This window comes from Amborella trichopoda, chromosome 2 (assembly GCF_054954075.1).
Source record: "Amborella trichopoda isolate Santa Cruz 75 chromosome 2, AtrichopodaSantaCruz75HAP2 v2.0, whole genome shotgun sequence".
In the NCBI taxonomy this organism is placed as follows: domain Eukaryota; kingdom Viridiplantae; phylum Streptophyta; class Magnoliopsida; order Amborellales; family Amborellaceae; genus Amborella; species Amborella trichopoda.
In genome coordinates this window covers 8,338,886-8,410,974 of record NC_142337.1, presented here as the reverse complement: position 1 = coordinate 8,410,974, position 72,089 = coordinate 8,338,886, and the positions used below count along the sequence as shown (strand labels likewise).

Below are 72,089 nucleotides of genomic sequence, written 5' to 3'. Positions count from 1 at the left end.
ACATGTATTTATAGATCCGCTCGATCTAAACCAATTTTTAAGCTTTAAATTTATAGTTAAAGATGAAAATATATTTTAAACGTATCACAAAGATTTCCAGTATTGAAGTCACATTTCTCAACACTATTTGAAGGTGCACTTTACTTTGATTATTTAGGGCCTCGGCTCTATACAAACCGCACCCTAAAAAAAAGAGTAATTTAGTTTAGGCGGTGGTTTTTGTTTTTTGACAATATTAAATACTTTTATTGAATGAGTGAATGAAAATATTTCGTTACATGTTTGGCTCAAAGCATCAAAAGCCCACAAAGAAAATAAAGAGACTGACATATTTAGCAAGTTGATCCACTGGATCATTGGCTTCACGAAAAAATATGAGAGAAAGAAACTCCCATGATTTTCAACCAAAAGGTGTGAAGAGTTCAAGGGGTTTGCTGCTCCAACCGGCACCACTTAATCACATTGAGAGAGTCGCCTTCAATAAAAATAGCTCCCACAACACCTTTACTGACAATAATTACCAAAGAGTATAGTAGAGAAATAATCTCAACCTGGTTAACCATGGTGAAGCCACAAGGTCCAACATAAGAGAAAATAATAGACCCTAGATAATCCCTGAGAAGACCTCCTACTCCAGCTAGTCTAGTATTTCTGAAGAAGCTACCATCAAATTTCAATTTGAAAGAACCTTGAAGTGGAGGCATCCAAAAAGATACCAGCCGGTTTTTGGACACAAAGGAAAAGGCGAGCTACTTTAGATTAATAAAGATATCCTCTCTTGAAACTCCACGACCTTATTTGGCTACGAGAACCAATCCCAGAGGTTCTGTAAGATTTTATCTTTTATATTCGTAAGGTCCAAGGAAATCCCATCAAAAGTTCTTCTATTTCTTTCTAACTAAATTTGCTAAATAATTACACTTTTAAAAATCTTCCAAATAAGAAGGCCTTTAAAAGTTAAGGAAGGGATGTGTAAATGACTAATAATTGAAATTAAGTAGCTTAGGGTGTGGTTTCTATTAGGTTGAAAACATAAACAATCAAATTAAGGCGTACCTCCAAATTTTATCATAACATGTAATTTTGGTGTAAAAAATTCTTAAGATTATCTAAAAATCTATTCTTATCTCTATTTATACAATTATAAACTCAAAAAATGATTAAAATGAAGTAGATCTATAGACATGAAAATCTTGAAAATAGACTATCTAGATAATGTGTTGTAAGATGCAATATTTATGGGACTCTGGTTCTTTCTTTTCATATTCATACATCTAGAGTTGAGATGATCAATTGATTTTTCAACATTAAAACAACCTCTTCCGATGGATTTTTGAGGTGCAACTGTAATTCTACATTTTAAGGTTGCAACCTTATCTAAACTTTTTCCTTTAGTCTATGCATCTCCACCGTATACGTTTTTCCTACATTTCCCAACTCAGAGCCGTCTAATTAGAATGGATCGCTGAGATGACCCTCATCACTATATCACGCCTATACATTGTTTTATTTTAAATTTTAATCCACAAAAATACATTTTCACAACAAATTTGGAGCATCCACTCCTCTTCTAATCCAACAATGTAGAAATAGAAAACAAATATTCTCAATAAAATAAAATAATTAAAATACCCTTTTAAGTTTTATATGTGTTTTGGTCATTTTATTTATCAAAAATATTTTATAATATTACTTTTAAGTGTACCTTATTGAGAGGTAACACGTATCAAATTTTATCTTCATTTGATTTGTACAAAAAAAAATAAAAATAAGGTACTATGAAATGTCATATCTAGATCATACGACAAGTGACTCACTTGTGACACTTTGAAACAATTAACCTCAACCATCCATTTAAATTAGATGGTTGGATAGGGATGAAGTCTACAAGAAGTATATGGTGGGAAAGGATAGAAAACTCTCCTGTACATACACTATAACAAAGAGAAATATGGGAAAAAAATCATTTTTTCCAAAAATTACACACTATAACCCCTGTGGTTTTTATTTTTTCCAGTTTACCCTTTGATCAGATGGTACCAACATCAGACCAATTTTTATTTTGTTTTCTTTCAAATGTAAGGTTGTGTCACTATGGTCTAAGGCCATAGACAAAGCAATATGAGGTCTAGGACTTCGAACTGATGTCAATGTGGCCCAAGGCCAAAATAGCACGACCTGAGATCTAAGACCTCATAACAATGTCAATGAGGCCTAAGGCCCCAGATAGAGCAGTAGGTCTAGGACCTCAGACTAGTGGCATTGTGGTTTGAGGTCCTAAACCTCGGACCAGTGTCACTGTGGCATCAGGCCACAAACACAGATACAGCGGTTCAATGTCAATGTTCATAATATATATATTAAAAAAAGAAAAAAACTCAATGCTTAAAAAAGGCATATAAAAAAAGAAAGAATAAAACCGGTCCATATTTCTAACATCATATTGAGGGGCAAACTTTGGAAAAATAAAAATAACACACATTACCGACTTCAATTACTCAAGAAAAGAAAAAAAGCTTGTCATACTCCATACCTAGCAAGCGAGCCCCACATTCATAGACTCCACTCCGTCCACGCAACCGATACAATACATACATGCATAGTATGGGATAAATAGGAAATCAGAGACATATCTCTCAAATTCGAGAGGAAGCATACACTTCCTCTCGTACAATATGCCCATGGAACAAGTCTTGTGCTCAACAGGAGCATGTTCCCTCTCTCTGCTCATTTGCACCCTAGCCCTGGAGCTCATGCTTCTCACTAGGAAGCGTCAATCTCACCTTCCTCCTGGCCCAAAGGCCCTCCCCATGCTTGGAAGCCTCTACGGGCAGGGAAGCAGGCCGCATGAGGCTCTCATTGCACTCGCAGAGATCCACGTCTCCCTCATGACTTTGCAGCTTGAATTCGGACAACAGTTATTGTGTCGTCGTCTGAGATGGCCAAGGAGGTGTTAGAGAAGTGTAGACACCCTTTCAAAATTCTCGTTAAGAGAACTCTTAAAAACTTTGATTTTGAGTCTGAATGACTACAAAAACCCTAATAAACCATAGGCAACCTAGACCCAATATAATTATCCTTAAACTGCTCAAAACTATCCCAACTTGAAATAGATCTCGAGATCTTTCCAACGGTTCAAAAATCCCTTGAATCGGACCTACATATAAAAATATCTAACAAATGACAATTTAGTCCATATGAGATCTAAGTGTCGAGCCACGGGCTGGGCCGTGACATAGTGAGGCAGACCCAAATGCAGCCTGATGATATAATAAATGAGTTTTCTTTAATTAGATAAGGCTAAAACTTCAAGATAAATCCAAAAAAATTCAAAAAAATTTCTTAAAAATCAGGAAAAATCACCAATTAACTCGTATGAATACCTGCTCCATAAAAAGAGAAAATAGATCAAAAAATCCTTTAGAAATTCTTAAAATTAGAAAAATAGCCAAAAAGACCCAAAAATAGAAAAATCATAAGAAAATTCCTAAAAAATTAGAAAAAATCCCCAAAAATCAGAGAATTCATATTAAACCTTTGGAGATTGCAAAACCCTTAGAAAACTGAGGCAAATTCTTCTCTGTCACACCCCAAGAATTTACAATACTATTGTTCCTGAGATGTGACGGACAAAACATATATACATCTATTGATAGGACAAATTTACAGTGGCGAGGTCTTACATAGTAAATAAAGAAAGCTAGCACAACAACAGTATCTTCCAAGGTTGATCTTGACTAGCACTCAAAATGAATCCGTAGTTATCCTGAAAAAATGTTTACCATAGTTTGATGAGTTTGGCTACTCAGTAAGTGATCATCATAATCCTAAAAATAATCATGATTGAAAGATATCAATATATTCCAAAATGAGATTTATTAACAGAAATGCATCAACAGTTTCACTTTCAATAAATGCATAATTAAGTATAATCCGTGTAATTGAAATGCTTATAACACTTTTAACGGCAGTACATAATTCAAAGGATTTCACAAAATACCCTACTGGCGTCCCAAGTACGTCACCTATATACCCCATCAGCGTCCTGATGGGTCCACTTAATCCCTATCGGCATCCCAGATAGGTCCACTTAATCCCTGCAGGTCCACTTATACCTCACCGGCGTACCGGATGAGTCCACTTAATCCCTACCGGCGTCCCAGATAGGTCCACTTATACCTCACCGGCGAACCGGATGAGTCCACTTGCATACTTAAATTATTTCTAAATCTCTTTAAACATTCGAACGCAGCAATATCATGTATTCAACATATCACTGAAACCATTAATATGAATTTCACTTAAACCATTAATAACAGTCACTCTCTATAATATTTCAAAAATAACCAATCAAATATTTTGGGCTCAAATTTAGAAAGGTAGCAGTTTGTAAAGGCATTCTAGCATAATTGCCAATTTAATATGTATAGAAAAACTCTTATAAGAATTCAAGAATACGGAATTATCACAATTTATGGAATATCAATTCACAAATAAACATTTCGCAACAATACTATAATCAATTGCAAAAATGTCAATTTTTAAATAATAAGGCAGTCATTTGCACATGAATTTTACAATGTCTAAATATTCAAAACAGTAGAAAGAAATATCACAATTTTACTAAAAGCAGAAATATCACATTTATTTCTAACAATAGACAAGAAAAATAAATAAATTTATTTTTCTAATTTACAGCATTCAAAATTTCTAACATAGATAAAATATCACAATTTTTATTAAAAAGATTATTTTTCAAGATAATGAGGTCACGTGCGCATAAAATTTATCGCGCCTAAAATTCATGATAATAAGCAGAAATAATTATTTCATTTTATATTTAAAAAGAATGGATTATTTTTCGAGACAATGAGGTCACTTACACACAAAATTGATAAAATAAAGATCCTAGACGGAAATATCACTATTTATTAAAAATAGACTATTTTTCAGAAAGACGATGTCACTTACCCACAATTATTTGAGAGGGAGCTTCCGATAAAAAAATTCGGTTCGAGAGAGAAGTTCACTGTGTTTCGACCAGAGAGAGAGATCTCAAAATTTTGTTTTAGGGTGGGAGTGCTCACATCCCCTATTTAAATTCTTATAACGTATTATTATATTATTTTATTACGCTCTACCTCATACCTGAGGTGTCGCATTAAAAGTCTGCTTTTATCGTACGAAAACCACGTCCGCTAAAGGACGTTGCCAGCTGCAAGCAGCAGGAGGCAAAAATAGGCAAAGCAAAAGTTAAACCAAAGTAAAAGTTTTGAAAATAGTGATGTTCCCCAAGGACCATCATACTCAATCAGACCATCACCTATTAAAGGCATCATTTGCCCCTTTTTTTTTTTTTTTTTTTTGAAATTTTAGGATTGTTACATTCTTCCCTCCTTAAAGAAATTTAGTCCTCTAAATTTATATACCTGATTACTGAAAAAGATAGGGGTATTTTTCTCTGATTTCGTCTTCTCGTTCCCAAGTCGACTCTTCTCTTGAATGGTACTGCCATAATACACAGACTAAAGGAATCTCTTTGTTATGCAACAATTGCACCCTTCTATCCAGTATCAAAATTGGCTGCTCAATGAAGGATAGGTCCTTCCTGATCGGTAAAGGTTCATATTTTAAGATATGGGACGGGTTGGGCTGATATTTTCGTAGTGAAGATACATGAAAGACATTATGGACATTTGCCAATTCGGGTGGTAAGGCAAGTCTATAAGCGACACCTCCGATTCTTTTCAGGATTTCAAATGGTCCGATGTAACGTGGACTCAACTTTCCTTTCTTGCCGAATCTCATAATGCCCTTTATTGGTGAGATTTTTAGGAAAACTCGATCACTTTCCTCAAATTCAAGATCTCTCATTCGGTTATCGGCATAACTCTTTTGCCGACACTGAGCTGTCCTAAGCCTTTCACGAATTAATGCTATCTTATCTGTGGTTATCTGGACAATTTCGGGCCCCAAAAGATTTCTTTCACCAACCTCGTCCCAACATATGGGTGACCTGCATTTCCTTCCATACAGGGCTTCATATGGTGCCATCTGAATACTGGCTTGGAAGCTATTATTATAAGCAAACTCAATCAAAGGTAAATGGTCATCCCAGCTTCCTGTAAGGTCAATAACACAGGCCCTCAGCATATCTTCCAAGGTTTGGATGGTCCTCTCCGATTATCCATCAGTTTGGGGCTGAAAGGCAGTACTAAAGGCGAGTCTCGTCCCCATGGCTGACTGTAGTCTAGCCCAAAATTTACTAAAGGCAAGTCTCGTCCCCATGGCTGACTGTAGTCTAGCCCAAAATTTAGAAGTAAACCGAGTATCCCTGTCCGATACAATACTGATAGGAACTCCATGCAACCGCACTATTTCCTTAATGTACAACTGAGCCAGTCGATCCAAAGTGTACGTCGTGCGAATCGGTAGAAAGTGGGCAGCTTTGGTTAACCGGTCCACAATGACCCAAATGCTATCATGTCCTGAATTTGTTCTAGGCAAGCCAGAGACAAAATCCATAGAGATGTGCTCCCATTTCCATTTTGGCACCGGTAAAGGCTGCAACAACCCAGCAGGCCTTTGATGTTTAGCTTTTACTTGCTGGCATATTAGGCATTTAGACACAAATAGTGCTACCTCTTTTTTCATATTATTCCACCAAAAGGTTTTCTTCAGGTCCTGATACATTTTAATACTTCCGGGATGTATCGTATAACGAGAATGATGTGCTTTTTCTAAGATAGCTTTCTTTACACTCTCATCATTCGGGATACAAACCCGACTTTAGAATCTTAGCAAATCCTCACTACATATAGAGAATTCATCTCTCTTTCCTTGCTTCACCTCTTCTATAATTGTTATAATCTGATGGTCTTTCTTTTGTGCCAATCGAATCTGTTGGATTAGTTGGGGTTCCGCCTTAATATTGGCAATCATACTTACCACACCATTAATGGAAGTTGGATGCCAATCCACTATTTCTTCTAACAATCGCATTTCTTGGATCATTAGATGAGCTAAGACTCCCATAGATTTTCTACTTAGAGCGTCGGCCACAACGTTAGCTTTTCCTGAATGATAATGGATTGTACAATCATAATCTTTTAAGAAATCCATCCATCTTATCTGCCGCATATTTAAATCCTTCTGAGAGAAAAGGTATTTCAAACTCTTATGATCCGTGTATATTACGAATTGCTCACCATATAGATAATGCCTCCATATTTTCAAAGCGAATACTATTGCAGCTAGCTCCAAATCATGAATTGGATATTTTTTCTCATATTCTTTCAACTGTCTGGATGCATATGCCACTACTTTCTCATATTGCATTAATACACAGCCCAAACCTTTATGTGAAGCATCACTATAAATCACAAATCCCCCACTCCCCTCAGGAATAGTTAAAATAGGTGCTGAAGTTAATCGAACTTTTAGTTCTTGAAAACTCTCCTCACATTCACTTGTCCACTCAAATTTGACATTTTTCTGTGTCAATCGAGTCAATGGGATTGCGATTCGAGAAAATCCTTTTACAAATTTTCTGTAATATCCTGCCAATCCCAAAAAAATTCGAACTTCAGTCACATTACTTGGTTGTTTCCAATTAACAACGGCTTCAACCTTTGAAGGATCAACTGATAGACCTTCTTTTGATATGACATGTCCTAAAAATGTCACTTGTTCAAGCCAAAATTCACATTTACTAAGTTTGGCATACAATTTCTTCTCTCTTAATATTTGCAATACTATTCTTACGTGCTGCTCATGTTCTTTCTGATTCTTGGAATAAATTAAAATATCATTGATGAATACCACAATAAATTTATCCAAAAAGGGCTTAAAGATCCGATTCATCAAATTCATAAATGCAGCTGGTGCATTGGTTAATCCAAAAGGAATGACTAAAAATTCATAATGGCCATACTTTGTTCTGAAAGCTGTCTTGAGTACATCTTCACTTTTAATCTTAAGCTGATGGTATCCAGATCTAAGATCAATTTTTGAAAACACTTGTGATTCTTGTAATTGATCAAATAAATCATCCATTCTAGGTAATGGATACTTATTTTTCACTGTCACTTGGTTCAACTGTCTATAATCAATACATAATCTCATAGTCCAATCTCTCGTTTTGACAAACAGTACTGGAGCACCCCAAGGTGACACACTGGGCCTGATAAAACCTTTATCTAATAATTCTTCCAATTGTTGTTTCAGTTCTTTAAGTTCTGCAGGCCACATTATGTAAGGTGCCTTAGAAATTGGTGCTACCCCTTGCAATAATTCAATGGAGAATTCAATTTCCCTGTCAGGCGGTATTCTTGGCAATTCTTCAGGAAAAACATCGGGAAATTCTCGGATAACCGGAGTGGTATCCAAATTTATTTCTTCCTTCCTATCTTCTTTGATATAGGCAAGAAAGCCTTGACACCCTTTTCGAAGGAGGCGATTAGCTCGAATACAAGAGATTAAATATGATGGGGAGTCTTCTTTGACACCATTGAAGTAAAATACTGGTTGATTCGGAATACTAAAGGTAACAATTTTCTTATAACAATCAATACTTGCATGGTATGCAGAGAGCCAATCCATGCCTAAGATTACATCAAAATCTTGAATTTTCAGGAGTATTAAATCAACCAACAGTTCCTTTTCTTCTATCTTTATTACACATGATTTGTACATTATATTGGTGTTAATTGAATCTCCCATCGGTGTGGCTACCTCTAGAATGTATTCTAATTGTTCTGGTTCTACCTTTAAGTGGCATGTAAAGTGTTGTGACACAAATGAATGAGTAGATCCAGGATCAATCAAAACATGAGCTACTTTTTGGAAGATAGTAAGAGTACTTTGGATCACTGATTTTGAGGCCTGAGCGTCTTGCTCGGTAATCGCAAATACTCTTCCCTTCATCTGAGGCTTCGGAGATATCTCTCCCTGCTTTGGAAGCTGTTGTATCTGTAAGCTAGGACATTGTTTAATCTGGTGTCCCAATTTTCCACATTTAAAACAGGCTCTGGTATTCCAATAACAAGGGCTTGATCCATGATTTTTCCCACATTTTCTACATGGTTCTATTGGGTTTTGAAATGGCGAGGGCCTTGGCTTCTTGTTTGGCCTTTCAAACTGTTGTCAATTAGATGATGTAGGTCTAACATGACTGTTCTAATTTTTCGTCTTTTGGTAATCTTCAAAATCTTTTTCGACAATTTGGGCACGATCCACTATTTCATGCATAAGTTCTTAATTTCAAGACTGATATTCTGCTTCTAATAGCTGGCCTGAGACCCCTTTCAAATTTCTTCACCTTTCTTGCCTCATTATTAATCATATGTGGTGCAAACCTGGCCAATTCAGTAAACTTGGCCTCGTACTGTGCTACTGTCTTATTTCATTGGATTAATTCTAGAAATTCCATTTCTTTTTGGTCTCGAATAAAATCTGGGAAATATTTTTCATTAAATGCCTCTAGAAATACTTCCCAAGTCAAGGTTTTATTTTCTTTGACCAATACTCCTTTTGCCATTCGCCACCAGTGTTGTGCCTCACCTTCTAACATAAAAACTGCCAAGGCCACCTTCCTATCATCAGGACATTCCATAACCTCGAATATTTTTTCCAGTTGCATAATCCATCTCTCGGCTTCCAGTGGGTTTACAGCAGCCTTAAAAGAAGGTGGGTTTAATTTCTTAAATTGTTCGATATTGCTCCCACCATTTCCTGTAACTGACTGCCTGGGTGGATTGTTGTTTTCCATCTGATGTTGCATTAGAGCAACCATATTTTCCAAGGCTTTGTGAATTCCTTCCATAATGGCTTCAGCTATTCTGGATCCTGACTTTATCCCTGTCGGTACACACAATAAATGTGATTTTAAGTACATTCTTTTTAAATTTCCTAAGGATCTTAAACCTATTGCTCTGATACCATAATTGTCACACCCCAAGAATTTACAATACTATTATTCCTGAGACGTGACGGAGAAAACATATATACATCTATTGATAGGACAAATTTACAGTGGCGAGGTCTTACATAGTAAATAAAGAAAGCTAGCACAACAACAGTATCTTCCAAGGTTGATCTTGACTAGCACTCAAAATGAATCCGCAGTTATCCTGAAAAAAAGTTTACCATAGTTTGATGAGTTTGGCTACTCAGTAAGTGATCATCATAATCCTAAAAATAATCATGATTGAAAGATATCAATATTTTCCAAAATGAGATCTATTAACATAAATGCATCAACAGTTTCACTTTCAACAAATGCATAATTAAGTATAATCCGTGTAATTGAAATGCTTATAACACTTTTAACGGCAATACATAATTCAAAGGATTTCACAAAATACCCTACTGGCGTCCCAAGTACGTCACCTATATACCCCATCAGCGTCATGATGGGTCCACTTAATCCCTATCGGCGTCCCAGATAGGTCCACTTAATCTCTGCAGGTCCACTTATACCTCACCGGCGTACCGGATGAGTCCACTTAATCCCTACCGGCATCCTAGATAGGTCCACTTATACCTCACCGGCGAACCGGATGAGTCCACTTGCATACTTAAATTATTTCTAAATCTCTTTAAACATTCAAAAGCAGCAATATCATGTACTCAACATATCACTGAAACCATTAATATGAATTTCACTTAAACCATTAATAACAGTCACTCTCTATAATACTTCAAAAATAACCAATCAAATATTTTGGGCTCAAATTTAGAAAGGTAGCAGTTTGTAAAGGCATTCTAGCATAATTGCCAATTTAATATGTATAGAAAAACTCTTATAAAAATTCAAGAATACGGAATTATCACAATTTATGGAAAATCAATTCACAAATAAACATTTCACAACAATACTATAATCAATTGCAAAAATGTCAATTTTTAAATAATAAGGCAGTCATTTGCACATGAATTTTACAATGTCTAAATATTCAAAACAGTAGAAAGAAATATCACAATTTTACTAAAAGCAGAAATATCACATTTATTTCTAACAATAGACAAGAAAAATAAATAAATTTATTTTTCTAATTTACAGCATTCAAAATTTCTAACATAGATAAAATATCACAATTTTTATTAAAAAGATTATTTTTTAAGATAATGAGGTCACGTGCGCATAAAATTTATTGCGCCTAAAATTCATGATAATAAGCAGAAATAATTATTTCATTTTATTTTTAAAAAGAATGGATTATTTTTCGAGACAATGAGGTCACTTACACACAAAACTGATAAAATAAAGATCCTAGACGGAAATATCACTATTTATTAAAAATAGAATATTTTTCAGAAAGCCGATGTCACTTACCCACATATATTTGAGAGGGAGCTTCCGATAAAAAAATTCGGTTCGAGAGAGAAGTTCACTGTGTTTGGACCAGAAAAAGAGATCTCAAAATTTTATTTTAGGGTGGGAGTGCTCACATCCCCTATTTAAATTCTTATAACGTATTATTATATTATTTTATTACGCTCTACCTCATACCTGAGGTGTCGCGTTAAAAGTCTGCTTTTATCGTACGAAAACACGTCCGCTAAAGGACGTTGCCAGCTGCAAGCAGCAGGAGGCAAAAGCAGGCAAAGCAAAAGTTAAACCAAATTAAAAGTTTTGAAAATAGTGATGGTCCCCAAGGACCATCATACTCAATCAGACCATCACCTATTAAAAGCATCATTTCCCCCTTTTTTTTTTTTTTGAAATTTTAGGATTGTTACATTCTCCAATCCTAAAATTTTAGGTAGACTATAGCTAAAATTCTTAGCTTTTCCTCATGCCTTAGTAACTCTAGATTTAAGCCAAAGAATTTTAGATCTACCAATTCCAACAAGAAAAAAAATCTAAAAAAGGAGATGGCGGCACAAATTGGAAGAGCGGCCTGATCCAAACCCGAAGCTCTAGGTTTCGGGTCCCTAGAGGTAAGTATATCTTTCTTTGCTTAATTTAGTTTGTTTTTCTCCATTTAATTCTCTACTTTATTTTATTTTTTCTAGAAATTAATTTATTATTAGATTACTTAAATTTAAAAGTAATTTTTTAAGTCAAAATACGAATTTGGAGCTGCCGCTACTAATAGACTCAGAAAAAGACTGGATGTATAGATCTGGGATTTTTCTAAGCCCATAATTCAAGCGACTACACTCTCTCTAACTTTTCCAAAGTAACTCATCTTTTGCTATGATTTGAACAGATCTCGTCTTAGAGATTGGAGCATATCGGAGAGTAAACTGTTTGGCGCTCACCGTGGGGCACTGATGCTTCAGATCCGTATTTTAGAGTTAAGAAAAAAAAAAAGAAAAAAAAGAAGCTTCTATTTTTCTTTCTCATATTTATTTTTTCAGCAAAAATATAAAATAAAAAAAATAAAAAGAAGAAAATTAATGTAGATTTGAAAATATTTTGTTTTTAGATTCTATCTTGTTTTTTTAGATTTATTTTATTTTTCTCTCTCCATAAAAAATTTAGGATCTCTCTCAATCTTGATTATGTTTTAGATAAATCTTTATCATCTTTTTTTAGATCATATTCTTTTAGATACATCTTTTAGACCAATCTTTAGCTTCATTTTTAGATGATCTCCATTTAGATTCATCTTTTAGACCAATCTTTATTATATTTTTTAGATAATCTTCTTTTAGATCCATCTAGATCTTAGATCTCTTTTTATATTCATCTTTTAGATCATCGTTTATTTTCTTCTTTTAGGTCAAATTTATCCTCTTTGTTTTTTTTAGATTCATCTTGATATCATCTTTTTCATATCTTCTTTCGTTCATGCTTATGATCTTTAGATCATCTTTTATCTTCTTTAGGTCATACTTATCTTCTTTAAGTGCATCTTTATCTTTTTAGAATCCATCTTTTTGAAAGAATCATTCTCTTTCTTAAAAAAAAAGAGAAACTGTATCTCTTTTGATAAAATATTTTTTTTAAACAAAAAAAAGAGAGAAAAAAGAAGAAGATAGATAAATCAAAATTTTTCTGCTTTATCTGTTTAGATTAGAAATAGATCACATTTTTTTTTATCTTAACTTTTACTTTTAAGCCTTATCTGGATAACTTAGGAATTTCTTGACTTTTTCTTCTTTATAAGCATCATTTCTCTCTAAAATAAATCTTTTTATTTTAGAAGCATCTTCATCTTGTTTTTTAGATAGCTAAAAAAAGAGGAAAAAAAATAAGATACAAACATAAAAAGATAAGATTTTTGTTACATAATTTTCTAGTCATGTCTATAGTTCGTGGTGACTCAGATACTGTGTCATCTAGGCCCTCTAGGATGACTAGACCCACATGACTTTAAGGCTCAATTCCCTAGGCCTACCCTGTCTCAGGTCAGTCGAGTGCGGGCTCTAGTGGGTCCATTATCCCATACCCAAGGTTAAGCATAACTAACCCATTTGTGGAGTCCAGCAAGTCTGTAAGGCTCGAGCTACTCAAAACAGTTAAAGCATTCGACCCAAAACTAAAGAATCATGGTTGAACCCACCTTCATCTTCTAAGTCTAGGTCTACGGGAGCTGCTGCTCAGTCAAGGGCGCACCACCCACAATTGTTCTTTTCTAAGGGTGTCGCTATCCAATTAGGGGCACACCACCCATCTGTGTCAAAACCTAGAGTTGATACTACCCAACTAAGGGCACACCACCCATCTTTGTTTAGCTTTAGTTTAGATGTTACCCAATTAGGGGCACACTACTCACTTCCTCAAAATACCCACTCTAGGGGCCACCAGCTCAGTAAGATCCATAACAACCTAGATGATGAGCTTATAAGACAGGCTAACCTGTTGGACTTAGAGTATTGTCGAAGATTAAGTCAGGGATCAAGCAAGGCTAGCCACTAAGGAAAACTAGAGAGCCAGACATCTTTGCCTATACCCAAGAGTTCATCAAGTCATGCCTCTATTCTTCAAAGTTCACCCTTGTCCAATTCTATGGACTACAAGTCCCTTCCAATCAAGTGTCTTAAGAACTTACTCGAGGTCAAGGCTTTCTTGAGGTGTGCTGCTCTTGTTGAATCACACTTAGTATATCAAGTCATCAGTTAGGTCAGAGTCAAGGGACCTCTCTAGCCCCTGAACAACAAAGTCATGTGAGTTCCACCATGTCGACAAGCCGGCACCGTCAATCTTCTCGTCCTCCACATTTAAAAGAACCGGTTCGATCATGGGACAGTTCATTGCATAATTAGTCCAGACCTGACCCTCCTCAAGTCATGTATAGTCATCCACTAGTGTAACCTCTTCAAGCCGCCCCAGTCCCACACCATCAATCGCGGGTGGCCTATTCAACTCTTGTTCCAACTCAGTATTAACTGAGTCAGCCATACATATTGGCTCCATACCCTCCGGCCGCACCTCCAGCCTCTAGTCATCCTTACTTAGGATATCTTGTGCACCAAGCCCCCATTGTCCAATTTCATTCGCCGGCACCGGCTTTCCAGCCCTCGGCTCCTCCAGTCTAGGTTGGTTCTCAGACCTGCCTGTATTATCCCTTGACTCAGGGCCCTATGTCTACACCACCTCTTTGTTCGGATCCAGCCATCTTGTAGGTCGAGCCTACCCCTAGTCCAGTGCAGCCCTTATTAGTTGCATCTCCTACACCACAAATTATGCCGTCAGTTCTAGGGAACCAACAAACCTCTGAGATTAAAACCCTTGACTCAATTGAGTTCGCCCAGCTGAAAGATGAATTAACCATATTTAAAGAGACCTTGATTAAGATTGAAGTTCCAAATATACTTCCTCCAAGATATTACGTTAAGGATGTTCTTAGGGATGCCGAACCTCTTCCTCCGGGTTTTGAATTCCCTTGGTTTGAAAACAAATTCAATGGGAAATGTGGTCCTGAATATCACATCATCGCTTACCTATTGACTGTTCTTGCACTTGAAGCGAAACCTCGCCGTCTCAAGGACATGTTTCAGTACACTCTCTTCAGACAAGCTTTAACATGGTTCTGAGGGGTGGTCTCAAAATACCCGAATCAAACTCCCGATGAGTTGTTTCAACGTTTTGTTGAGAAATATCATGGGACCAAAGAGAGACCAATGACATTTCGGGAATTGGTCTCCACTCGACAAAATCATAACGAGTTGTTCACAGATTTTGTCTAAAGATTCAGAGAGGCTGCATCAAAAGTCATTGATTGCATGATTTCTAAAGCCTTAAATATCAGTACGACCATAGAGAACACGTTCCCATAGTATAGACTCTATTGCAGTAAAAGCATTCAACTTTTATCTCTCAATGTTAGAAATAGTTTCACGTTATGAGAGAGCGAAGGAAAGGGCCCGAGATCGTTCACCAATGATGTTAGGGAAAGAGCCTGATGAAATCATGCTAGGACAAGAGCCAGATGAAGTTATGATAGAACAAAAACCCAACTACAATAAAGATTCATCTAAATGTAACTATAAAGAGATGACAATTGAAGAATCTGAAGCCGATCCCGAGTTGGAACCATCACCATAATCATTTAAGGACATAGATAGGGATTACTCAAAGCAAAGCCAGGTAATATCAGATGATAAGACGGATGAAGATGAAGAAGTCCTAGTTGGTATCAACTTAATAAAGATCGACGAGTTGAAATCCCTACTCAAGCCTGAAAATCATCCAATATGACCTTGGGGCACAAGAAGAAACCGGTCTGAAAATGAAGACAGTATCAACTTGATAAAGATCGATGAGTTGAAATCCTTGCTCAGGCCTGAAAATAATCCATTATAGCATTGGGGCATCGAAAGAAACCACCCTACAAATGAAGACCGAAATGGTAGAGTGACATATTTTAGCAAGGAATTTCAGAAACTGAATGATAAGAATTGCCTTAGGTCTGGATCTATTCCATGGGGAGCTCCAATAGAATTGGATATGTCCAACCCATAAAAGGAGGAAACAATTCCAACTGTCATAATAAAAGTTGAAAATATGAAGACACAAAGTGACCAAATTATCCACCCTATGGAAAAAATACTGGACGAGCATGAGTACATTCAAAACCCTGTGGCTAGAGAATTTCATAAATAAAATGCCAAGGATTACATTAGCACAAGTACCATGATCCAAGAGAGAATGAAAGCAGCAAACTTCAGCACAAGAAGTTCCAATTGAAGTGGAAGGAACAAACTTACAGAAAGCTCAAGACACCCTTATCCTAAATAGCAGGGCAGGGGTAGATGACCCAAATCTTGGGGCTATATATTCTCAAATTCAAATTGAGGAGAGTAACTATAGCCATAATTTTCAAATGCAAGAAAATGAGGAAAATACAAGAAAACTCTCGATTCCGGTTCAAGAAACAAGCCTACAAAAAGTTCAGGACATCTCTGTGATACATGTCATCACAAAAGAAAATGACTTGATCAGTCCCATCTTTCAAATTAGAGTATCGTGGGTGACACACAGGAGGCTTAAGTTATCTATGAACTTAACCGAGATGCTGAAGCTAGAGATTATCAACACTACATTAGTGAGGGATGCCTTAATCTCAAAAGTAAAATTCAAGAAGAAACAAAGGGGTCAAACCTAGATGATTCAATTGACCTATCCCTTAATGTGAAGCCAAAAGAAGATCCATCCCCTCAAGAATGGATGAAAAAATTTGAACCTCTAAAGATCCTAAGAAGCCTACCTGGGCCACCTTCACCTGATTTCTTGGCTGATCCACCTATTTGGGATGAACAGCAGAACCTACAGCATTCGATTACACTAGTCTCTAAAATTGATCTAGTAATCAACACCAAAGAATCGTGGATCCAAATTTAATCACTCCTGAAGCTCCAACACCTATGCAAGAGTTAAGAGAAATCAATCCCCTAGAAGTTCTAAAGGGACCACCAGGGCCACTTTCAAAAGATTTTTTGAATAACTCGCCTATATGGGATGAAGAACCAGACATCGAAGATCAAATCATGTTATTCCCTCAAGGGAAAGGATCTCAAGAAGAAGACCCTACAGGGGCAGCCCTGCCAAACCACTTGATAAGGGTTTCATCACTTGATGATGAAAATAAAGCAGGGGTAACTGGTGATGCCCAGGCCTTATCCCACAACTCCTGACATGCCTTGAGGTGATGTACTCCCTAAGAAAAATGAAGTTGTAATTGAAAAATATTACCGAATAGGCGTGGGGTGATCACTTACTCCTCCCTTTCAAATAAGCCAAAGTGGGGCATCCATGCTCTGCTTAGGCATTCTACTCCATGGCATCAATAGAGTTAAAAAAAAAAAAAAAAAGAGCTTAGTCAACCAGATAAGAGATCGAAGGACTAGGATGCTGAGAGTGACTCTGAATTTGAAAACCAAGGCTCGAGTGAAGCAATCCAAGGAGAAAAGGCTCCATAATAATTCGACAGCCGCTATCAAGGAAGTATTAGATACCAACTAGGGGCAAGAAAAATCTAAGGATAACCAAGACTAGGACCTCCTTGCCACTTGGAAGAAGGAAGAATGATCGAGTTCTTATTTGTTTTTTACTACGAAGTGCCACAAGAAGGAAAAAACACCACCGACAATTCTCCTCCTCTTTCTTCATCTTCTTCTTCTTCAAAAAAAAAAAAAAAATTGCTGAGAAGAAAAATCAAAAGGAATCTTGAGCGTTGGAAAAAAATCCACTGGACAGAACACCCGAAAGGGACCCTAGTGGCAGAGAGAAAAAAAAATTCCACCGAGTTAAACAAAATCTTGAGCGTTGGAAAAAAAAGCCACTGGGCAGAGTACCCAAAGGGGACCCTGGGGTGAAAGAAAAGAAAAGATAAGAAAAAGAAAATCCGTTAGGCCAAAAATCCTAAAAAAAACTTGAGCATTGGAAAAAAGGCCACCATGTTGAACACCCGAAAGGGACCCAGGGGCGACAAAAAAATAGAACTTCTCTATCTTTTTGTCTCTTCTCCAAAATCTCTCGAAATTCTTCTCTTCTCAAGTTAGAATGACGTCAGAAAGAAAAGGAAGGCATCTGTCAAAATAAACCTAAAGAGGCTCGACTATCTGAACTTCAAATGAGTGATAGTGGAGGAACAAAATTAGAAATCCAAGGATATTCTGAGCACTCTGAGGCACATCCCATATTATTCAAGATATCGGTTTGCTCATAACATATGAAAAAATCTTCATTGAATTGTGACATAAGAGCCAAGATTGGAAGATGAGGAAGTACATAATGATCCCAAGTAGAGGTTCGACAAGCTCATGATCAAAAAAAAAAAAAAAAGAAGAAGAAAGAAATCCATGGTAGCATGAGCCTAAACTGTTTACCAAAACTTGTTTTTCAAAATTTATCATCTATCTTCAAAATTTCCCAGATGTGTTTCATGAGTTTTAAAAAACCTTAAATTATTTGGTTAAAACGTAGCCTGAACCTCTGTTTTTTTCTCTCCTTTTTTTTTTTTCAAAATTCAATCTATCTTCAAAACCTTCTAAAATATTTAAAAAAAACAAAGGAGTTTCATGGATGCTTGGATAAGATACGTCCGCCGCCACCAAATCCTGAATTGCCATGCAAGGAAACCCTTAAGAAAACAGAGACCAACCCATAGGTTCCCATACCAAAAAGCCTGAACCTGTGAATATTAAGAATCAGAAACGAATGTGAACATGAAGTTCAATTAGCTAGAAATTCATCATCCCATCATTTCTTCTAAATCAAAATCTCATTCGATTGAAGAATTGGACCCCAAGAAAGAGGTTTAAAGTCGAAGATGACTACACTGACAGCTTTCCAATTAGCATTGAAGTGACTATACTAAGGAGTGTCACCAGCTCAAAGATAACACGGTTCTTGTTGACTATCACTTTGAATCCCGATTGTCGAAGACCCCTCAACCGCATTGACTCAAAGATAGCAGTGTCAGTTCAATGTCTTACGGATCAAAAGCATCCATCGGCGTACAGCCTACCCAAAAGGGTACTGGTCATTCAAAAGAATAATCCATAGAAAAAGGTTTTTCCTTCCTACCGTGTCTCAGGTGTCTACTTCTTTACTATTCACCTGGTGATCCAGGTGAATGCCAAAGAGAGGCAACTGTAGACCCCCGTTTAAAATTCTAGCTAAGAGAACTCCTAAAAACCTCGATTCTAAGCTAGAAATACAACAAAAACCCTAGTAGATCATTGACAACCTAGACCTAATATAATTGTCCTAAAACATCCCAAAACCTATCCCAACTTGAAGTACAGCTTGAAATCTTTCCAACGATCCAAGAATCGTATAAATTGGACCAACGGATAAAACGATTCTAAAAAATGATAATCTAGCCTCTGTGAGACCTAAGTGTCAGGCCGCAGGCTGGGCAGTGACATGGCCTGGTAGGCCCAGACATGGCTTGATGATGTAGTAAACGTGTTTTTTTAATTAGATAGGACTAAAACTTCAATATAAATCCAAAAAAAAAATGAAATTTTCTTTCTAAAAATAAAAAAATATCACCAATAGCCCTAAAATACCAAATATAAGTAAAACCCTTAGATTTTTTTAAAAAATTCAGAAAAATCCAAAAAATCATAGAAAATTTCAAAATTTATATTCAACCTTTGGAGATCTCAAAACCCTTAGAAAACTAAGGAAAATTCTTCTCTAGTCCCAATAAATCCCAAGAAAAACCTAGATAGACCCTACCTAAAATTCTCAGCTTTTTCCCATGTCTTAGGAACCCTCGATCTAGGTTAAAGAACATTATATCTACCAATTTCTGGAAAAAAAAGGTATCCAAAAAAGGAGATGGTAGAACAAATCGGAAGAGCGGTCTGATCTAAGCCCGAAACTCTAGGTTTCAGGTCCTTGAGGTAAATATATATTTGTTTGTTTAATTTAGTTTGTTTTTTTTTTCATTTAATTCTGTGCTTCATTTTATTTTTCTAGAAATTAATTTATTATTAGATTTAATTAAATTTAAAAGTGTTTTTTTAGTTCAAAATACAGATTTGGAGTTGGCACTGTCATTGGACTTCGAAAAAGACCGGACGTATAGATCTAAAATTTTTCTGGGCCCATAATTCAAGTGACCCCACTCTCTCTACATTTTGAAAAATAACTCAGCTTTTGCTAAGATTTGAGCAGATCTCGTCCCGGAGATCGTCGCAAATCAAAGCGTAAACAAAAAGAAAGACATGGCCTTTGCGGGCTGCATAGTCATCGAAGTACTGAAGGTGAGGTCTTACCATGAGGGGTCCCTAGTGTGGGCTCAAACGGGTCCCTTGTTGGCGAACCCTCAACCGCGTCTGCAACACCCAGCTCTTCACTCCCCAGCGGCTAGATGCCCTGTGGGCTCTTTGCTACTAGAAGGTTCATGAGATGGTTGAGCTCATATGATAGGTTAAGCCAACAGTAGACATAGGGCATGCCACCTTCGTCACAACCTTGAATTTAGTGTCTGACATGATATTTTCATCCGACATGGTTGACCCCAACTTCGGGTTGGCACAGGAGTTCAAGGATGTCGTCTAGTCGACCATGGCAATGGCCAGCACCCAACCTTGCCGACTATTTCCCAATGCTCAAGGACCTGGACCTACAGAGGCTTAAGGAGCGCTGCAACAAACTCTTTGGAAGGTTACACTTGTTGGGTTTATGTGGTATTTAAAGGCCTAATGAGAGCTTGTATGAGCATTGTATATAATTGATCATCAACTCAATGGGATTGTGGTCCTCTTGTGGACCATACTAGGTCCACTTGTGGACCATACTAGGTAAATGTAATTTACCGATACTCAGATTAGGCCTGACGTGCTAGGCCAGACGAGTTGAAAAACCCAATGTACCTAAGAATAGAGATATAACCAAGGAGGGTTTTAGTGGGTTTGGCCATGATGAGGATAGAGTATTACCGGATGAGAGCCAAGGGACTGTGTGACCCTTGTGTTGTATCATCACATGACATGTATATAGGTAACGCTTCATTGAGAGTGAAGCGTGTACATGTACGAGAGATTACCCCTATGCACCATAGAGTCATGGTTACATCATGGTCAAACAGATCATGCTTTGTCTATAGGGGAGAACCTAATATCCACAGATTGGGATTACGTCCCCTAGCCATTGATTGACTTTGACGATCCAATCATGAGTCCCTACAGTAGATTGTTGGTCATAGGAACTGCTGGGTCAGTTTGAGAAAGATAGTGTGGATCGTGGTCCATAGCTAAAACGGATGCGCTAATGCTAGCGCTAGGCTAGCCCTTGCTTCTTGCTTTCGAGCTAGTGAAGAAAATGGCTTTCGAGCCTACGCTTGCTGGCATTGAAAAGACTTGGCTTGCCTAATAGCATATTTTTTAGCTAGCTTAAAGCCACAGGTTCCTATGCATTGATTAAATCTTAGTCATATTCGGATCCGATTCCTATTAAAATTAATTTAATTTAATTAATTTTATTTTATTTAATTTTTAGAATGTTTATTTGAATTTTGATGGATCTGATACTTTAATTTTTTTGATTTGGATTTATAAATCAAAATAAATTCATTTCTAAAGTTTTTAAATAAACTAAGAGGTTTGAAAAATCTAAAAATCAATTTTTATTATTTTTAAAATATGTGGGACCCTCCATAATTATTAGAGGCTCATTTAAATCACATGGTACAATTGGGTAGGGCCCATGCGTGGCCACTAAAGGGTGGCATGCTCCACCCATAGGGGATTTCCTTTTCTTGCTAAATATTGTAAGAGGCATCCCATGCTAGTTGGTTTTTTTTTTTGTGGAGAGAAGCCTACTTGCAATAAAGAAATGGAATATGTGTTTTTAGAAAATCTTGAGATTCAAGAAGATTTGATTGAGAAATAAGGAATGAATATTTACTATTAGATAAAGTAAGGAAATATTTTTCTTATTTAACTTATTTGATGGGAATAGGTTTAGGAAGGGGAGGATAAAGTTCTAGCACATTCTTTAGCATCTTGATGGTGGATCTAAGGAATGGATGTCTCTCACCCCATAAGTCTCCTTAGATCGTCGGTCAAGATATGCTCTTACAATTTTATAGCAAACCCTAATGCATGAAAAATTTATAAAATAGATCATTTTCCTCCCTTGTCTCTGCACCTCTTACTCTCTCCTCTCTTTTTAAATAGAATCTCTCTCTCTCTCTCTCTCTCTCTCTCTCTCTCTCACACACACACACACACACACACACACACACACACACAAACTATCATAAGGGGGACTACGCCCAAGCTAGGCTAGGTTAAGTTTAAATCTCTGTCATAGGTTCTAAATCAAGCTAGGTTTTAGTTATGTAAGTTTGTGCGCGGCAAAAGGATCATCCCTAGCTAGTAGTTTTCTCATTCCTTTCTTGATTTCTATCTCTCATAAGGATCAAGCCAAGGGGCTTGTATTAGGCTTAAGCATTGAGGCTTTAGGTGGGTGGTTCTAGATTAGAATCTATATACATTGTTTGGGTTTTGCCATAAGAAGGAGAAATCAATAGACCGATCAAAGATCATGAGCACCATTGACAGGAGGAGACATGGCGTGGGGTGTATTAAATCCGGTTGAGGTAATCTCCGACACCCTCTTTTATTTCTTCTACATTTATTTATTATGCCTTTTATTCTCAAGCATAAGTTGTATCTTTTCTTTGTTAATAAAAGTTATAGCTTTGAATGGCTTCAACTTCTTAAGATCCTATTGTATTGTTTTAGTTTATTTCATTTGAAATTGTTAATTGTAAAATGACTTCCTTTGAGTGATTTAAATAGTAAAGAAAAGAAAAGAATCGAAAAAGAAAGAAAAAAATATATTATATAATTCGTCTAAATCACACATGTCCTTCTTTCATTGATACTTGTTGTCATTTGTGGTATTTTCTCTTTATTTAAGTCTAGATCTTACTTGGAAATAAGATATGGCTATACCCATCTTTTGTGGTCAAGTGATACACTTTTGAAAGATTTATAGAAATATTCAAACACCGAAATGGCACTTTGCAGAATGGGTATTCTATGTTATTTTTTAGCAGCAATATGAATAAGATAATAAGGCATTTTTCTCTTGCATATTTCAGTGATATTATGTCGTTTTTTAGAGTAGGATCTACCTGCAAATTTCGATCAGAGATCCTAAGGGAATTTAGAGTTATAGACTCATCATTGAAGGGTGTCAATTCATACCCTGCAAAATCCAGGAACTGTCCATTGAGTTATGTAAATATTTTCATCAATTACATGATTTTATTTTTAGCTAAAATTTGACAATAACTCACAAATTTGAGTCTACTTTCAAACAAAAATGATTCCTGAAAGAAAATACTTGCAATTTAAAAGACATGATCATTTTATTGAAGGGTGTGCAATTGTTGTTTTCTACAACGAAAACTGTTTCAATGACACTTAGAAGTCATGATTTTATTTTCATTATTTATAGAATGTTTTAAGTTTCACACCAAGTTTTTAAACTTCTATTTTGAGTTTAATTTCTAATAAAAGTTATTTGAGAGAGAAATATCTAAGGGAATAGATGAATAAAAAATTTGGTTTAAAAAGAGGTCAACCTGAATTTTCAGCAGTTTGGTGTGTCCTTCATTGAGACATGAATAACTATATTTACCAAGCTTACTTAACAGAGTGATATGAGGCTTATGGAAACACACTTATTGTTCTTTTTGTGTCTACTTTCAAGAAAAATAGGTTTAAAAAGGAAATTCCTTGTGGGTGGAGAGAAAAAATATTTTTTACTAGATAGTATTCATCATAAAATTCTGCAATATGATTTATTTTATGACGAGAATGTCACTTATTTATTTTTCTTCAAGAAAGTATTATTTGGGATTCACACCATGATTTTATGCTTTGATTTTTTAGTCTAGTTTTGAATACAAAAAGATTTCATGGAGAAATTCTTTGTGAATAGAGAGAGACAAATATTTTGTTAAGAGGTGCGCAACGTAATTTTCTGCTGTGAAAATTGTGTTGTGCTAAGAATGTCACTAAATCATAGACTCACTAAATAGTGTGATTTAGGGATGAAACTAAGCACTATTTTATTTATTTTTTAGTCTATTTCAATATTCAAAAGGATTTAGAGATAATCTCTTTATGAGTTGAGAGATATTATGTGTTTATCATGTGTTACTCATATTCTATTCTGCAGTAAATTAAAAGATGTGACGAGGACACTATATGTAATGGGTGTTTGATCTGGGAATAAGAAAAAGAAAAAGAAACACAATACCTATAAAAGCATATTGGTTTCTTTGAAATGAAGGAATATATATATAAAGAGAGACTTGGTAGCAGCATAGAAACTCTAAAAATCAATATGATAATCAAATTTGTGATATTTGGAATGATGGGTTGAAGAAGATAATTTTTTCACGATATGAGAAAGGGATAATCCAAACGTCAAAAAGATGGACATTTGTGACTTGTGAAACCGATAAATTCTCCATTACTTGCGTGGTCTTTCAATATCACAAAAGCTGATCAACAAGAAAAAGCAAAGAGTCAAGAAAACCCAGGTACCACACTAGGTTTTAAGGTATGAAATTTTTTTGTTTACATGGTAGGTCATGTAAGGAAGAGGATTCAGTAACCCTTTATTTTATGTTTCATATACTTCTTTGGTTATATTTTGGCTATTTGTTTTTTGTATATGTATGGAGTATATGGGCATAGGTGATATGTGCTAACAAAATTGAAAGAGTCGGTTTATGGATACCCTGTGTTTTTGTGCTTCCATGTGCTTGAGTATGGACTACTTAAGGTAAAGATACACATGGAGATGTGATTTGATCAAGGACTTTGGGCCTAAGTATAAAACACGAGAGAGGGGTATAGCTGATTCAAATATATAAGCATGAAGGGAGTGTTTTGATGGAACTCGGTCTCAATGACCATCCTCCCAATAATGTCTAGTAATATGACGTGTTGCATGTGATGATGATCTATTGATAAAATCTCCATATTTGTTAGAAGGAAATATTTTGTCAGAGTTTGATAACAATTCTTTAATCATGTTTTATTTTGGATAAAATTATAAGATGATCCTTATGATTTGCTTTTGTCGCTATGAACCTGACTTGGTAGGAAATTAGAGGTGAAGGAGATAAAATGATTTTTGAAGACTAAACATGCATTTTAAAATTAATTTGGATGATTTGAGAAAAACCTAAGTCTATGAATACGGTTTTGAGAAAATCTCATAGTTTTGCAAGGTCCACTAAGTCTTTATGGAAAATAATTCTAAATCACCATACTATTATTTAACTATTGCTTGTAAATGTTTATATACCAAGTCAATAGCTTTTATATTAAAGAGAAAACATCATATCTTGAAAGTATTTATAAACATGGGATAAAACTGTCATTTATTTATGCATTGGTTTTTAAATACCCATATGCATTGACCTATGTTTTTAGTTATTTAGAATTCTCGATTACCTAAGACCTTCAACCATATGGAATGTTGTAGGAAGGCCATCTTGTAGGCTTCCTTGACACATGTTGTGTTAATTAGACAACTTGGTTGGCATGGATTTGCTACCAAGAAGACTGGTGTGATTGAACCTTTGTGGTTCAAAAATGTTTTGCATACTGTGAAACCAATGGGCAATTACTTATTGCATGAAGACTTGCTATACTACATGATATATGCATAAAAATACTAAGAATGTATATGTTATATGTGCAATGATTAAGTGGGAGCTGCTACAACCCCATGATTCTTGTAGTTGTTCTTGGATATTCAAATATGTAGGTACTCTATGATGAAAGATATAGATAAACTAAATATTCCAGTGGGAGCACCTGCTAGTGTTTGGCAGGCCAGCTAAAACGCTGACTATGTTGTTGTTCACCCATAGAACCCGAAACTATGGCATTGGTTGTATGGCTATAGAAAGGAGCAACTTAATTGAAGAACTCATTTGAGCTCATGAAGATATAACCCCATGTGATTAGGGTACGTGATGATCGTCTATGACAACATGTCCATAATTCGCGAAGCGATATGAAATATAGACCTACGACCACATTCGGGATGAGACTTGAGCAGCAAACAGAAAGAGGTGCTGCCTCCATAAATCATTAGTGAAATGATTAAAAGCGAAAGCCATGATTAATGCACTAAGAGAGGAAAGTGAAAACTGTTTGAGAGAGAGGTTATAATTGGGGGAATGAGAATACAAGGAAGAGAAATTGTAAGGCCTCAAAAGGGCAAGTGGGAGATTTTGGGTTTATGTGGCCTTTAAAGGCCTTATGAGAACTTATATGAGTATTGTATATAGAGTGTGGTCCTCTTACGGACCATAATAGGTAAATGCAATTTCCTAATACTCGGACTAAGCTTGACGTGCTAGGCCTGACAAGTTAGAAAATCCAAGGTACCTAAGCATAAAGATATAACCGATGAGAGTTTAATGGGTTAGCTCTTGATGAGTTCAGAGTATGCCCGGATGAGAGCCAATGGACTGTGTGACCCTTGTGTGTGATTAATAATCTATAGAGACAAGACTAAAACCTCATCATTGTATCATCATGCAACATGTACATAGATAGCCGTACTGAGATAGTAATCCACCATTGAGGGTGAAGCGTGTATATGTGCGACATATTATCCTCATATACCATAGAATCATGGTTGCATCATAGTCTAACAGATCATAGTTTATCTTTAGGGGAGAACCTAAAATCTACAGACTGGGATTACGTCCCCTAGCTCATCAATTGACTTTGACGGTTAAATCATGTGCTCATGCAGTGGACTATGGATCATGGGAACTACTGGATCAGTTTGAGAAAGCTAGTATGGATCATTATCCACAGTTGAAGGTGGAGTGCCCTTATATATTGATTAAATTCTAAACCTATTCGGATCTGATTCCCATCAAAAGTAATTTAATTTAATTAATGATATGTTATTTGATTTTTAAAATGTTTATTTCAATTTTTATGGATCTTTTGGTAATTTAATTTTGTCATTTGGATTTATAAATCAAGAGAAATTCATTTCTGAAATGTTTAAATAAGCTAAGAGGTTTGAAAAATCTAAAAATCAATTTTTATTATTTCTAAAATATGGAGGCCCATTTAAATCACATGGGATAATTGGGTGGGGCCCATGAGTAGCCACCAGAGGGTGGCACGCCCCACCCATAGGGGATTGTCTTTTTCTTGCTAAGTATGGTGAGCGGCATCCCATGGTAATTGGCTTTCTTTTTGTGAAAAGAAGCCTACCTGCAATAAAGGAATGAAATATGTGGTTTTAGAAAATTTTGATAATCAATAATGTTTGACTGAGAAATAAGGAATGAGTATTTACTATTAGAGAAAGTAAAGAAATATTTCGTTTATTTAACTTATTTGATGGGAAAAGGTTTAGGATGGGGATGATAAGATTCTAACACCTTCCTTAGTATGTTGACGGTGGATCTAGGGGATGGATGACTCATATCTCTCACCCCATAAGTCTCTTTAGATCGACAGTTGATATTTCCTCCTAAGATTTTATGGCAAACCCCAATGCATGAAAATTCATAAAATGGATCATTCTCCTCCCTTGTCTTTACACCACTTACTTACTCTCTCTTCTCTCTCTAAAATAAAATCTCTCTCTTTCTCTCACAAACTATCCTAAAAGGGGCACACCCAAGCTAGGCTAGGTTAAACTTGAATATCTCTCATGGGTTTTAAATGAAGCTAGGTTTTGGTTACGTGATTTGGTGGCAGCAAAAAGATCATCCCTAGATAATAGTTTTCTCACTCCTTTCTTGATTTCTATCTCTCATAAGGATCAAGCTAATGGGCTTGAATTAATCCTAACCATTGATGCTTTAGGTGGATGGTTCTAGATTGGGATCCATATATATTGTTTGGGTTTTGCCTTAGAATGAGAAATGAAGAGACCAATTAGAGATTCTGAGCACTATCAGAAGGAGGAGACGTGCCGTGGGGTTTACTAAACCTGGTTAAGGTAATCTCTGGCACCCACTTTCCTTTCTTCCATATTTATTTATTATATCTTTTATTCCCCAGCATAGTATGTGTCTTTTCTTTATTAATGAAAAATGTGGTTTTGAATGGCTTCAAGTTCTTGAGATCCTATTGTATTTTTTATTTTATTTTATTTGAAGTTGATATATTATAAAATGACTCTTATGAATGATCTAGACCGTGAAGAAAAAAAAAAGAATTGAAAAGACAAGGGATCACCCATGTACTTTCAACACCAGTTTCTTAATGTGAAGATCGACGAATTGTTCAGAGACAGAGGTGGAGTGGATAGGGGCGACTTCATCGACGCTATTCTCGACTCTTACCCAGAAAAACGGTGTGGATTTTAGCCGTAGTGAGATCTTAGCTCTGCTCTCTGTACGGCAATACTCTTGTCTCTACCATGCTAAAATTAAAAAGTAAAGTAAGCCACACAGGGGCATGGTTTGTTGTAGAACACAGGGACATCGGATATTGTTAACTCTATTTCCTATTGATGAGTGTTTTATAACTGGGAACAACTAATCTCCATTGTTCATCACGAATGGATGGAGGATGCTCCTGTGGTTAACCATACTTCAATCAAAGAAAACCAGTGTATGGTATAGTCTTTTTCATGTGAAGTCCGTAGAATGCCCATCAAATATTGCAAATTGTGGTCCACCGTGCGTGCTCGAGGGTCGAGGATCATTCAACTCTGGTTTGGTCTCATATCTCTGTGGTCGATGGCAATCAGGTTGGGTAAGTTTTGGACCTAGTGGATTCGGTCTGGGTCTAAAACCCTCAACCAGATTTGGATCCGGGTCGGGTAAGGCAGGTTGAGCCGCCCCGGACATGAAAAGAATATTTATGCACAAATACATATACATGTATTCACACACACACACACACACACACACACACACACACACACACACACACACACACACACACACACACACACACACATATATATATATATATATATATATATATATATATACGAGCAGTAATTTCATATAACGATTGTATAGTAATATAATACAACAATCTTCAAAAACCATGTTAGGGTCATTAGTTTGATCCAAATTTTAAAATATACGCTCTTTTCATTCTAATGAACAATTACAAAAAGGAAAAATTTGAAAACGTAACCTAGAAACTATATATATTTGAATACTTTCTAAATAAAAATAAAAATTGCTAGGTTATAAACCTGTTTCAAGTTTTGGAACAGATAGGTTAGATATGGGACCAAACCAGGACCAGATCTGACTAATTGCCACCCTTAAACTACTGTGGAGTGGACAATGGCTGAGCTCCTTCGAACCCTGACAAGATGACCACGGCTAAGATGAAGCTCTCAAGGACTACCATTGGTGGCCCTTAGCACTAGTGGAACAGTCAGACATATCTCAACTCCCTTACTTACAGGCAGTGGTGAAGGAGATATGGCAGCTCCACCCCCCTGTACAGCTTCTCATCCCCCATAGGACTGATACGATTGAAAATGTTGCCGAATACATCGTACCGAAACACACACAAGTACTAATCAACTATTGGGCCATTGGAAGAGACCCTAAAGTATGGGATAATCCTACCGCCTTCTTGCCAGAGAGATTCTTGGGTTGTAATGTGGGTTACAAGGGGAAGGATTTCCAATTTATTCCGTTTGGGGCGGGGTGGAGGATATGCCCTGGCCTTCCTCTTGGGGTTCGCATGGTGCACTTGATGCTTGCGTCTTTGTTGCATTAGAAGCTTCCTGGTGGATTGAAGGCAGAGGAGATGGATATGAGGGATAAGCTTGGTGTCACCTTGCAAACTTTGGTTCCACTTCGAGCCATCCCTAGTGAAGCTCGGGATTTGCAATATGCATGATACTTTATATGCTTGAAAAGTTTTTTTTTGTGGTTGTTTTTTATTTATTTTTTGGATTGTACAAAAACTTAGAAAAGAATAAACTTACAGTGTACAAATGCCGAAATTACAAAACGACTTCCACTCTGGTGGACGATATCTTGGTAAGTCATTGAGATGACAATCACACATTACACACTAAAACTATTTTACAATAGAAAGGGGGAGAAGAAGAAGAAAGCAGGAGGAAATATTCTTCTGAGCTTTCTTTTCTTCCGATGCTTCAAATGCAAAGAGACTTTCTATTTTTAGCCTTCGGACTTCAAATATTTCTTCATTGTGTTGCAGTCTGCAATTATTTTGAATGGACGTTACAGGTGGCAAGATTTGTTGCAGAGAAAGAGTCATAAGATTCGCTGCTATTTGGATGAGTGCTTCTCCTCAGTGTCACGTACGGTGATATCGATGAAGACAGAAATTGTTCGCTGGTTGTTGGTTGACGTGGAGAGTTGATGCGATATGACTGCACGGATGGTCTTTTAAAGATGAAGGAATCCGAGGTGGATGCACGGATGGTTGACGAAGGTAAAAGGAATCTCTATTTGATTTTTGTCTTATATTGCTTCATCATTATGGTGAGAATATAAGGTCACTTCATGGCACTATTTCAGCATATTATGTCACTTCATGGCACTATTTCACCATATTATGTCTTTTCATTAGCACTAGTCACGGGGTGTATTGGCAGAGGAATATTGTATATTATCATGTTAGCTTTAGTCATTTCATGGAACATATGCTTCTTTCGGGCCTTCGGGTCACGGGTTAATACAATGATTGCTTTTGAGACATACCGTGGGCTGACGTATCTTGGGTTTCTTCAATACCTTCTATTTCTGTAGCATTTTCGGCTTCTTCTGAAAAGATTTCATATAGTTGTTTTTCTAATTCAGCTCTGGTGGCTTGAGGATTATGCTTTCTCATTTGAGATATATATTCAGATAAATTATTTGGGTGAAAGTAAGAAGGAGGTTTGAAGCTAGTTGGGACTCGTTTCAGTAGAATATGTTCTGGGTCTAAATTGTGGTAGACAAACACGTCCCACCACTTCACAGCAATTTGTTTCCCCAAACATGAGATATATTCATAATTATTGATATTATTATCTGATATAGCAAATGATCATTTTAGTATCCATAGTATTTGATAAAAGGCAACAAAACATAAATGATAATTGATCTTTGGATCCTTCCCATTATATTCAATAAACTTTTCTTGAGAGGCTTGGAGTATTTTCGGCATTATTTACGAGAGAGATCCCCAAACTGTAAACCAATTTAGGAACCAATTAGGAACTGGTTCGGTTACCACCATTTTAAACTGGAGGAACCAGGTGTGTGAATTACATTGGTTCTGGATAGTAAGTATGCGATGCCAAGCATTAATATAGTCAGAGTATCGATAATGTTTATTTGGGAAATCGGGAGATTGTAATTTTCTGGAATGTAAAGGGTCTGAGCCCCATTCACTGAAATTCAGTATCTTCCGTATTTGCATATTTGAATATGATATGATTTTTGAATTCTTATGAAAATAATGAGTGAGATATATAGAACCTGTTTCAAGTAAAATCATTTCAAACCACTCTCTAGTTTTCATACCATTGGAGGGATTTAGGTTATTGCATAGGTAATATTTAGCTATTGTATTTGGGTCTTCTGAAGCATGTTCATTTTCAATGATAGCATCAACAATAAAGGCAATATTTCATATGGAGATCGGTCGGAAGTTGTAGGCTTTCGTATGGTTGGAGATTGTATGAACAACGGAGTTTGTGGAGATGATAGTATTTGGCTAGAGTGTTGAGGATAATTTAATGGACTATTTGGGATATTGGGTGAATATGGAGTCAGGCTTATGTCAGGAGATTGAATTGGGACAATATCCAGAGATGTTTCCATAAGAGCATTTCCTTTGGATTGTATGGTATTGGTATTCATAATTTGATTTTCAATTGCTCTATTCTTATTGAATAATATTAATGGGAATGATAACTCAGGTGGATCAAATCTATCAGTGTAGTAATTTTCTAAAATTCTGATGGAGCATTTTTTAGGTCGAATGTCATTGCATTCCATTCGTATTGTCCGAATGGCACATTGAATGCAGTTTTATATTTATCTTCTTTTTTTATTTTGTATTTACCAGTATCCTGATTTTAAATCAAAGTTAGAAAAGATTGTGGCTTTAGTTAGTCTATCTAATAAATCTTTTTTATTTGGGATTGGATATCTTATCCATTGAAGAACTTTATTTAATGGTTTATAGTTTATAACTAATCTAGGCACACCTCTTTCTTTTTCTGCATTTTTATTGGAATAGAATGCAGCACAACTCCAAGGAGAAGTACTTGGTCTTATTAAGTTTTTAGCTAATAATTCCTTTATTTCATTTTGACATGTTTCTAATAAAGTCGAATTCATTTGGACAAGTCTTGCTTTAGTTGGTATTTTTTATTCTTAAAATCCATTTTCATATGGCAATCCTACAATATGTTTTTTCCTGATCTAGAAAGCATTTGGTATTTCACTACAAATTTCTTGTTCAATTTTTTATTTGATTTGTTTAATTTGGTTTTGTATTTCTTCTTTTTGTAATGCTTCTTCAGTATTCCTATAAAGAATTTATTCTTTTAATGAATATAAAAATGATTCTTTATTTTGGATAATTGTTTTAACATTATTGATTTCTTTGAGTTTGGTTTTATCTATAAATTCAAATATAATTTTATTTCCAGCTATAGAGGTTTCTATTCCTATATGAGTGATTAATATTGGATATAGTAAGGTAAGAAATGGAACTCCAAATATTACTAATTGACTTAGTCCTTTTACCATAATGAAAGGTGTAGAAAAACAATGTTCTTTATTACATACTACAACATTGGATAATTTATATTTTATAAATAGTCTACTACCATCAGCTGTATTTAATATTTGAGTAGTTTTATCAAAATATTTTGTAGGTACTAATCCTTCATTTATACAGTTTAAATCAGCTCCTGAGTCTATAAGAGCTATTGAATGAAACTCATATTCTTGGTTAATAATAATTTTAACTATTACAAATCATTTTTGGGTTATTACTTTGTTTATTATATTTACAGATGTATTAGTGTCTATTTCTTCTATTTTTGTTCTTGATGTTTCAGGTATATCTACTAATTGGGTGAATTCTATTTCATCCGAGTCAGTTATTTCTTCATTAACTTCATTTTGTAATTCTAATATTTTTATTCTATTTTTGAGATGGTTTATTTCTATTTTTAGTTCACTGACTTCTTGTTTCAGTTCAGCTATAGTAGGTTCTTTATGTGTATTTTCCTTTTGACTAATTATTTTCATTATATCAGCAAAATTATATTCATCTGAGGGTTTTATTAAAGGAGTAGTTTTAGTTTTTGATTTTGTAATATTAATAAACTGAGTTAAGAATTCTCGTTTTTCATCAAGATTATTTATTTTATCTATGATGTCTAAAATTAATGAATCTTCTTTTGATAACATATTACAAGATGGCATACTACAAGAACATTCCATATCAGAAGAGCTTGAAATTATAATATTTTCATCTTCTATTTGTCCTATAAGAGAAATATCACTACTACTATCAGTTTCTGAACTTGAAGTAGATTCTTCTATATTTAATTGGATAATGTCATATATTTGATTTCTTATGTTTTCATCTAATATAATTTCATTTAGTTTTTTCTTGACTTTACATGTATTTTTATAATATCCTATTTTTTCGCATTTATAACAAACATGTATTTTCTTTTTGCCTTTTCTATATTGATCTTTAGGCAAGAATTTTTTTATATATTTTTCTTTTTTATTTCTTTTATACAATTTTCTTTCTCTCTTTTCTGGCCTATATTTTTTATGTTTATGTTTATGTTTATGTTTATGTTTATGAGTTTTGTCTTTACTTTGTTCTATATGGTACCCAAATTGTTGACATAAATCTCTTAATTCTTTTTTACCTGTCATATTTTGTTTATCTAACTGTTTCTTTAATTTCATGTCTGTGCAAAGGGCTAATCCTTCAGCACATATTTCTGCTGACAATTCTCCTAGTGTATAAGCAGAATATTATATAGTTCCACCATGTTTATTTTTTAATCTGATTCTAACTTTCTCAGCAAATAAATGTGGTAATCCTGAAATAAATTTTTCTTTCCAGTGATCACGATGACTATCTTCTCTAGATAAAAGTCTGGAAAAGAAAACATCCTTATACCATTTATAATGTGATAAAGTTGGACATCTTAAATTAGAAAGTAAGTCTTCAGATCGGGCTTCCATTAATGCAGTACTCCCCACAAAGTGAAGTGTTATAGTATAAATGAGTGTATTAACAACATCACTTTCAGAATAGACGATATCTTGATTTTGTTCATTTTTAATGGTTCATTGACGAGTATTTGTTAATATTTGATTTTTTAATATTTCAGGGAGGTGAAAATCCCACCATCCTCTTAACCAACCAGTAAATCCACAGACTATGGCCTTGGCGACCTCTTGGTCTTGGTTGCCAACCATTTTGCAAGCTGAAGCATACATTTTCATATGTTTCATTGTATCTAATACTTGGGTTTCAGCCATGCCATCAATATTCCAATTAACTATTGATCTTCCTGAATAGGAAGTTGTATGGGATATTAAATCTTCTTCAAATTGAATATCAACTGGTGTGGGTCTAAGATGATAAGGTCTGGCAGTAGCAGGTTTCCAACCTTTACCATATGCTATTCTTTGGATTTGTGGAGTATTTTCTTCTGTGAAGGTTAATGTCTGGTGTTCAATAGTGTCTTCTATTATTGGTATTTCTTCCTGAAGGGTTAATGTAGAAGATTCTGGCATTAATTTTGATTTTCTTTTTATGTCTTTTATATCTAAATCAGCTAATTTGGATATAAGTTGATCCATTAAAGTTTTATTGTTTTCAATCATACGGAATTTATTTAATTCATGAGGAGGTTTAAATAATAGAGTCTTTTTGGGTTCTGGAATTGGGTTTGGTCTAATCATATTTTCTATTCTCATAGTTTGTTTTCCTATGGATTGCATATATAAGTTTGTATAATTATTTTGTTCAATTATGTGTGGAATTAATTCAGTTCTATGAACAATTTCTCCAGTTGTCATTTTATAGGGAGTAGCTCTTGTTTCAGAAACAAGTGAACTCTCTCCTTCTTTGCTATTGCTGGGTCCTGTTATAATTATACTTCTTTCTGAAGGATGTACGCTAGTTATATTTATACTTTCTATTGTTTGATATGTGGTATATTGATTGTCTATGGTAGTTATTTTATTTTTCTCAAAATCTAGAACTTCAACTTTTCTTTCCATTAATGTTCTTCTTAACCATGTAAAGAACCCTATATTACATGTTTTTTATTTATATAACTTATTATACCTTTTATGGAATAGTTCGATTAATCTGGGTTGAAATCTTTTTAAATACCATTCTCGTATTTCTTTATTTTCTTTGGAAAGATAATCTTGTTCTATCCATTGTTTAGATAATGGTTTAGTAATGGTTAATATGTGAAAATCCATTTCTGTATCAGCAAGATCTGGTTCAGTTTTTAATGTGGGTTGATATTGTGGAATTACACTATATTATCCTTTGTTCTTAATAAACTTTGTATTTTTGGATTTGGATTCATTCTACTTGATGTAGAGTGTCTAGATGATTCTCCAATATTATTTTTTTATAATATATGTTGACGAAGTATACTTGAATCTATACTTGAATCATCCCTTATTATTTGATTAGGAAATTGGATTTCTACTCTCCCATCCTGGTGTTCTATTATTTTATCAGGAATATTTCTATTGGGTGCTTTTAAATGATTATTTTCATTTTCTATGTTCCAAGCTTTCAGGTAATTTAATATCTGACCATTGTATAGTGTTAGGAATTGTTACATTTGATTTTTCTATATTTGTTTGGAAGAGAGTAGTTTTTCCTCTGGTATCCATTTGGACAGCATTTGGGCATAATGTATTCATTACTTTGTAATATATTCTATATACAATAGCGATATTCTGAGATTCTGGTAATATATCAAAAACTTGGGTTTTAAGATTTAATGTTAATACTTTTAATATATTATGATCAGTTAAGGATATTGAATAATCTGGAACGCAATTAAAATATGCTGGTCCTCTACATAGACTTGATTCTATCATTCCTAATAGGGAATCAGAAAACTTATTATGTCTATTATCTCTTAAACATACTAGAATAGAATTGTTTAACCCTAGTCTTGTTAAAGGTTTAATAGCTATTTGAATTAATCCTATGTGTAAATAATTATAATTTTTAGTTTTATGTGCCTGTATTATTTTATTTGATAATAATTGAAAGTTTTCTTGATTACTAGTTACTGATACTATTTGTTCTACAATTTTTATTGCATAACCTACTTTTAATTTGAAGGTTTCTGTGTTATATACAATGGTTTAAAAAACGGATCGGTGACCCGGATCGGGCTTCCAAAAAACCGATCCGAATCGGCGAATGGGCGATCCGGATCGAGAATCGGGTGAATCGGTCAGAATAAAGCTTAAAACAAATCAGAAAAAATTATTAAAATTCATTATAAATATTGTTTTTTAGGAATTCAATAAGAAATGAGGGTACCCCATTAAGAATTTTCATGTTTTTGAATGAATATGCGAATATTGATATGTTCTTTCCCTGCATGAACCGCCATTCAGCATTTAATTTACATCACACAAAAGGATAAACATATAATTATCATGGAATAAGTATATCAACATACATGGACTACAATAAAGCATAAAATTAGTAACATATGATCTAAAAATAAAATGATAGACGACGTTATTATTCTTCTTGGTCACGCTGGTGCCATTGATTGAATTCGTTTAAAAATTCATTGATTCGATCTAAAAACGAATCATCGATATTAGCAGGCGTCTGACTATTCCCAAATCCCTGAGTGTTAGTGTTTTGTTGTGTTCCTAATCTAAAATCCCCGAAGATTGTCCATCGTTCATGCTCACCTGCACTGTCGTGCTCATACCTACACTTTTGCTGTTGGGACTCGATATGTGAATAATATGGCTGGGATAGAGTGGCCTCAGAATCATCATCTCTCTCATTTTCTCTTTGAATAATATGGATTAAAAAAAAAAAAAAACAAATTTTCAAAAAAATCGATCATGGATTAAAAAAAAAAAATCAGAAATTTTCAAACAATTCTATCATGGATTACAAAAAAAAATTCGATCATGGATTAAAAAAAAAAAATCAAAAATTTTCAAAAAATTCAATCATGGATTACAAAAAATTCGATCATGGATTACATAAAATTCGATCATGGATTACAAAAAAAAACAAGCAAAAAAAAACAAAAAATTCAATCGTGGATTACAAAAAAAGAAAAAAACAATTCGATCATGGATTACAAAAAATTCAATGATGGATTACAAAAAACTCTATCATGGGTTACAAAAAAAGCAAAAAACAAAAAATTCGATCATGGATTACAAAAAAAAAAACAAACATTTCGATCATGGATTACAAAAAAAAAACAAACATTTCGATCATGTATTACAAAACATTCGATCATGGATTACAAAAAATTCTATCATGGGTTACAAAAAAAAAAACAAAAACAAAAAATTCGATCATGGATTACAAGAAAAAAAAACAAAAATTTCGATCATGGATTACAAAAAATTCTATCATGGGTTACAAAAAAAAAACAAAAAAACAAAAAATTTGATCATGGATTACAAAAAAAAAAAAACAATTCGATCATGGATTAAAAAAAAATATCGATCAAGTATTACAAAAAAATCTATCATGGATTACAAAAAAAAAAAAAAAAAAAAAAGAAAAATTCCGTACGGGACTCGTCGATTCACTGTACGGACTCGCCGATTTTGTACAGTAAATCGGCGAGTCACTGTACAGAATCGTCCGGTTCTCTCTAGAACCAGACGATTCCAATTTTTTCGCCGATTCGATCCGTCTATGGCGATTTCCGAGTCAAACCGGGCGAGTCCAGTTAGAGTCGGCGTTTTTTTAAACACTGGTTATATATATTTGAAATAGGCACTTTAGGTATATTCCAATTTGTGATTTGTTTTTCAATATTATCTATTACAACTTCTTCTTTGTTTTTATCTTTAGAGTATTACTAGCTTGTGGTAATGTATTACTTGATAGATTCCTAATGAAATTTGCCATTATTAGGTTGCGGATGAGTGTTATCTGGACAGTCCTCCTTGACTACCTCTTATGCCTGTTTCGACCTCAGCGGCTCTCCTGACCTTAACGGTCTTTAGGCTGGGTGTCTGAGCGTCTCTAACCTCAACCCTCGGACCAACTTTCTCTAATGGTAAATATCAGTAGTGTTTCTACCTCATAATATACTAACACTTACTATTAATGCTTCTTAAATAAGAAACAAAGATGTATGTCGTTTATAGAGTTTTAAAACAGAGTTGGCTCTGATACCATTTAACGCCAAGATCTACTCTGATATATTTTTAACCTAAATCTATCATATAAGATTAACAAGACATGAAAAAGTAAGACTAAATTAATCTGACATAACCTAGATATAAAAATAGTAAGATAATTATGACGATTGAAAAAGGAGCTATATCTATGACTAACCAAGTAGAATAGGTATTCTCATATATTTTAACACTTAAAACAGGACTAACATAACTTTATTTAGGCATAAATTATACAGACTAACATATTGCGTACAGAAACAAGTTTACAGTGACAACACACTGTGTACAAAGACTTAGAAACAAAGAACATAAATTTACAGTGACAACATAAGCTTACAATGATAACATACAGTGTACAAAAACTTAGAAAAGAATAAACTTACGGTGTACAAATGCAAAAACTACAAAACGACTTCCACTCCGGTGGACAATACCTTGGTAAGTCCTTGAGATGACAATCACACATTACACACTAAAACTATTTTACAATAGAAAGGGGGAGAAGAAGAAGAAAGCAGGAGGAAATATTTTTCTGAGCTTGCTTTTCTTCCGATGCTTCAAATACGAAGAGACCTTCTATTTATAGCCTTCGGACTTCAAATATTTCTTCATTGTGTTGCAGTTTGCAATTATTTTGAATGGACGTTACAGGTGGCAATTCTTAATGTGAAGATCGACGAACCGTTCAGAGAGGGAGGTGGAGTGGATTGGGGCGACTTCATCGATGCTATTTTCGACTCTTAACCAGGAGAACGGTGTGGATTTTAGCCGTAGTGAGATCTTAGCTCTGCTCTCTGTACGGCAGTACTCTTGCCTCTACCATGCTGAAATTAGAAAGTAAAGTAAGCCACACAGGGGCATGGTTAGTTGTCGAACACAGGGACATCCACCATCCGTTTTTGCAAAACGGATATTGTTAACTCTATTTCCTATTGATGAGTGTTTTATAACTGGGAACAACTAATCTCCATTACTCATCACGAATGGATGGAGGATGCTCCTGTGGTTAACCATACTTCAATCAAAGAAAACCAGTGTATGGTATAGTCTTTTTCATGTGAAGTCAAAAGAATCCCCATCAAATATTGCAAATTGTGGTCCACCGTGTGTGGTCGAGGGTCGAGGATCATTTCAACTCTGGTTTGGTCTCATATCTCTGTGGTCGATGGCAAACAGGTTGGGTAAGTTTTGAACCTAGTGGATTCGGTCTGGGTCTAAAACCCTCAACTAGATTGGGATCCGGGTTGGGTAAGGGTCCAGGTTGAGCCACCCCGGACATGAAAAGAATATTTATGCACAAATACATATATATGTATTCACACACACACACACATTTATATATATATATATATATACATATATATATATATATGAGCAGTAATTTCATACAACGATTGTATAGTAATATAATACAACAATCTTCAAAAACCATGTTAAGATTATTAGTTTGATCCAAATTTTAAAATATACGCTCTTTTCATTCTAATGAACAATTACAAAAAGGAAAAATTTGAAAACGCAAACTAGAAACTATATATATTTGAATACTTTCAAAATAAAAATAAAAATTGCTGGGTTATAAACCTGTTTCAAGTTTTGGAATAGATAGGTTAGGTATGGGACCAGACCAGGACCGGACCTGACCAATTGCCTCCTCTAAACTACTGTGGAGTGGGCAATGGCTGAGCTCCTTCGAACCCTGACAAGATGACCATGGCTAAGATGGAGCTCTCAAGGACCACCGTTGGTGGCCCTTAGCACTAGTGGAACAGTCAGACATATCTCAACTCCCTTACTTACAGGCAGTGGTGAAGGAGATATGGCAGCTCCACCCCCATGTACAGCTTCTCATCCCCCATAAGACTGATACGATTGAAAATGTTGCCGAATACATTGTACCGAAACACACACAAGTACTAATCAACTATTGGGCCATTGGAAGAGACCCTAAAGTATGGGATAATCCTATCGCCTTCTTGCCGGAGAGATTCTTGGGTTGTAATGTGGATTACAAGGGGAAGGATTTCCAATTTATTCCGTTTGGGGCGGGGTGGAAGACATGCCCTGGCCTTCCTCTTGGGGTTCGCATGGTGCACTTGATGCTTGCGTCTTTGTTGCATTATTTTGATTGGGAGCTTTCTGGTGGATTGAAGGCAGAGGAGATGGATATGAGGGATAAGTTTGGTGTCACCTTGCAAACTTTGGTTCCACTTCGAGCCATCCCTAGTGAAGCTCGGGATTTGCAATGTGCATGATACTTTATATGCTTGAAAAGTGTTTTTTTGTGGTTGTTTTTTAGTTTTTTTTTGGATTGTATATTATGAGACCATTTATTTTTGTTGAATTATCTATAGAGAAACTATTTATCTGTTGTACATGGAGGTCACAATTATTTTTATCCTTTAAATTTCAAAATGAGTGGTTGTAAGAGTGTCATTAAATAGGAAAAAAATCTTAAAATGATTTCTCAAAGTGATTAATGACTCACCCCAAGCCTTCTAATTTGCCGTGTAATGTGTGAGAATGATTGTGACCTCTATGTACATAAGAGAAATGATCTCTTTGTAGACAATCCCTTATTTTTTGGTGAGGTGATGGAGGCCACACAGCCAATGTCAATTGCTTTCCAAGCATTGTTGTTCTTATGCACAAGCTTGAGGAGCTCATGGACCTTGCGGTGGCGGAGGGTTTGTAGGGCATTGAGATGCTGGGTGTGGAAGAGCTGAGTGTTGTACAGGCGGCGGAGGGTGCGCCTGTAGGGGCCGACTTGGGCCCATGCAATCGAAAAGTGACCATGATGGCCACGAGGGTGGTGCGCCCCGTCAAGGCCTGGTCATTCTTTTACAGCACCTCCTTGGCCATGTCCGACGATGAGACGATTGTGGTGAGGTAGCCGAGTCGGAGCATCATTAGGGGACTGTGTATCTCAATGAGGGCAGCAAGGGCCTCATTCGGTTTTTTGCCGAGCTTGTGGAGGCTGCTCACTATGGGGAGGCTGCCCATTCATCAGTTCAAGTTTTACCTAGCACCAATACAATATATATATATATATATATATATATATATATATATATATATATATAAAAGTTAGCCCACTAGCTAACAGCTACATTGTTAGTCAAATAATTTCCAATGGTCACAATTGTATTTCGTATTTATATTTGCATTTATTTTTTTGAAATTTTGAACGTCTATTCTTCAAAAATAAGCGAATTTAATAAAAATATAAACAAATAATATGAAAAAAATATACTGACCAAAATACCCCCAAAACTTCGCAGAGGTATTTCGATCAATTTATATTTTGCATATTATTTTTTAAATAATTTTATTAGGCGAGCCTTGATGAGAAGAATGAATGCGTAAAATTTAAAATGATTTGGATTTGTAGAAAAAAAAATGAAAATTCAAATTCAAAATGAGGTCGTGACCATCAGATCGTCCCAGATTCAGTCTGAGTCGTTGGCTAACACGGTAGCTGTTAGCCCGTAGGCTAACGTCAGCCTTTCCTATATATATATATATATATATATATATATATATATACACATACACCGATTCGTCTATCGCTACAGTAAACGTCGAATGGCCCAGATTGAATCTGAGCCGATTTGACGATCACGGATGTCCGGTAGTGTTTTATTTTTCATTTTTTTTCTACAAATCGAAATAATCTGAAATTTGGAGAATGTATTCATAAAAATAGGAGAATCTAAGAAAAATATCGAAAAAAAATACATGAAATAAATTGACCAAAATACCCTTGAAATTTGTCACCAGTATTTTGATCAACTTTGTTTTTGTGAATTATTTTTTTTATATTTTTATTAGGTGTACCTCACTAAGATGTATACACGCTCCATGTTTTAGATCATTCCAAATTGTAGAAAAAATATTAAAATTCAAACTCTCGGACAACCTTGACTGTCAGATCGGTCTAGATTCGATCTGGGCCGTTGAGCGTTTACTGTAGCGGCATGGGTGTATATATATATATATATATATATATATATATATATATATATATATATATATATATATATAAGAAAAAACTACGCAACGCCTATAGTAGAAAATGAACAGTGATTTCGCCTACCCCCATCACTGTCCAAACTTCATCATACGGTCACGATTGTCTAGTAGTATTTTATTTTTTATTTTTTTTCCGCAAATCAGAATGACCTGAAATTTGGAGTGTGTATTCATAAAAAGTAGGGGAATCTTTGAAAAAAAAAATATTTTACATGAAACAAACTAACCAAAATACCTAGGAAATATTCAAGGGTATTTTGGTCAATTTAATTTTTACGGAAATTTTTTTTTATTTTTTATTAGATGCGCATCAGTAAGATGTATATACTCTTTAAGTTTCAGGTCATTCCAATTTGTAGAAAAAAAATGAAAAATAAAACACTACCAGACAATAGTGATCGTGCGATGAAATTTGGATGGTGATGAGGGTAGGCGAAATTACTATTTATTTTTGTCTATAGGTGTTAGAAAGACTTTTCCATATATATATAATTGTATCGTGATTGTGCGATGAACTTTGGATGGTGATGAGGATAGACGAAATCACCATTCACTTTCGCCTTTAGGGATTGAAAAGACTTTTTGATATTGTTCATTTTATTTCGTCTGCGACGCCCTTCACCGTCCATGATGGTAAAGTTTAAAAGTTAGAACTTATTTGGAACCTTAGGAAGGTGATGGTCTCGTAACTTGTGACAACCAACCATCAAGGTCCCTTTTAAGAGCATGATGACCTTACAAGTTATAGGAACCAACCATCATGCCCAAAAGGTCCTTTAAATTAAGAGTTGCCGCAAGTTAAAAACTAAGGACTGTGATGGGTGGTTCCCAAAAGTTATACACCATCACATTCTTCGATGGTTGGTTCCTATAAGTCATAAGTTTGCTTGATATAATTTAGAAGACCATCACGGACTTCTTAGGACCATGATGGTTCTCATGACTTAAAAATCTTAAATGGACGACTTTCACAGTCTTAATAGGACCATGAAGGTATTTTAGGTTAAAAAGAAAAAAGGTGAACACTAAAAAAGTACTATGAATGAGGTTTCGAAAAAAATAAGATTTTTTTCTAATTTTATTGAAAAAAAGAGAATATTTTTTATAATTTCTCTAAAAAAACATAAGGCTTCTAACCCCTTAGACCCATAGCCCTTTATATCCCTTTATATGGCTCTCTTTCTCTCTTGTCAAAAATATCCCCTTTTTTTTTTTGATATAGTTTATTGGTAGAAATCAAAGTTTAGACAATATTAATCACTGAAGCCCAACACCTTCCCTCTTTATTTTTGTATCTCTACGGCAGCAGCTAACGTTTCTAACTGGGTTGTCTTCCCCCAAACCCTAAACCGCTCCCAAAAAATAAAAAGAAAGAAAAAAACCCACCGCCTCTTTCTTGTCTTATCTTCTCTTCACTTCGCATCGCATCCCATTTATCTCTCTCCCACAAATGTCCATTATCCTCTTCCCTCCTCTTTTCATTTCATCTCTTGTCTTTCTCTCTCTCCCACAAAAGTTCATTATCCTCTTTCTTTCTCTTCTCATCTCTCTCCATAGTCCACGCAAAAGTCATCTCTCTCCATAGTCCACGCAAAAGTAAGCCTATAATAAACAATAAAAACTTGAAAATATATAAAAAATAAAAATTTATAATAAATAAAAATCAAATGGGATTGTGAGGCTCTAATAAATAAAAAATTGAAAAAAAAGATTTATAATAATTAAAAATTGACATATAATAATTAAAACTTTACGTAGAACTTGGCCAATTGTTTTTAGGAATCAATAGGTTTGCACTGATTCCCCGATAACCAATCAGACAATTCTGATCCGAATTGACATTTATTTATAGGAAAATCATTTCATAGGGATGCAACCCTATCAAAATAAGTAAAGACTTACCTCATAACTCATCTAAAGCTGCAATTCAAGAATTGGAAAACCGTTATATCAATCATCTCAGCTTGACTATCATGTTGTGAAGAAAAATTAGAATTTCACGCTAAAAAAATATGGTGTATTACAACAAATTATCTAGACTGTCTATTTCACCCTTACAATAAGTGTTCATAGATCTGCAAGATTTGTGCATTTTTTGAGTTTCAAATTTTATCGTCGGTATTGAAATTGATTTTAGGGCCATCATGGAGCTTTTTGTTGCGAGAAGCGTTTTTCGGAGGATTTGAGGTAAGGCTTTATTTTGTTTTCATAATGTGTAGACTTTATAGAAACTTTATACTTATTTATAATGGGGTCGTTATTTCCTATTTTCTCTTTTCTAAATAACTATCTCCTTGCATATTTTAATTCTAAATTTGAGGTTTTAGAAAATGGTGTGGTTTCTATAAGGTTGCAACCTTAAACAATCCAATTACGGCGCACCTCCAAATTTTACCATGACATGTAATTTTGGTGTAAAACATTATTAAGATTATCTCAAAATCTATTCTCATCTCTAATTATATAATTTTAAACTCCAAAAATGGTTAAAATCGAGTAGATCTATAAACATATGAAAATCTTGAAAATTGATGGTCTAGATAATGTGTTGCAAGATGCACTATTTTTGGGACTCATAATCTTTTTTTTTTTCATATTCATACATCTCGATGTCGAGATGATCTATTAAATGAATTTTCACCATTAAAAAAAATTTCTTCGGTGGATTTTTTAGGTGCATATGTAACTACATTTTAGGGTTGCAATCTTATATAAACTTTTTCCTTTAGAAAATAATTCTAAGAAGGTCTCTTGTTTCGTACTTAAGACATTTCTTGAATAAGAACATTCATTTTTTGAATCTCTTACTTCTAAATCAGAAAAAAAGGAATAGTATGTATCTTCTTTCTCTTCTCTGGATAATTTTTCTAAATTATTAATGTGTTTTTTTAAGAAGGGTGCAGTTGGCATAATGATGCATCCGTAGATGTAGAGGTAAGGTGCACCTTCAATTTTATCATGGTATATAATTTCGATGTAAAATGTTCTTAGAATTATCTCAAAATCTATTTTCATATCTAATTATATTATAAAATTTTAAATTTCAAAAATGGTTAAAATCAAGTACATCTATAAAGATATGAAAATCTTGAAAATGGACGGTGTATATAATATGTTGTAAGATGCACTATTTCTGATACTCAAAATCTTTTTATTTTTCATAGTCATACATCCCTATGTCGAGATGATCAATCAAATGGTTTTTCAACATTAAAACAACCTTTTTTGTTGGATTTTTGAGATGCATACGTAACTCTACATTATAAGGTTGCAACCTTATATAAACTTTTTCCTCGTTAGAATAGCATTTGTCAGTATAAAGTTATTTCTTTCCACATTTATGATAGGTCGGGACTTCCTTTTGTTTTTTCTTTCTCGTTTTATTTTTTGAGTAATTTTTCTTAGATTTTTTAGAGTAAAATTTTGAGCTTTTAAAATATTTTCTGTGTTTTATGATAGGATCATAGGGATCTATTCCAAGTTGTTAACATAAATTTCTGAAATTTTTTTTGCTAATTATTAATTTTTTTTAATTTGAGTTTTTAGTCGTAAATCATTACACAACATTAAGAATGTTTTATTAATTATTTGAATAATTTCAGATAAGTAAGAAGAGAAAGATCCTCAATTATATATGATCGTACCTGCTACATTTTGAGAGACCAAAAATGAACTTTTCTTTTCAATAGATGCTATCAGCATCAAAAAGGGTTAAAAGTCTAATAAGGAAGACATTCTTATACCAGTGGAAAAGGGATTAAGGATCATTTGTTTTTTACTTAAATTTAAATAATTATTCCACCAACTTTTTAGCTGTCCCAAAAAGCTGCAACTATTAGATTGGCTATTGTATGAGTGTTTTCTTAATAAACAGGTAGTAGCATTCATAATTATGTTTCGGATAGTATTTACAATTTGGTGTTCGGTCACTCCATCTATATTCTATTCATTGATAGAATTTCCAAAAAATGTTTGGGTGACAATATCCGAGACTTTTTCAAATAGAATTTCAACAAGGGAAGGACGTTCATAATTTTTTCTTTTAACATTTTGGGTTACATTGATATTGTTAAGCATTTTTTTTACTTGGTAAAAATTTTAAAATATTCTGCCTTTATTTCATCGGATTGAGCATCTCTTTCTTCGGTAGACTAGTCAAAGGGAAATTTCATCTGAGTTTTCATCACTGGTATTCGATTCAAATAGCACATTTACTTTCCTTTTAAAGGATAATTTCGAAAATTGATTAGTTAGAGAGTCAAGCACAATTGTAGATATTTTTAAAGTCTCTTTAAATAAATTTATTATTTCTGAAATGTTAGGCATTAATGTTGCTAAAGGTTTCATTCCAAAATGTAAAGGTTTCTTAAAATATTTTTGGGGGAAGTCTGTTTGAATTTTTTATTTCCTTTTTTTGTAAAAATAATTTGCTCTATGGGCTGAACCTCATGTTTGATTTCTTCTAGAATAGACTCTATTCTTTCTGTTTGAGATCCTAGAGGCTGTAATAAAGGTTTGTATGATTTTGTTGCTCTACTAGATCATTTGAGGCTAGTATTCCAGAAATATCTCTTATTGCTAATGTATTATCAGAGGTAATTATACTTCTAGTAGAAGGGTGTATTTTATATATATATATATATATATATATATATATATTATGTTATTATACTAACCTAAAGTGCTGCAAAATGGAAGGATCATTTTAACGTCCATGAATCATACATCATAGATCGAATTGCTTAATTGAAAAAATTAAGTGCTATCATATACCTTTGTATCAGCAACGATCACGAGCTAGAGATAAGCAGACTCGAACCATTGACATCCGTCACAAGGTAAACTACCACCTCTCGAGCCTTCTAGGCTGATTCTGTCATAGAGGCCACCAACAGACAATAACTCCCACCAAACACAGCTTACAACTTTCATTGTAATGTGCTCTTATATTATAGTGATGTTATTATACTGTATTATATTATAAATTAACAAAATATTTTATTTTATATATATTATAATATAGATATAACTATTATTAGTAAAGGAGACAATTTATATAAGGTTGTAACCTTAAAATGTAGAATTAAAGATATACCTCAAAAATCCATCGGAAAAGGTTGTTTTAATGTTGAAAAACTTTCTAATTGATCATCTCGACATCAAGATATATGAGTAAGAAAAAAAAAAGATTTTGAGTTCAAAAAATAGTGCATCTTGCAGCTCACTATCTAAACCGTCCATTTTCAAGATTTTCATTTCATTATGAATCTACTTGATTTTAACCGTTTTTAGAGTTCAGAATTTTATAGTTAGACATGAAAAATAAATTTTTAGATAATCCTAAAAAAAAATTACACCAAAATTACATATTATTATAAAATTTGGAGGTGCGCCTTAATTGGATTGTTTAAGGTTACAACCTTATACAAACCACAACTATTAGTAAATTATCATATTTTATATCATATTACATTGTAAAAATATATTTGTAACTTTCTTCGAATCGTGGCAGTGCAGGGGTGGCCATGGTCTGTCGCTTTTCTCAAAGAAATAATAAAATGGAGAAAAAATAAGTTTCGATTTTTTTCAATTTTACTATTCTCAAACCGGTGAAACTCCAACGTAAAAGACAAAGTGATAAACCATAATTCACAAACTCTATCTAATACAAAATGTATTAGGACAAGCTCCCAAACCAGGACTTAGCCGTGGTCTTTTGATACCAAGAAACCCCTGTTTGTATCGTCGCCCTGCAATTTATCTTTCTCTAATTTGATGATGCTCTCCATAACATAAACGAAATTTTCCTTCTTCCTTCGCCCGCTCCCTGGATTCATTCTTATAACTCTCTCGTCTTTCTTGCAAATCTTGATGCTTAAGTGATTTTTCCATCTCCAAGTTAAGTTTTTACAATTTTTACTGTCAACCCATTCCAGAAAATTCGGCAACATTTATCCAGGGTAAATTTCATAAGAAAATTATTAGAACTATCTTAGTACCGGATCACTCCCTATACCAGTTGAGTTCTTGTAGAAATTAGAATAGGTTTTGGAGGATACCAATCAAATTCCCATAGAAATTAAATCTCGTTCTGGAGGTTATACAGAATAATAACGGATTTCTAGGATTTGAGGTTACGAGAAAAGCTCTCTTTCTTCAAAATGTTGATCACCCTCCTACCCGGTACAATTTTGGAATGCAACAGGATTTTTGGTGAACACTGAAAGAAAGACCTATGTAATCTTTTGTAGGGGAGATACAATTTTTTTTTTTTTAAATAATCACCCCTTATAATTTTGGCAACAAGATCACTCACAGATGGTCTTTTTACAAACAATAGAAATTCCAAAAATTAAATAACACATCAATAAAATAATCTCAACTACTTGGTGTCATTCATACAACCTAATACTGTGTTTGAGAATATAAAATAAAAGAACAAACAATTAATAGAAAAGATGCCAGAGATTACCTCAACCGGGCTTTTTACACTCCACACCGAGTCACCACATTCAATGGCACCGGATCAGCAGTCTAACTTCAATCTCGAGAAAGCTAATTTAATCCAAACTAGGTAACCTCCCTTAAATCTCTACAAAACCCTAACTCCAAAATAATTAGGCTCGAACCCTAATTTTCCCAACCTTTAGATTAGATCAGGAAAGAAAGAGAAAGAGAGAGAAAATAAGAGAGTAGAGAGAGAGAGGCGTGGCCCTAGAGAAGAGAGAAAAAGGGGCGTGGCCTCTAGGCATGAGAGAGAGAGAGTTTATGGGAGAGATATGTATGTTGAAATGGGGGGAGAGTATCCCTATTTTTAGTGAAATTTAGGTCTAGGGTTTCTTTAAGGTTTCCCATAGTTTGTCTCTTTCTTGATATTGAATATGGACCGTTGATCAAGATGACTTGTGGGGTCAGAGATTTAAGCCATCCATTCCATAGACGGGTCATCAACATTATGGAAGGTGCATGAACCATTATCCCCCTTTTCTTAAACCATTTTCCCATCAAAATATTTAAATAAATTAAATCCATTAAAGATATAATGCATACCATAAATTGCATATTCCATCTCATATTTTCCATAAGAATATTTCAATAATATCAATTCAAGATATTCTTTCAATAATCAAGATAAGATATGGTCAATATTTTCTAATCAATATTTGAACGCATGCCACAAGATGTAGTTACCATTTTTAACAAACTTGAAGACAAAACAAGATAAGGTATCCAAGGGTGGGGCGTGCAACCCATGTACGTCATGTGGGGCCCCACCTAATACCCACATGGTGGGCCCATGTGCACTATTGGTCCCCTATGTATTTTTTTTAATAAATATTTTTAAAAAAATGAATTTTAAAATACTATAACTTTGTAAATTAATAACTTCATTTTTATAAGTCTAAAAATAAGAAATAAAATATCAAATGACTTACAGAAATTCAAATAATAAATCTAAAATAATTCAATAAACGTAATTAAATTAATATGATGGGAAGTTGATCCATATGGTTCAGGAATTCAATCAACGATCACGGGGTACTCCACCTTCAACTGTGGACTACAGACCACACTTGCTTTATCAAATCGATCCAGTGTTTCTCATGAACCACAGTCCAAGCAGGGGCTCATTAGCGGGTCACCAAAGTCTGGTCGTGAGCCAAGGAGTCGCAATCCCAGTCTGTAGATTACAGGTCCTCCCCTAGAGACAAGTCAAGGTCACCACGACTTAATGCGACGACAACTCTATGGCGCATAGGGGTATCTCTCGTACATGCATATGCTTCACCCAAAGGTGGATATTAAGCTTTTCCGAACGATCTATCTATATGCATGCCGTGTGATGGAACATGGATAAGGTTTCGGCCCTCGCCTCTGTAGGCCTACCATTATACACAAGGGTCACACAGTCCCTCGGCTCATTCATCTAGGCATAAGCTCTGACTTCATCAAGGGAAAACCCAAAAACCCTTCTCGGTTTATTTTTTATGCCCTGGTACGTTGGGTTTTCTAACCAACTGGCCTAGATCGTCAAGCACAGTCCGTTATCCGCAAATATCATTTATTTAGTATGGTCTTCGAGGGACCACACTCTCACTAAATTTATGTTTCACTATAATAAATGTATTTCATTACACACTTATAAAGCTTTTAAAGGCCACATAAACCCAATAAACATGCCTCCAATATACGACCAAATCATAATCTTCCACAGTTTTGGAGTTCACTCTCAACATACTAGCATAAAACCACAGCTATAAAATCTTCCATTCATTATTGCTTCCGTAATACTTTGATTGGGAACAACACTAATAAACTAAGACCTTTCAGCGCCATTGGAATCATAGGAGCCTCCCTGTCACACCTCAGAGCAAAAGACGACCATGACCAGGTCGTGGACAAAAATGTCACATAAGCATCTCATAAAACCCTTCAAAACTTCACATGCCAACACAATAATGTTCAGGACGAGAGAGAAAACAATTACTTTGAGCGAATGAGAGAGAAACAAAACCTTTTCAAGAACTCTTCATGAGCCAAAAGACAAAACTGTACGTCATAAAGTATCTACGGGTTTATATAAGTGATATTAAAAATGCGAGGTCGGAATGCAATCGTTTTGTCTGACTAGAAAATCGATAATACTGTACTGATTCTATAGAAATATAGGAAATCATTTGGCTCTCTAGAAAAGGACAGACGGTTCGCTATAATAAAACGACATTTTACTACAGCAAAAAACTTCGATTCACCGACCTAGATTGGTTCATGATATGTTCACCATTTTTTCTACACAGTAAAACAATAATTTGGACCGCCGATTCACCAATCCATACCATTTTTTGTGATGCTTGATTCTAGTCACCAATCATTTTTTAAAGGGTGCAGTTTGTGCAGAGCCGAGGCTTTAAACAATCAACGTAAGGTTCACCTTATATGGTTTCGATTATGAAAATCTTTTTTATAGCCTTAAAATATATTTTCATCTCTAATTATAAATTATCAAGTTTAAAAAGTAGTGTAGATCAAGCGGATCTATAAAAATTTGAAAGTCTTCAAAATTGATGATCCAAAAATGCATTATAATATGCACTATTTCCAAAACTTGAAATCCATTTTTTTCTCATGTCAATGCATCTTGATGTTGAGATGATCAATTTGAAGATATTCGAGCATCAAAACAACCTCTTTTAATGAAATTTTTGAGGTGTGTTCTAATTTGATTGTTTAGAACCTCGGCTATATATAATAAAAAAGACTTATGACAAATCAAATAGAACCATGTATGAGAATGGGGCCTCTTCAATGTTGCGATCGACTTAAAAACTTTATCCTCTTGAAAATTTTAGTGTCATAATACTGAATAAGGACCGTCCAATTTAGGATGGCAATATCTAAGTGTTGAAGAACTCAAAATCTAATTTTTTTTAATAAAAATAATCAACAAGTGATTATTAAGTAGATTCTGTAATTTCAGATAAAAAAAATCCTAAATAGCTCATTTGCCTAACGGAGTTAATGTACAAAATGCTCTGGCAGATGCATATGCTATGTCATATGCTATGTACCCTCATGAGGACTTTACATCCCCACATAATCACCATAACCATCCAATTAGGGTGCAACAAGCTCATGGTTGTTAAAAGTAAAATTGTTTCATACGGGATGGACTGCATTTCTACATATGCGGTCTAGAAAGTGTAAAGCATCCATCTTAAAAATTGATGCAAGTAGGTGTTTCATCTAAAAACAATAGAAACTAATGGTTCAAAGGTTTTCTTACTAAAATTGTTATCTCTATTTTTAAAAATTTATTTATTTATTCATATTCATAGTCTCCATGTTATATATTACTTGTCCTTAAAAATTAAGTCCTAAAATCAATCGCAAAAATAGATTTATTAAGAGGCCCGCACGCCTACATATGTGAGCTTGGCCGTATAGAAACCAAATCCTTGTTAAAATGCCCACGAGTTTCACAATGCACTATTTTTGTTACATAAATTATAGGTGAGGGAATGTAAGTTGCTTCAATCTTATTGTCTCAAGTTAGCATCTAAGTGTTTAATCATAATCGGATGGCTTAGACAATGTCACAACTATTCTCATTCATTAGAAGTCAAATTGGATGGTTTGGTGTGAGTCACAAAGTCCGAGAAATTTTTATTGGAACTTTGTATCAAATCAATGGCACTCTTGTACCGACTCATTTTAAAATCTTAGGGACAATTATGATTGTGATCTTTTTGTACAAAAAATAAATGATTTACCTTAAAACAATATTTTTTATTAATCCTTTGGTGGTGAAATTGGCATGTCCCACCTCTAACAAGGGTGAAATTAAAAGAAAAAAAAAACCCAAACACCATGTAAGATATTTTGGTCGTTTTGTTTTATAAGAAATATTTTTTTGATGAGTGTGCCTTTGCAAAGATTGATTACGTCTTAAAATTTAAATCAAGATCATTTTGCGGAAACAAAATTGAAAAAAAAAAAGAACCTATTAAACATGACATTGTTATTGAAATTATCCGAGCTGCTAAACCAAGAATAGGAGTCCCATGTTTTATGCGAGATAATAGACATTAAAGCCAAACTTTACGTTGAGTCGGGATTGTCGGTGGCGTGGACGCTTTCTTCTTGATTAGACATGCGGATTGCCGAAATTGACAGTCAAGACTTCCTGCCACACAAATAACACAAAGGAAAATGTTTCATGCGGATTACCGAAACACAAATAAAACAAAGGAAAATGTTTATATAAGGTTGCAACCTTAAAATATGGAAATAAAGTGAAAATGTTGTTTTAATTTTAAAAAACCTTCTAATTGATCATCGAGATGTATGAGTATAAAAAAATAAAACTGAGTCTTAAGAATAATACATCTTACAACACATTATCTAGACTATTCATTTTCAAGATTTTCATATGTTTTAATGTTTTCTAATTAGGTGTGAAAATAAATTTCAAGATAATCTTAAGATTTTTTTTTACAACAAAATTACCTGTTAGGATAAAATTTGGAGGTGCGCCATAATTGCATTAAGGTTAGTACCACACCCATAAAACAAACAAGAGTAATTTCATCTATGTTTCTCCACCATATACATTTGGGTGCCGTTTATAGAGAGCCGAGGCTCTAAACAATCAAAGTAAACCGCATCTTCAAATAGTGTCGAGAATTGTAGTTTCAATACTGAAAATTTTTGTGATTGCCTTAAAATATATTTTCATCTTTAATTATAAAATTTACAGCTTAAAAAATAGTGTTGATTGATCAGATCAATCAAAACTTGAAAATCTTGAAAAGTCACTGTCAAAAAATGCATTACAAGATACATTATTTCCAAAACTTGAAATCTATTTTTTTTTCATGTCCATGCATCTTGATGTCTAGATGATCAATTTGAGAATATTTGGGCATCAAAACAACCTCTTGTAGTGAAATTTTTGAGATGGGCTCTAATTTGATTGTTTTGAGCCTCGGCTCTATAAACGTTTTCCTATATATTTTCCTAGATCTCTCATCTCCTATACGTTTTTTGAAAAATAAAATGACCAAACCACCTATGAAACTTTTAAAGGTATTTTGGTATTTTTATTTTATTGGGACTTTTTTTTTATAGTTTTTCATATGCGAGTTTAAGAGAGGAGTGAATGCCCCAAATTTAGTGTCCAAATGTATGGTAGAAAAAATTTAAAAATAAAACAGTGTATAAGCATGATATTGTGATTGGGACAATCTCAACCATCCATTCTGATTAAAAAAAATCAATGATCCAATAATAATCTCAAGGATCGTGTGCAACAATTTAAGAAAATAAATTAGAGATGAAAAACATAATCATGAGAGAAAATTAGAGAGTCAAACTATAATACCAATTTAACGTGGCTCACCCCGTAGGGCTACGTCCACGGGCAAGCCGACAAGTATTCTACTATTTAAAGAGAAATTTACAAGGGGATACAGTGTTATTTTAAAAGGAGAAAATTGATGAAAAAAACATTACCAAAAATACCTTCCTTATGATTATCCAAAAGAACACAATTTACCCTGCTTTACTTCAGATAACCTAAGAACATGAGCAACACACGCTCATACCATTTCTCCCTAAAATAGGACAAGAAATTTCTTCTTTACCTTCTTCCCTTTCTCAACACAACCTAAGAAGCCCTAGCCCCTTTTTTAGAGAGAAAGGAGTTCAAGAACAAGAAGAATGGTGTCTTAAGAAACCCCTTTGTTTTTGAAGCTTTTATACAAGCCACCTAATTACAGTGACCAAAAAGGCCCCAAAACAAATGATAAAAGATAAAAGCATCTATCATGTGATTTTTCTATCACCATTCAACAAGCTCCACATTGATAGCAATCACCTACTTGCATTGCCGATAATTCCCTTTTTACTTCGTCGTGAAACCTAGAGAAGTTAGGCTCCATTCCAACTTCTCTATTGGAATTGTCTTCATGAGCATATCCACCACATTTTCCTTGGTTCCAACTTTCACCAAACGAACCAAATCATCTTCAACAACTTGTCGAACATAATGATAACGAACTAGTATGTGCTTCGTCCTCCTGTGATAAACGCAATTCTTAGCTAAATTAATGGCACTTATATTATCACAAAGTATTTCCATGGGCTTAGAATTGATACCCAATTCTCCCATAAGGCCTTGAAGTCAAACTGCTTCTTTGCATGTTCCAATTGCCACCATGTATTCCGCCTCGGTGGTGGACAACGCAACCGTTAATTGAAGTTTAAACATCCAACTTATCGGCCTATTTTCAAACTTGAAAACATAGCCGATAGTTGATCTTCCTCTATCAAGATCACCAGTATAATTTGCATCAACATAGCCTTGAATCTGCCTTGAGCCTTTACTAAACATCATGGCATAATCACTCGTGCCTCTCAAATAACGAAGCACCCATTTTGCACCTTCCCAATGAGCTTTTCCAAGAATTGTCATAAAGCGACTCAAGACACCAACCGAATATGCTATGTCTAGTCTAGTACACACCATGGCAAACATTAGGCTTCCCACAACACTTGCATATGGCACCTTAGCCATATTATCTTTTTTATCCACGGTCTTCGGACTATGCTTAGAAGACAACTTAAAATGAGAAGCTAATGGAGTTTTCACTGGCTTTGTCTTGCTCATGTCAAATTTTTCAAGCATCTTTTCCATAAAACTCTTTTGTAAAAGTGACAAAGTCCCACTCTATCGATCTCTTTGGATTTCAATTCCAAGTATTTGTTTTGCAGACCCGAGATCTTTCATTTCAAAACTCTTGCTCAAAGATGCCTTGAGCTCATAAATCCTAATCTTATCCTTGCATGCGAAAAGCATATCATCAATATACAAGACTCAGATTAAATAAGAACCATCATAAAAAAACTTCATATAACACAATGGTCATAATCACTCCTATGGTATCCAACACCAATTATGAGCATGTCAAAAGTCTTATACCATTGTCTTGGTGCTTGCTTGATTCCATATATAGATTTCTTCAACTTGCACACTATATATAGATTTCTTCAACTTGCACACTAATATTTATTTTCCCTTTTTAAGAAATCCTTTCGATTGTTGCATGTACACTTCTTCTTCAAGTTCACCATGTAAAAATGTCATTTTTACATTCATTTGTTCAAGTTCAAAATCATGCAATGTAACAAACCCAAGCACCAACCTTATAGAGTCTAACTTGACAACCGAAGCAAATATTTCAAAAAAAGTCAACACATTCTTTTTGTGCAAACCGCTTTGCAACTAGCCTTGCCCTATAACTTTCCAAACTTTCATCAATCCCTTGAACACCCACTTGCAACCAACCGCTTTTCTACCATTTGGCAACTCTACCAAATCTCAAGTCTTGTTCTTACGAAGTTCCAACATTTCATCTTCCATGGCCTTCTTCCAAAATATGGAATCATCCCCTTCCATAGCTTCTTGGTAAGTTCTCAGTTCTTCATTCATAACAACCAAAGCATATAGTACTTCAGAATCCACAGTCCCTAAACCGCTCGAGTGGACGAATTATCCTTGTAAACCTTCTTGTCATGGATGGTGCAACTTCTTCATGGGAATCACTTGGTTCACCAACTTGCTCTTCTTCATCAATAACTTTTTCATTGATACTTGTGGGTGCTTCTTTCGGCATATAGCATTCACTAGATGATGGGACATAACGTTGAAAATCAAGTTCTTAAGTGTCATTATGAGATTCTTTCCTTTTTTTAATCTCATTTTCTATATCTCTTGTCAACACGGATGACTCATCAAAATGCACATCTCGGCTTGTAATTATCTTTCAAACACTTGGATCCCATATTTGGTATCCTTTCACATCTTTTCTATATCCAACAAAACTGCATTTCTTTGATTTTGGTTCAAGCCTATTTCTTTGGCAACTAAGAATTAAAACATAAGCATCACAACCAAAATCTTTAAATCAAAATAATTACAAGGAGTTTCGAACCATACCTCTTGGGGTGTTTTCTCCCCCAAGGCCATCGAAGGTGATCAAATGATTAGATAACAAGCCTTCATCACAGCTTCGACCCATAGCTCTTGTTTTAATCCGACATTGTTCAACATGCTTCTTACTCACTTCATTAATGTGCGATTCATCCTTTCCATAACACCATTTTGTTGGGGAGTGTAAACCATGGTGAAATGTCTCTTGATTCCTTCATCTTTACAAAATTTTGTAAACTCATCGAAATTATACTCCTTCCCATTGTCGATGCGAAGTGTTTTGATGTGGTGCCCCGTACTCTTCTCAACTTCAGCCTTAAAATGCTTAAAAGCCAAAAATGCATCACTCTTTGATTTAAGAGTAAATATACATACCTTCCTTGAGAAGTCATCTATAAAATAAATAAAATATAATGCACCACCATATGACATTATGGGTGAGGGCCCCCATAAATCCGAGTGAACATAATCAAGTATTTCCTTACTTGAATGACTTCCGGCTTTGAAACTTCGTCTATGTTGTTTGTCATGGACACAATGCTCATAAAATTCGGATTCCCCAAATTTTATGGTGGAAATTAGCTTCCTCTTCATCAAAATCTCCATACCCTTTTCACTCAAGTGGCCCAACCTCTTATGCCATAAGCGTAGTGGAAGATCAGTACTCTCCACTACCAAATTTGTCGCATCATCAACAATGGAGCTTCCCAATAGCTTAAACAAGTTCCCAACTCTAACACCCTTAATCACAACAAGAGCACCCTTAGATACTTTAAGAACTCCCCTTTGTCTGGTGAATTTATAGCCATGGGAATCCACTAAAGAAAGAGAAATTAAATTTTTCTTCAAGTCTGGTACATGTCGAACATGCTCAAGTGTACAGATACTTCCATCATACATCCTTAATTTCACTGTGTCAATCCCAACCATTCTACTACTTGAATTGTTTCTCATCAACACGGAACCACCATCACATGGTTCATATGAACTAAACCATGACTTGTGTGGACACATATGATGTGTAGCACCACTACCCAAAATCCAATTTTGATGGAATTCAGGATTGCTACCCACTGGATAAACCTCTTCTTTAATAAAATCGGATGTAGATTCCTCCACTTGATTCAGCTTATTTTTTGATTCATTGGTTTCTCTTGCTTTTTCGAACTTTTGTCCTTTACTTTTTGTACAATTTTTCTTCATATGTCCTGCTTCACCACATCTCCAACAAACAAACTTGTTTTCTCGACCTTTAGACTTAAATCGACCTTTCGACTTAGATCTAGAAAAATTTCGAGAGGAATTACCTCTCTCACTTGAACGACCCCTTGAAAAGTGCACTTCCAATTTTGGTTCTCCAATAGATGCCTTTTTTCAAAGTTTACGGGCAAGCAAAGTACTAGTCATCATACTTAAGTCAAGTGAATCTTCTTTAGTGCAACTTAATGTTGTCACTAAATTATCATAAGATTCCAATAAAGTACATAACAAACTTACCGCATTGTCCTCATCTTTCAATTTTTCACCAACACTATAAAGTTCACAAATAATATTATTGAAAGTGTTCAAATGATCGAAAACTTTTGTCCCCTCTTTCATCCTTAAACTAAACAATTTTCTCTTTAATATAATACAATTCGTAAGAGATTTGTTTTAATAAACACTTTTTTTCACAAGCCCTTTGTTGTCTTCTCTCCCACTATATTGAATAAAACCTTTATTTGCTAAGCACAATCGAACTGTAGCCATAGCCTTAATGTCCACTTCCTCCCAATCCTCATTACTCATAGACTTCGGTTTCTTTTTCTTTCCGAGTAATGTTTTGTATAGCCCTTGTTGGACCAAAATAACATGAACTTGAATTTTTAATATCTCAAAATTATTTTGTCTATCAAATTTCTCCACCTCAAACCGATTACTCGTCATTTTTCAAAATATATTGCACAAAACGTAATGTTCTGATACCACTTGTTGAAGACCCCAATATTTGAAACCCCAATTTAACCGATCACTGAATATCGCACACTCAATGCCAAGTATGTAAAATCGATGATCCAATAATGAGCTCAATGATCGTGGGCAACAATTTAAGAAAATAAATTAAAGATGGGAAATAGTCCTAAGAGAAAATTAGAGAGACAAACAACAACACCAATTTAACGTGGTTCACCCCATAGGGCTACTCCACGGGCAAGCCGGCACATATTCCACTTTCAAAAGATAAATTTACAAAGGGATACAATGTTACCTTAAAAGGAGAAAATTGATAAAAAAAACATCACCAAAAATAACTTCCTTGTGATCATCCAAAAGAACACAATTTACCCCACTTTACTTTGGATAACTCAAGAACATGAGCAACACACGCTCATACCATTTCTCCCAAAAATAGAACAAGAAAAGTATTCTTCACCTCCTTTCCTTTCTCAACACAATCCAAGAAGCCCAAGCCCCTTTTCTAGAGAGAGAGAGGAGTTCAAGACCAAGAAGAATCATATGTCTCAAAAACCCCGTTGTTTTTTTGGCTTTTATACAAGCTACCTAATTACAGTGATAAAAAAGCCTCCAAACAAATGATAAAAGACAAAAGCATCTATCAAGTGGATTTTATATCACCATTCAACAAGTTACACCATATTCTTTATGTGAAGATCAGCGAACAACTAGAGTCCAGAGAGAGAGGTGGAGTGGCCAGGGGTGCCTTCATCGACGTTATTCTTGACTCTAACCAGGAGAATGGGATGGAGTTTAGGCATAGTGAGATCTTAGCTTTGCTCACTGTAAGACACTACCCTTGTCACTGAAAATGAAAAGCAAGCCACACAAGAGGCAATATGGTTTGTGGTATATGTTAGCTTTAGTGTTTCAAAACTACTTTTTTTTTTTTTTTGTAGGTCTATTTTTCATAGTGTGGACCTTTGGTCCACCAGCAAACGTTTTTAGGGAAAATTAGAAAAAAAACCCTTCGACCCAACTTTCTTTACAACTTACCCCCAACAAATTTTTTATCACAACATTTACCCCAAAGTAAGCTTTTCTAGCAAATACCCCTTAATAAAAAATTTATAGTTTTTAGGACCAAAATGCCTTGTCTCTATTCTTAACACCGACTATTTAACTTTTCTCATTAAATACAAAAAGGAGGTCCGACAGTATAAACAAGCGGTCCAGCAATATCCTAAATTGGTCTGGCACTGACAAAGAACGGTCCGGTAATGGGCCCATGCGGTCCAGTACTACTAAAGAGCGGTTCGGCAATAGGCCCATGTGGTTCAGCAATAGGCTCATGCGGTCTAGCAATAGGTCCAAAGGGTATTTTCATCAAAAAATGTGCTTGTTTTTACTTGAGGGTATTAATTAAGAAAGTATATTTTGGGGTAAAATGTGAGAACAAATATTTAATTTGAGATAAGTTGCATAAGAAATCTATTCTTGAGAGTTATTTGTAATTTTTCCAAGTTTTTGCCTTCACGGCGGCAACTTTGCACCCGTCATTCTTGTTATTTTGATGCCTTTTTTAATGAAGTTTTAAGATAGTCGCTCTAGTATTTTATGGACTCCCACACGCCCGCCCTCGTGAACAACAGGAGAGTCTACATTCTGTCACTAAGACAGAGGGCCCTTTATGGGCTCAGGTAACAGGAACGGGCTTCTTGTTACCAGGAAGGTTGACACTCTCTTTAGCTCATTAGTACAACTCACTTGATTTTTCAAGTAACAGTTTTATTTTATAGCATGAGATATATTTGTGCACCATACCCAATCGAAGTTTAGTATATGCCCGATTGGAAGGCTATTTCTGTAATGAAAGAGAAGTTGTTTCCAATCGATGCTTTATTGTATACCGATTGAATAATAGATTTTTGTAGTGAGAGAGAGAAGCTTGTCATCCTAATCTACATTTGTATTGTACCGATTAGATGATGATTTTTGTAGTGAGAGATAAGTTTATTTATAACTGATGTTTGTAGAACCATACCAATTGGAAAGACAAATCAAGTTTTTTTGTGACTGTGGTTTTATATGGGTCTCATGAGTGTACAACTCAGGATGTTGTAAGGGTCTCACGAGTGTGCAATTCGGGGACTTAAGATTTATTTTTCAATTTGGCTGTATCCTGAAAGTGTACCATCGAGACCTATTTGCACCTCAAAATTTTACCGAGATTGATGTGTTTAACACGTCGAAAAAAGTGAGCTCCTCTCATGCCTCCAAATCCCATATTTACGGTCTCAGTTATTTTGGTATTTATATCTACCATGATGGAAAGTTAATCGTGGTGAGACCCCAATCAACCAACATTACATCCACCATCAAAGGAGATTATTAACTTTAATCCCTATTGATGGGTGTTCTATAATTGGGAACAACTAGTGGCCATTGTTCATCACGAATGGATGGAGGATGCTCCTGTGGTGTATCATACCTCATTCAAAGAAAACCAGTATGGGTATAATCTTTTCCATGTGAAGGCACTCGAGTCCCCTTCAAATATTATAAATTGTGGTCCACCGGGTCCGATCGAGGGATGGGTCAGTGATGAAGTGCCTGACCCACCGGGGATCATTTCATGTCAACTCTAGTTTGGTTCCATATGTCTCCATCGCATATCATCTATTGGTAAATGACAATTGGGTTGGGTCAATCGGGACCACACAATCGGTTAATCTGATCTGGGTTTGGTTCCAAGTTTTGGAGCTAGTGGGAGAGGGTTTAGGGTTCAGGTGGACCCGAACATATCTATACAGAAATACACATACAAATATTTATACGTACATACAATTTTTTTAATATTTTTATTAGGTGGGTTTTAATGAGAGAACTGATATATATATATAAATATGAGTAATGACACTATGAGACCCCCCCACACCCATGTGCGTAGGACCCAAAAGGATCACCATTAAATTTTAACACAGATCTCTAGAAAAGTTATCAATAAATCCATTCACCCAAGTCCCACACCCATGTGATAACTTTTCTAGAGATTTGTATCAAAATTTAATGGTGATCCTTTTGGGTCTTACGCATATGGGTGTGGGAGGGTTTCATAGTGTCATTACTCATATATATATATATATATATATATATATATATATATATATATATATATATATATATATATATATATATATATATATATCTTTTCAATACTTTTCAAAAAAGTCAAAAAAATTTGGTAGGACCTAATAGATTGGATCTAGGCCGAAAACCTAGACTCGGGTCGAGTTCGTGTCCAATTCGACTTTGAACCTACCTGAACAATTGCCACCCTTGGTTTTAGTCAAGTAGCCATGGTTTTATGGTACTCATGACTTGTTTGCTGCGAGGAGCGATTCTAGCTCGACTACTATGGAATGGGCAATGATGGAGCTCCTTCGCAACCCTGACAAGTTGGCCATGGCTAAGAATGACCAAAATACCTTTGAAAAGTTTCGAGGGTATTTTGGCCAATATATTTTTCACGAATTACTTTTTTATATATTTTTATTAGGTACGCCTCATAAGTTGTACATATGCTCTAAATTTCAGGTCATTTTGATTTGTTGAAAAAAAAAGAAAAATGAAACACTAAGAGACAATCATGACCATACAATGAACTTTGGACGGTGATGAGAGTAGGCGAAATCACTGTTCATTTTCACCTATAGGCTTAGGGAAGACTTTATATATATATATATATATATATATATATATATACATATATATATATATATATGTTTGTCTAGACTTAATAACCCTTCAAAATACAAAAGTTCAAGTTAGAAGGGGTTGTGATGGGTGTATTTATTAAAATAATGATTATTTTTTATTAAAAATTATTTAAATAGGAAACTTTCCCATTAAGAATTGGTAAATTTGAAATTTTCACAAAAATACAATAGCATTTTGAAAGTTAGTGTATTGAAACTTTATTTGTAGAGTGTCCTTGTCTTTTAATTAAAATTTCAACTTTACCCTTTATAGAGATGACAAAAATACCTTCTGTCTTGTAATAATATTTATAAAATTGCCCCACAAAAGCAATTTTTTTAAAAAAATAGACTACAAAATTAATAAATCCACCCTTCACAATTCTCTCTAGAACCTTTGTAATTTAAAGGTTTGTGAAGTTTAGATTGTCCCTATATATATATAGGAAAATGTTACTGTAAACCGGTAGGCTTATAGGTAAAAATACACTCAACAGCCCATATTGAATCTGGGCCAATCTGACGATCACGATCTCATTTTGTATTTGAATTTTAATTTTTTTTTTACAAATCTAAATAACTTGAAATTTTAAGCATATGTTCTTCTCATTAAGGTGCACATAATAAAAATATCAAAAAAATAATTCGTGAAAACAAAATTGACCAAAATACCCCCAAAATTTTTCAGGGGTATTTTATAAATTTATTTCATGTAAATTATTTTTTTGATATTTTATTAGATTTTTCTATTTTTGAAGAACACACGCCTAAAATTTCAAGTTATTTGGATTTGTAGAAAAGAAATTAAAATTTAAACACAAAATGAAGTTGTAACTGTTGGATCGGCCCAAATTTAATCTGGGCTGTTGGGCATATTTTTACCTGTAAGCCCACCGGCTTACAAGATCATTTTCCATATATATATATATATATATATATATATATATATATATATATATATATATATATATATATATTTTTTTTTTTTGCAATTTTTTTTTGCTAGGTTCTAGACCAAGTCCAAGTTTTGGATGGGATGAGTCAGATCTAGGTCCAAAACCTGAACCCGAGTTGGGCCTGGCTCAAGTCCAGGTTGATCGAGACCCGACGTGACCACTTGCCGCCCCTAACTTTACTTAGGTAGCCATGTTTTATGGTACACAAGACTTGTTTGTAGTGGGGAGCGAGAATAGCTCAACTACTGTGGAGGGGGCAATGGCGGAGCTACTTCACAACCCTGAAACGATGGCCATGGCTAAGATGGAGCTTTCAAGGACCCTTGGTGGTCCTGAGCACACCGTGGAAGAGTCAGACTCGACTCCCTCACGCACCACTTCTCGTCCCCCATAGGGCCGATGCGACTGTAAATGTCGCGGGATACATCATTCCAAAACATAGACGAGTATTAATCAACTATTGGGCCATTGGAAGAGACCCTAAAGTGTGGGACCATCCGACAGCCTTCTAGCCGAAGAGATTCCTGGGTTGTAATGTGGATTACAAGGGGAAGGATTTCTAGGTATACCATTTGGGGCAGGGCAGAGGATATGCCCTGGGCTTCCTCTTGGGGTTCGCATGGTGCACTTGATGCTTGCGTCATTATTGCATTATTTTGATTGGGAGCTTCCTGATGGATTGAAAGCAGTGGAGATGGATACCAGGGAATAAGTTTGGAGTCACCCTGCAAAAATTGGTTCCCCTTCGAGCCATCCCTGTTCAAAGCTCGTGATTTGCAAGGTTTAAGGCGGACTCTCCACCGTACTGCTTGGATAGTTTTATATTATCCTTTCTTCTTGTTTTTCTTTTTTTTCTTTTTAAATTTTTGAGATTATGGATGAAAGTTTAATAACGCCTAAGATTCATGAAAACTAAATAAAAGGCTTACTTCAAATCTAGAAAGTATTTTTGGCAACCGAAATTTTCAAGATGGCTTTAAAATAACTTTTCAGCATCGATGATAAAATTTGAAAATAAAAAAAGTATAGATCTTGTAGATCTTTGAATACTTATTTTTTGGACGAAATGGACGGTCTAGATAATTTACTATAATATACACATTTTTAGAGTTTGACATCCTAATTGTTTTTACAACTATAATGTTAAAAGTCGAGATGTCCCTGTAAAGGTTTTCCAATTTTTGAATTATTATTTTCGATGGGTTATTAGGTAAGGTTTTACTTATTTGATAGGGCTATGACCCTATCAAAATTTTTTTTTTTTTTTTTTTGGTAAAGAAGGTCATAATCATTTGTTATCCCTTAGATATAAAATTCGATAGATGAAGTACATTTAAAATTTTTCATTTTGAACTTTGTGCTCTAAATTGGCACGACCTTAGGCACTCAGTTTCAAATCTAATAATTAATATTGGTTGCGATCTCTGTTTTTGTTGGATAAATAAAAATGGTAAAATGAGCGGCGATTTGAGGCCCTAACCTTTGATAAGAATGGAGTGAGACCACACTATGGGGCTGACTAACACTGGCTCGGCAATCCTACCACAAAAACCCAAGCCATTCTCATGATAGTTGTGATCTCTTGCATATAAAATAACTGGTCTCAGTATATACATATTTCCTATTTGTTTGTGGGCGTTTTATGGAAGTAGGTGCACATGCTTTGGGTGTTGAGCACGACATGATGTGTGTACACGCAAAATTTAAGGTAGAAAGAGAATTTTTCATATAAAAAACCATTGATCTCGATGGGCAGCCACACATTCTCTTTCTCTCTCTATAATTACTCTCTAGGCTAAAGGCTAAATGGCCACTTTCTTATTTTCTCTCTCTAACTCTCTCTCCAAACACCCCTTCCATTCTCGTTTATTTTCTAGCTCTCACGTTGCCCACATATACCTCACGTTACTCTCAGACCAAAAAGACTTCTAAACCTCACGTCACCCACCCTTGGACTAAGTAAAACCCTAAGCTTATGTTAATCTAAGGGGACTTATCTTGATCCCAACTTAATCTTATACTAATTATCCAACCAAGGTTTGAAAAATAGATCGGGGACCTAGATTGCCCCTCTAAATTTTCGATCCAATTCAGTGGATCGGCGATCCGATCGACCAAATCATAAATTAAACAAATTTGAAAAAAAAAATTAGTAGGGCCGATTTTGGCCGGTTTAAAAAAAATTTAAAAAGGTGGAGCCAGTCATACTAGCCAGGCCTATTCATAGGAGAACCATCTAATTCTTGATATATTACAGGATCTAGATAGATTCTACCGATTCTTAATCCAGATCGGCCTGTTCCAATCCAATTCACCGATTTTTTGGACACTATATCCAACCAATAAAAGTAAATAAAGTTTTAAAAAGTGTTGATCCAAATAAAAATCATCCGATCTGAATCGAAAATTGATATGAATAACAGGGGATAAATTTTCCATGCACACTACACATTTTATTATTATTTTTAACCACCCCCAACCGAAAAAAAATGCGTAACATTTCCTTACGTGTGTTACGAACGAACAAACTTTTCTGCCGCATCTTCTCTTTAGTCACGTGCGTTACGCACAAACAACTGTTCTTTGACCTTCTTCTCTTTTTGTTACTCACGTGTCTTACGCACGAAGAACTTATCTTTCGTCTCCTCGTTTTATTAACGAGGTTACATACATATGAATGACCCTTGAAACGTTGAGATATGAAAACCTAGTCTCAACAAACGCAAACTACACCATAAATCGCCTAATTTGGTAGTACCTTTTGTTACCTTTCTCTTTATGGGATAACCCTTACATGATCTTCATGTTGGACTCTTTTTACTTTTTTTATTTTTATTTTATTGGCTTTCAGTTTTTTTCTTTTGGGTGGGGTTTATTACCTAGAGCTATCGCTATTAAATTCAAAATGTCATTGCGTTATTTATTTGGATTGATTCAGATGGCACGATGAATAATTTTGGTGTTGAATCGAATTTTTATTGGCACATATTTGTTTATCCATTTGGATAAGTGCGATCGAGAAGATAAATTGTTATCTGTGAAATTAATATAATGGACAACATATCATCAGACAGATGAGTTTTCAGTATATATGGATTTTTGTTAAAATAATAAAAAAACCATAATGCAATATCAAGATTTTTTTTAGAAACTGAAAAATAATATTTTTAAAGATTTTCAGTTATATTTTGAGATTTTTGAAGGCCTGAACTGGACCGCCAATCTGCTGGTCTGACCCAATTTTTTGGATGGACAATCCAGGTAACCAATTTGTTTTTTAAAATACCTAAACTTCATAATCTTAGCGATGCTTGTTTTTAACACCCCCATTCATTACTAAGTTGTTCCAACCATAGTTACCGGGAGCGCCACCCTAGAGCGGCTTTCCCGCTCCGGGATCTCACTCAGAACCCATTCCCATCGTTTTGAGATCTCGCTCCAATTTTTAGGATTCCCTATCCTATTCGCCACGGAGCTCGCTCCCAATACTTCAAAGATCTCACTCCCTATACTTCAAGGATCTCACTCCCAATACTTCACGGATTTCGCTCCCTCTACTTCATGGATCTTGCTCGCATTGTCTCACGGAACACACCATCAAATTTTATCATGCCATGTAATTTTGGTGTAAAAAATTCTTAGGATTATCTGAAAATCTATTTTCATATCTAATTAAATACTTTTAAACTGAAAAATGGTTAAAATCTTGTAGATCTATAAACATATGAAAATTTTTAAAATGGAAGTTGATAATATATTGTAAGATGCACAATTTCTGGCACTCAAATGTTTTTATTTTTTTCCCAAATTTGGATTTATATATATATATATATATATATATATATATATATATATATATATATATATATATATATATATATATATATATATATATATTTAAAATTACCTTTATTTCTGTGACAATAATTTTTTTGAAATTTTGAATAACTTTATTTTACCATTTTATAACTTTCTAAAAGAAACTTCTTAAATAAAAATAGCATTTAAATATAAAAATTAATACTTTTAGTAAAATTTTCATATAGTTATTTCTACCTAAAAATAAAGATGATGCATTTCCCGAATTTAAGCCTAACAGTAACCATATATGCTTAGGTTGCATCCAAATGGTGCCCAAATCTTAGAGAATATATTTCCATGTATACAAAGGCCAACATAAAGCTCATTTTCGTATCATGTATGCGAATTTGAATAATACTAACATTAATCGTTCATAGCATTAGAAGACTTTATTTCATACTAGATTAATGAGATTCAATTAATCCATGGACATCTAGGATTGGTTGTGCATAGATCTAGCCACATGGGCCATTGATAGATAGAACAATGGTTTCTAAATTTAACCAAGTTGAGATCGCATTTGTATGAGAACGGACTGTTGTGCTTAGTTGGTGCATGAATCCATATGTAATGGAATTTGATTCTTCATACAAGTGGAGTTCTGCGATGGGAGCGCGGACCACCATTGTGTGGAACGCAATCTTACAATGAATGGAGCTCGATCCTAGCCAAATAGGATCGTGGTATTGTTTAGATGGGGGCGAGACTAAACATTAAATGGGATCTCGTTCTTGTTGTTGACGGGAGCGCGATCCCATGTTACATGTAACGTGTTCCTGTCAAATAGGGATCTCGATCCCAATGTATCAAGATCTTGCTCCCTATTCAAATGGGATCTCGCTTCCTAATCAAACAGGATCTCGTTCCGTAGATACATAGAACGCATTTCCGTTAAATAGGGATCTCGATCCCAATGTATCGGGATCTAGCTCCCTGTTCAAACGGGATCTCGATTTGTAACTTCTACCCTCACCGGAACTCACTCCCCGAGCTCCAAAACTTTGGGCAGTCATTGATCCGACACTTCCGCTCCCGGAACCAAAGCCGCTCCCTGTAACTTAGGTTCCAACATCTTTCACACCTAAGGCTTGCTCGATTTTTATTGTCTTCTTGTAACAATCCTAAAATTTCAAAAAAAAAAAAAAAAAAAAAGGAGAAAATATAAATAGGTGATGTTCTGTTTGAGTATGATGGTCCTTGGGGACCATCACTGTTTTCTAAAACTTTTACTTCGTTTAACTTTTGCTTGCCTGTTTTGCTTGCCTGCTTTTGCCTCCTGATGCTTGCAGCTGGCAACGTCCTTTAGCGGACGTGGTTTTCGTACTATAAAAGTCTGCTTTTAACGCGACACCTCAGGTATGAGGTAGAGCGTAAGAAAATAATATAATAATACATTATAAGAATTTAAATAGGAGATGTGAACACTCCCACCCTAAAACAAAATTTTGAGATCTCTCTCTGGTCGAAACACAGTGAACTTCTCTCTCGAACCGAAATTTCTATCGGAAGCTCCCTCTCAAATAATTGTGAGTAAGTGACATCGTCTTTCTGAAAAATAGTCTATTTTTAATAAATAGTGATATTTCCGTCTAGGATCTTTATTTTATCTGTTTTATGTGTAAGTGACCTCATTGTCTCGAAAAATAATCCATTCTTTTTAAAAATGAAATGAAATAATTATTTTTGCTTATTATCATGAATTTTAGGCGCAATAAATTTTATGCGCACGTGACCTCATTATCATGAAAAATAATCTTTTTAATAAAAATTGTGATATTTTATCTATGTTATAAATTTTGAATGCTGTAAATTAGAAAAATAAATTTATTTATTTTTCTTGTTTATTGTTAGAAATAAATGTGATATTTCTGCTTTTAGTAAAATTGTGATATTTCTTTCTACTGTTTTGAATATTTAGACATTGTAAAATTCGTGTGCAAATAACTGCCGTATTATTTTAAAAAATTGACATTTTTGCAATTAATTATAGTATTGTTGTGAAATGTTTATTTGCAAATTAACATCCCATAAATTGTGATAATTCTGTATTCTTGAATTTTTATAAGAGTTTTTCTATACATATTAAATTGGCAATTATGCTAGAATGCCTTTACAAACTACTATCTTTCTAAATTTGAGCCCAAGATATTTGATTGGTTATTTTTGAAATGTTATATAGAGTGATTGTTATTAATGGTTTAAGTGAAATTCATATTAATGATTTTAGTGATATGTTGAGTACATGATATTGCTGCTTTCGAATGTTTAAAGAGATTTAGAAATAATTTAAGTATGCAAGTGGACTCATCCGGTTCGCCGGTGAGGTATAAGTGGACCTATCTGGGACGCCGGTAGGGATTAAGTGGACTCATCCGGTACGCCGGTGAGGTATAAGTGGACCTGCAGGGATTAAGTGGACCTATCTGGGACGCCGATAGGGATTAAGTGGACCCATCAGGACGCTGATGGGGTATATAGGTGACCTACTTGGGACGCCAGTAGGGTATTTTGTGAAATCCTTTGAATTATGTACTGTCGTTAAAAGTGTTATAAGCATTTCAATTACTCGGATTATACTTAATTATGCAATTATTGAAAGTGAAATTGTTGATGCATTTCTATTAATAGATCTCATTTTGGAAAATATTGATATCTTTCAATCATGATTATTTTTAGGATTATGATGATCACTTACTGAGTAGCCAAACTCATCAAACTATGGTAAACATTTTTTCAGGATAACCACGGATTCATTTTGAGTGCTAGTCAAGATCAACCTTGGAAGATACTGTTGTTGTGCTAGCTTTCTTTACTTACTATGTAAGACCTCGCCACTGTAAATTTGTCCTATCAAGAGATGTATATATGTTTTGCCTGTCACATCTCAAGAATAACAATATTGTAAATTCTTAGGGTGTGACAATTATGGTATCAGAGCAATAGGTTTAAGTTCCTTAGGAAATTTAAAAAGAATATACTTAAAAATCACATTTATTGTGTGTACAGACCGGGATAAAGTCAAGATCCAGAATAGCTGAAGCCAATATGGAAAGAATTCACAAAGCCTTGGAAAATATGGTTGCTTTAATGCAAGATCAGATGGAAAACAACAATCCACCCAAGCAGTCAGTTACAGGAAATGGTGGGAGCAATATCGAACAATTTAAGAAATTAAACCCACCTTCTTTTAAGGGTGCTGTAAACCCACTGGAAGCCGAGGGATGGATTATGCAATTGGAAAAAATATTCGAGGTTATGGAATGTCCTGATGATAGGAAGGTGGCCTTGGCAGTTTTTATGTTAGAAGGTGAAGCACAACACTGGTGGCGAATGGCAAAAGGAGTATTGGTCAAAGAAAATAAAACCTTGACTTGGGAAGTATTTCTAGAGGCATTCAATGAAAAATATTTCCCAGATTTTATTCGAGACCAAAAAGAAATGGAATTTCTAGAATTAATCCAAGGAAATAAGACAGTAGCACAGTACGAGGCCAAGTTTACTGAATTGGCCAGGTTTGCACCGCATATGATTAATAATGAGGCAAGAAAGGTGAAGAAATTTGAAAGGGGTCTCAGGCCAGCTATTAGAAGCAGAATATCAGTCTTGAAATTAAGAACTTATATTGAAATAGTGGATCGTGCCCAAATTGTCGAAAAAGATTTTGAAGATTACCAAAAGACAAAAAATCAGAACAGTCATGTTAGACCTACATCATCTAATCGACAACAGTTTGAAAGGCCAAACAAGAAGCCAAGGCCCTCGCCATTTCAAAACCCAATAGAACCATGTAGAAAATGTGGGAAAAATCATGGATCAAGCCCTTGTTATTGGAATACCGGAGCATGTTTTAAATGTGGAAAATTGGGACACCAGATTAAACAATGTCCTAGCTTACAGACACAACAGCTTCCAAAGCAGGGAGAGATAGCTCCAAAGCCTCAGATGAAGGGAAGAGTATTTGCGATTACCAAGCAAGACGCTCAGGCCTCAAAATCAGTGATCCAAGGTACTCTTACTATCTTCCAAAAAGTAGCTCATGTTTTGATTGATCCTGGATCTACTCATTCATTTGTGTCACAACACTTTACATGCCACTTAAAGGTAGAACCAGAACAATTAGAATACATTCTAGAGGTAGCCACACCGATGGGAGATTCAATTAACACCATAATGTACAAATCATGTGTAATAAAGATAGAAGAAAAGGAACTGTTGGTTGATTTAATACTCCTGGAAATTCAAGATTTTGATGTAATCTTAGGCATGGATTGGCTCTCTACATGCCATGCAAGTATTGATTGTTATAAGAAAATTGTTACCTTTAGTATTCCGAATCAACCAGTATTTTACTTCAATGGTGTCAAAGAAGACTCCCCATCATATTTAATCTCTTGTATTCGAGCTAATCGCCTCCTTTCGAAAAGGGTGTCAAGGCTTTCTTGCCTATATCAAAGAAGATAGGAAGGAAGAAATAAATTTGGATACCACTCCGGTTATCCGAGAATTTCCCAACGTTTTTCCTGAAGAATTGCCAGGATTACCGCCTGACAGGGAAATTGAATTCTCCATTGAATTATTGCCAGGGGTAGCACCAATTTCTAAGGCACCTTACAGAATGGCTCCTGCAGAACTTAAAGAACTGAAACAACAATTGGAAGAATTATTAGATAAAGGTTTTATCAGGCCCAGTGTGTCACCTTGGGGTGCTCCA

The 72,089-nt window shown here is 34.7% G+C and overlaps 1 protein-coding gene, 1 long non-coding RNA gene and 1 pseudogene across 2 annotated transcripts; 2 read left to right on the top strand and 1 right to left on the bottom strand.

Annotated features, from left to right (window-relative positions):
• The first annotated feature begins 39,332 nt into the window (after positions 1-39,332).
• On the top strand, positions 39,333-40,600 carry LOC18443246 (cytochrome P450 76C2). The gene is made up of 3 exons (XM_088858213.1): positions 39,333-39,381; positions 39,522-39,526; positions 40,148-40,600. The coding sequence occupies exons 1-3, from the start codon at positions 39,333-39,335 to the stop codon at positions 40,598-40,600; spliced, it is 507 nt and encodes a 168-aa protein (XP_088714339.1).
• A 3,168-nt stretch (positions 40,601-43,768) lies between these two features.
• LOC148783076 (uncharacterized) lies at positions 43,769-49,082 on the bottom strand. The gene is made up of 3 exons (XR_016050366.1): positions 48,850-49,082; positions 47,151-47,250; positions 43,769-43,979 (listed from the first exon to the last, which is right to left on the bottom strand). It is a non-coding gene; the product is annotated as an uncharacterized LOC148783076 (long non-coding RNA).
• A 14,625-nt stretch (positions 49,083-63,707) lies between these two features.
• LOC18443244 (cytochrome P450 76C4 pseudogene) lies at positions 63,708-64,290 on the top strand (annotated as a pseudogene).
• The last annotated feature ends 7,799 nt before the right edge of the window (positions 64,291-72,089 follow it).

Coding starts and splice junctions, on each gene's coding strand:
- LOC18443246 (XM_088858213.1), top strand. CDS start 39,333: ATGGAGGATGCTCCTGTGGTTAACCATACTTCAATCAAAGAAAACCAG.